Consider the following 72,089-nt stretch of genomic DNA (forward strand, 5'->3'; position numbering starts at 1 on the left):
ACAGAATTTAGACAGAGATAGTCATTGGCTTTTATAGAATACTTAAGCCAGTTATTTTCAAACTTTTCGGCAGCAATCCACTGTAAAACCCATTTGATTGGGTTTGAGATTGTATGGTCATTATCTATTTAATTAATAGATACCCGCTAGTGAAGTCATGCCCTGCAATCTGTAAAGCACTGCTTTAAAGCCTCGTCCCGGTATCGTACTGGTCAGCTCTATCTTCAGATTGGCCAAGGAACCATATCTGCAGATCATGTTATTTATGGAAAGCAAAATGTTGTCCAAGTTCTAAACAATATATTTGCAAACAACTTTCGCAACTTAGTTTATGCATAAATTGTAGTCTGGCTATATTTTCTTCAAAATGCCCACTGTTTGACTGATGCATAACTATAGTTCTCTACCTTTTCCACATCACTCACAGCTGGAGAGCAGCTCAAAACAGATGCTTTAACTTCTCTATTCAGTGTCACACTAAGGTTAAACAATAGTGTATATCTCTTGTTCACAACGGTTTTTGTTGTTGTTGTGAGGCATAAAAACCAAAGAGAAAGTTAAATCTAACATCTGTGTATACAAGGCAGGAAATTTAAAAAACACTGCAGGAGACATTTTTAGAAAGTCACTTACTTCTAAAGGGTGATCATTTATTTTTAAATAATTTGAATCACACTTAATGACATTTTCACACTATTTTACACCTACTCTTAGCAACCAAAGAGTTAACAAAACATTTATTCTTATCTATACAATATTCTTTCAATAAACTTTGTGAAATGCTCATTAAAAGTCTCACATGTTTAGAAACAACAGTACATTAATAGAAATGCAATTAAGTACTTATTGCTTTTGTCATTTAAAGTAAGCTAACCAGATGGCATGAAATCCTCCAAAAGAGATTTTAAACAAACAATCGAGATTTAATTAATATGCACCAGTTAACTCATTAAATATATAGCAACTAGCTCATTAAACTTAAGGTAAATACTTATTTGAGATGAATTGCATATTCCTTCTTACATTTATTTTCATTTTGCTTGACTGGCCATGTGATAAATGGTGATTTTTGAATGCCAAAACATTTTAAAGCATAACTGTTTTGTACTTCTCATATTTTTCTCCTCCAATACCAAAATGGGACTTAACATTATTTTCACAGAAAATGCAGAATTCGGTGACTACATAATAGCAACAACTAAAATAATTTTGACTTTCTATTTAAACTTAAATATTAGATTAAATGCATTTATTAACATAAGAATTGAACAGCAATCGTTTCTCCATTTGCTATTAGTACCATAACATGAATCACACAATCATACTCCTCTAATTCTAAATAATTATCATACTTCCTTACTTTATGCCTCCGTGCTACTTATAGCAAAATCAAGTTATATATTTTTGACGAAAGAATGATTATCCCTTATCTGATGAGGTCATCATCCTTGTCCTTTGATTAAAATGAACATGGAGTGGAGACAAAGTAGGCAAATACAGACCTAATCGACACATCACTCAGGGTAAGCAGAAGAATTAATATGAAGCAGTGCTATACCCAGAGCACCTGACGTCCATGAAGCTAGCCTGCCTGTTTCCATAAGTCTTAAGTTTTCAGTGCTTTTTTTTTTTCATTTTAATGAACTCAAGCTGTAATGTTTATGTATGCTATTGAAGTTATCATCTTAAAATAGGCTGTTATCAATGTAAGATATTTTATACAAGCTTCATGATAACCACAAAGGAAAAACTTGTAGTAATTACACAGAAGATTAGGATAAAGGAGTCAAAGCATGCCTCTATAAAAAGTCATCAAGTCACAAAAGAAGACAGCAAGATAAGAAGGAACAAATTATTGACTAAATGGTCAGAAAATTAACAAAATGACAATAGTAAGTCCTTACCTATCAACAACTACTTTAAATGCAAATGAATTACATTTACCAATCAAAAGACACAGAATGGATGAAAGGATAAAAAAACAAGATCCAATGATGTGCTGCCTACAAGAGGCTCACTTTAATTTTAAAGATAATACTTAGTCTGAGAGTAAAGCAATGAAAAAAGATATTGGAAGCAAATGATAACCAAGAGAAAGCTGGGGTAATTATATTTGTATCTGACAAAATAAACTTTAAGCTAAAAATGGTCAATAGAGACAAATAAGGTCATATAACATAAAGGGTAATACATCAAGAAGATATAAAAATTGTAAATAATTATGCACTCAACATCAGAGTACCTAAATACCTAAAGCAAATACTAACAGAATTAAAAGAAGAAATAAACAGCAATACAATAACAGTCGGGAACCTTAAAACCTCACTCTCAACATGGATAGATCATCCAGACAGAAAGTCAATAAGGAAACAGTGGATTTGAACAACACTAAAGACCAAGTGGACCTAACATACATATACATACAATGGAACATTGTTCATCCATAAAAAGAAGGAAATCCTGCCATTCTAGACAATATGAAACTTGAGATCATTATGCTAATAGAAATAAGTCAGACAGAGAAAGACAAATAGGGTGTGATCTCACTTATATGTGGAATCTAAAATATCTGAACTCATAGAAACAGACAACTGATTGGCCGTTTCCAGCTTCCCTAAAATACAGACATTACAAGAGATGTGTATTAACAAGTGCTCTAGATAACAAGAATGGTTTTGAAAATATTGTCATTGATACAGCCAGAGTAGTCCCTGCTCTCCAGCTTATTATCCCATGGCATGGACTTAATTTTGCTACCATTAGCGTCTTAGTTAATCTTTATTTTATTAAGCATATTAATGTCCAAGAGCTAAAGTGTAATGCTCCTTATCCTTTTTCTATTTAGAAGCATTTCCATAAAATTTAAGTTTCTCATAGTCCTAAAAATATTTTACTAGTATAATTGGGGTCACTCTCTATAGCATGCAAACATTCTTAGGGATTAAGTCAAATCAGCAAGAATTCTCTAAGCACTATATCTAGTGTTCTGAGGGGTTCAAATAAGCAGAAACCATAAATGCCTCTCTTTATTTCACACTGTAACTAGGAAAAGAAGTTAAATTGGCTTGATACAGTGGGAGATTGCTATAAGGCAGTAACTAATCAAGAATTAGATAGCATTCTAGTGGCATATAAAGGTACTATCTGGAATCCAGGGATACTGAACACATTAAAACACCTAACTCCCGCGCTCAGTTTACAGGAGCCACATTAACTGCAGAAAAACATCCTTTTAAGGTTTAGATAAAATCTCCACTGGTGGCCTATCTACCTAGAAGACAAGGTGACTGGATCCTGGAATTACCATGGTCCCCATAATGCTTCCTTGTGTCATTCTTCAGGTTATAGACTTAACCAAAATTATACTTAGCATGGCTCTATTATAATTTATTACTGAATTCTAGACACAGGGACAACCAGAAAATAAGTAAGACATTAGAAAAATCTGTTGCAATGAATATATACAAATATATATTGTATATATTTGCATGCAATGAATATATACAACAAAATCTGCATTGACAAGCAAATAATCAAAACACTGTTTCTCTCAATTTTGGCACTTAAGTCATATTAAATTGTCTATAAAATCTCATTCTTCTCAAAAGGAATAATGTTTTACAATATTTCTTAAATATTCTACACTAAACTTTGAAACTCTAAAAAAAAATAAAAAGAGGGTAATCATTTACTTTCTAAAGAGTCATCAAAGTTAATTTTAAGCAACCAGTTCTGCAGACATTTAAATATTTTTGATTAAAAAAAATAAACTCCATTGCATATGCATTCCAAAAGGGGAGATGTTACCAAACTGATTTAAGCGATTATCCTATTTTTAAAAGTTTCATCTCAAGAAAAATACCATTTCTGACAAATTCAAATTACAGTATCAACTCTGATCGATATTTTTTAATACATACTTTGCAACAGGATACTCTCAGTTCTATGAATTTAGGGGAAAAACAAAGAGTTAAAAGAATTGAGAAATTATTTTAATACTTCTTAGACATTTGAGGGACATAAGCAAATTTATTGAAATAGATTTTAAAATTTGACATATTCAAAGACAATTTAATATACCTTTCATATTCTAGATCCTATGATGTGATTTTGAGGCAATTAAAAGATAAGAGAATGATAATTTTTCCAAGGTTATTTTCTCTCATTCTGAAAATGTAAAATATCAAACAAAAATAATCAGTGTGCTACATTATAAATTGAACTAGAATCCTTTGAATTAAATCTATTTTGGGGATTTTTAAATTACAAGATTCAATCATATTCTCATTTTTTTAATAGTCTTTTCTTCATAAAGCTCAAAGTTTGGGATCGAAGTACAAACATCTTAATTAATAGATAGTAGTAGCCATAGAAATAATATTTTATAATACTTAAATGAAATAATGTATTAAAAAGCAATTTGTAAACTGTAGAGCACTACATAAACATTTGCTGTCATCATTATTGCTGCTAAGTATTATAAAATGCATGTGAGGATAACTCCTTGTGTTCTTCCTGTATTTCTAATAGTATGAGGGCCTTAGGGCAGCATCCTTTGAGCAAGAAAACCAGCAAGATCTGGTCTTCCAGCCCACAAGGTAAGCTGTAGGACTTCGTTATGAATTGGAACACATCCTCACAAAGAAGTATGGCTGAATGACCATTAGCAGATATGGGTCCGTGGTATATATTTCACAAACAGACAACATGTGTGATACAATAAAATTGTTATGCTACACCTGACTTGAGTAGGAATTTTTCAAGTGTAAAGCTGCTGTTCAGTTCCCAAGTTTTTAAGTTGTCCCAATCAAAAAACATTGTGACGGGTAGTATCCTATTCACGTCCTCAGGGAAGGGAAATAGCTCTATCTGTCTGGCTATCTATCTATCTATCTATCTGTCTATTATCTCTCTCTCAGAGGAAATTCTGAAAAGTCCAATATAGTATATACTTCCCCAAAGAGGATAAATTTAGCCTGATCATGAAGTTTTTTGGTTTTTTTTTTTTTTTTTAGGAAAATTAGCCCTGAGCTAACTACTGCCAATCCTCCTCTTTTTGCTGAGGAAGACTGGCCCTGAGCTAACATCCATGCCCATCTTCCTCTACTTTATACGTGGGACGCCTACCACCAGGCTGGCCCTGATCATGAAGTTCATTACAACTTTCAACTATGTCTTTGTATTATCAAACTTCTTAATGAGTCAAACAGTGCTCTTCTCTATGGGAACATCTTGTTCCATCATATTCAGGAAAAAATTGGTTTTGAGGACTTGCTGATGAGCTAAGTTCATCCAGGTTTACTAAGAAACCTAAGCAAAATCGAATACGGAGAGTTTCCTTTTGTAAAGCTTTGAGTAATTTGACTGCCTACGGTCTTAATTCAGGCCTGATTTATGTTACCACGTCAACTATATGAAAGAATTGCATCAATTGAATAATATTATATTTAAAAAAACAAGAACTAAGTAGTATCTTTAAAAAATGGAAAAGGAAAAGCAATTTAATTTTTAATTGACATTCTCAGCCACTTATTTTAAATATCCCATAGTGAGAGAGGGGAGTTAGTTCATGGGATAACATATTAAAAATAATTTCATTAAGCAGAAACTACCTATATTTTCTTAGCTGACTGAACTTTATTTTTTCTAGCTGTTTAATTGTTTATATAATTTGATTTATTGAATGTCTTGGATAATTATTTAGTTTAATTTGTTTATTTATCAATTCGAGAAATAGAAGCAAAAATAGAATTTAATGATCATGGTTTCCTGCTCGAGGGATAGCTAATCAATCTTGTCTATGCAAGAAAACCACCCTTCAAAAGGCCCTCTTTACTCAAAAGCTATTTCAGTCACTTGGGAACATGAGCAGCCTATTAGGTTAAACCAGTTCCGGTAAGCAGGAAGGATGTAAGAGAAAATATCAACAATGTTCTCAGAGCTATTTACAAACAGGGCAACCAAACATCCAAGATAATTGATTATCTTGTTGAATATTATGTTCTAAAACAGGTCAGATGCCAATGGCCTGGGTGGCAAAGGAGCAGGAAATACGGTTTCACAGAGTGCACATCCTGCCAGTCAAAGGCTTAGAAGCAAATACTAAGGCCAGCTGAGAACATTAAGCCCCCACACACTGTGGAAACTCCCAGCGCCACATAGAGGAAGGAAAGGGTAGCAGTCTTAGGTGAGTGTTATGGAATGGAGGGAAGAGGAGTAAGGAGTAGAGGAGGAAAACATTCCTTCCCTTTAGGCCTGGGACCATCTTTATGTCAAACACACTAAACTGTTCCTGCTTTTAAGATGTTCCTATTCCTTGGTTTAATGGCCCATGTTACAATATTTGACAGAGTGTTCCCCAATCTGACTCATTTTACCAGTACATGGCATGTAGTAGGGGCTCAATAAGGCATTGTTCAGTCAATTCAAAAATATCAGCCTCTGTGAAAGGAAAGAAAGGTGCTGTATGTTGCTATTTCCTTCTCTCCACTTGGAGAAAGAAAGAGGAGGGTGAACAAGAGGGAACTTTTTCGAGAGCATTCTGAGGATCCCGGGTTCAAAATCTTGAAGGTCCAGGAGGTCTCCAGTTAAAAAATATCTCCTCTACACCAACAGAAAGCCTCCTAACTACAGAAATTTATGGAGGTTTAAATGGATTGAGGGTGTGAGTGAATTCTATAAATCCTCTGATTTTGCATATATACTTACATACACATCTACACACACACACACATATGCATAAACACACGCATCCGCTAACGCACACCTTAGATGAATTATGGCTGTGATTTATTTTTTAAATAGCTTTATTTTGGGATAATTGACATAAACTGTAAATATTTAAAGCATAAAATTTGATGAGAAACAATTTCCACGATTAAGAGAATTGACTTATCTATCACAGCCTAGTTTCCTTGTGCCCTTTTCTAATCCCTGCCTCTTGCTCCTTCCTTTCCTCTATACTCAGACAAAAAGTGATTTATTTTCCATGATGTAGATTAATTTGTATTTTCTAGATATTACGTGAATTGAGTCATATAGTATGTAATCTATCTTCCTTATATCAGCATAATTAGTTTGAGATTCATTCATGCTGGTGTGAGCATCAATGTAGTCCATTTCTTTATATTCCTAAGTAATACACCTCTGTATGTATACACCACAATGTGTTTCTTCACTTACCTGTTGATGGACTTTTTTGGGTTATTTCCGGTTTTGAGCTATTAGTCACAAAGCTACTATAAATATCTGTGTACAACTCTTTGTACAGTCCTTTGCTCTCATTTCTCTTGGGCAAATACGTGGGAATGGAATGGTTGTGTCACACGGTAGTTTTACAATGAACTTTATGAGAAACTGTCAAACTGTTTTTCCATTTTATGTTTCAATGAGCAGTGTATTAAGGTTCCAGCGGATCCTTATCAACACTGAGAATGGTTAGTATTTTTAATTCTAAAGATTCTAGTGATGTGTAGTGGTATTTTGTTCATGGCTTTAATTTGCATTTCCCTAATGATGAATTATGCCAGACATTTTCCATTTACTTATACAAAACAGAAATGAAAAACATGATGTTTACCTTTGACACTTCTTCAAGTGTTTTGTTGGTCCTAGGTAAGATTTTAGGCTGATTTGTTAACTTCATATTTCCTACCCTTGAGGATAGTTTAAATTCTGATCTTACACTTACGCATGGTGTGAGATTTCTATTATGTATGTGTCATTCAGCCTTTGCTTAAGCAATTTTGAAACCAGGAGATTTAAATTTTAAAAAGCAGACCATTTTAGAGAACTAACTGTACGTTTTTATGTCTTCTCTGAAACTCAGATTTTCACTTTAATTTCACACTCCGATTCCACTTCTGTCTTCTACAGCAGCATAATATAAACATTCATCGCAACACTTTAAAACCTTTGAAGACACTATTAATTCTTCCACTCATTGTTTTCCTTTTCAAGTTTAAAAGTCCAAATTTACCTCAAATTATTTCTCTAGCCATCTGCTCTTGAATGATTGACAGTGTATAACCCCTCTCATACTATGAGATCCAGAACTGGAATCAGGAGTCTAGAATTAATATGAATTCTATGAAATGCAATAGGACTAACGTATTTCAAGATCTTGGCCTTCCATTCGCAGTAACTTAGTCTAAGATATAGTTATGTGAAAGTAAAAATAAATGTCTTTAAGATTTTATTAGTTTTTAAAGTAGCTGCATCCAACTATGGTTTGAAATATCTTTGATCAACTCAAATATGTTAGTTTTTCTTTAATATAATCTGTGCATCCATTACATTTGAAACTATACTTCTACAGTTAATTATTTTTAACTAAAATGCATCGTTTTATATTAACCTCTCTAAAATTTATCTTATACTTGGGTGTTATACCCCTACATTAGACCATCAAAGTGCAAGATACTTGGAATTATCTTTTCCCCGTCCAACATTTGAGCAAACCCCTACCCTTAGTTCTGAACCATCTTCTATATTTTCCACATCTTTGTTCACAATATGGACACAACAGTTGTAAAGCATACTTTTCTTTTTTTTTTTTTTTTTGAGGAAGATTAGCCCTGAGCTAACTACTGCCAGTCCTCCTCTTTTTGCTGAGGAAGCCTGGCCCTGAGCTAACATCCATGCCCATCTTCCTCTACTTTCTATGTGGGACGCCTACCACAGCATGGTGTGCCAAGCGGTGCCATGTCCGCACCCAGGATCCAAACCAGCAAACCCCAGGCCGCCGACAAGCTGAGAAGCGGAACGTGCATTTAACCGCTGTGCCACCAGGCCGGCCCCTAAAGCATACATTTTGAAGTTGGTCCTGTACTTTTTCAGTATTATAGGTTTGACAAGGGATCTATAAATTAATATTTTAGGTATAGCTGAAAAACCAATTACAAAATCTACATAGAATATTTTTCAGGCCAAATTTTTACATTTAGGCCATAAGTAAATCAAGAAATATTTCTCTGAATGTATTTATAAAATGTGGATGAGATGTACAATTTTCCCAGATTACCTTTAAGAAAAGAAGCACACTTGACTTTAAAACCTGCTTTGTTTTTCATATTTACTTCTTATATATTTTTAAAATGCTCACATGAACAATCAATATAAGATTTATGCCAACTGATTTCAAGGCAAAAATTAAACACTTTTGTTGTCATTATTGACTCCTACAAACAAGCTTGCTAATTCAACCATTCAATTATTTTTAATATTCCCTACAGGTTTTCATTGAGCACATTTAATGAAGCATGCTTGATAATTTGTGCTTCGTCTCCTCTTATCTGATTGTGCTATCCCCAAATCAAAGGATGTTTTTCTTGGTTCATCATTTTGTTCATGCTCTTAGCATGGTAACTGATAGATAGTAAATACTCAATAAATGTTTAAATATTTGTTTTTTGCTAGATGAATGTCCTAGGACTTTTTTGTGATCACAAAGCCTGGCTTGTGGTTTTGGAACTCACATTTTGTCATTGCTAGAAAATTAAGAAATTGTTATCCAGTCTATAGTTTTCGGACATTTTCTTTTTTCTGCAATTTTTAATATTTACCAGCTGGTTTTCAAAATCATTCTTGCTAATTGTTCAAAAGCAAGGCATAGAATACAAGTAGAATCAATGAGCATAAAATATTTCATTGTACACTTTGTAGCAAAGGGGCCATTAAAGATTCAGTATAAATCTTCAACATTTTTCAGGTAAAAAAAACTTGTATTGATCATAATCCTTAGTTGATGACTTGCTGTCTCTATCAATCCAGTAAGACCTTGCATAATTTTATTTTATTTTAGTCATTTTATTTTACTTTGTGCGTTATCCTCTTTATATCCAATAGACAATTCAATTTCTTCATCATTTCTTGTTTTGGACATTAGATGATAATCTACTTTTTTTTTTTCTGAACACCTACCTTCGACACTGATTATCTTTTATAATATTTATTCTATCTTTTTCCAGTCAGCAAGTCATTCTTTTTGTCACAGAAAAAAACCTCCCTGAATGTACAGGAGGTCTCTCTCTGTATGATCTCTTTGTATTTATTTCAACTATCCCAAATAGGGCATTATCATTTCCTTGTTCTTCTTGCCTTTAACAAAGTGGAGAAAATTACTGACATTAATAGAATTTGAGCCTTATGCCTTCAGGGTTTTATTATTTCTTATACTACTTTTAAATCTTTATTTCAAGATATTAAAACAGTAGATAGACCCCAGGCATGTAGGAAGTACAATTGACCACTGTCACCTTGTGGGTGGGCTGGTGTTCCTTTCTATCCTGTCACCTGAAGCCTACAAAAATATGTCAACGTGCTTTTTTCTCACCCAAATGAATTCCTTGTGAATAAAAAATCTTTGTTTTTGTTCTTCTCTCTGTTCGTAATGATTATTCAAGCAGTTATCTGTGAATATATTTCATAAGCAATCTGTTCTGCATATTTTTTGTATAAGGGCATTTTGAAAAATATCATTATCTCTCCAATCCCTTTAATAAATTTTTCCTCTGGTAATAGAAGTGTTCAGTGCTAACGGAGTAACATAATTGCATAATTAGTTGAAAATAATATTTGTTTGTAGTTATAATATGCTTTAGACTCAAGCACTTTTTTCAAAAAAGCATTTTTATCAAATTAGAAAATAGCAGCTATTATTTTCATAACAGTTTCAAATTAACGAATTGTGGATAAATAATAATTACTCTTTTCTTAACGAAAGATAGAAAATCCTAAAAGATAAATGTTTGGTATTACTTTGCATAAAATATGTCCCAGGCTGTTTGAAAGGGTTCATCTTAATTGCAGTGCTTTATCCCCACAGTGTAGGTAAATGTTTGTTTTGTGTTAATTAAGAAGTCGTTTAAACATCTGCCTTTATTTTATGGACCGCCTTTAAAGTGTGAAACGTGTTTTTCTCATGAGAGCACTTTATGTTCCCAAGTGGCAATTTTAAAATAAAGTGTCTCTTTTTCAGATATAAAGTCTAATGTGCAGAGGTTTTGCCATCTGTTCCATGCAGTTGTACTTGTGAGCTAGTTGCTTGATTAGACGCAACAAATGCGTAGGAAATGTGTCTTCACTCTAAAGAAAACTACAAATAGTGTACTGTTGGCTTGTATGATTTCTTTTATAAAATGTCATTTTAAATTTCATTCAGGATTAGTTGGATCTCTTAAAACAGAAAGATCATCATTAAGTTTAATTTTGTATCATTTAGAAAACAAGAGAAAACTCAACTCAGTATTTTAAAGCACAGAGTCCCTCATTTCAATACAGGGTAAAGAAATAAATCAATGCTGCTGACCATGTCTATCCAATAAAGAATTGTGAATTCAAAAATAGTTTTCTAACAGTTTATAATGTCCCCAAAGTAAGTCATATCTGTTGAGATATAAGCCAAACTCTTTTGTTAGAACTAGTCTCTAAGAACATAGGGAAATACTATGTAATCCAAAATTTGATAGAGGGGCTACCAATGATTTTAAAACTCATCAATGATTCACCAGTTTAGATATTTGGACAGAAGTCAACTAAAAAAAAAGGGAAAATGCGTAATGCAGACACTGTTTTTGTATGTTGCATTCTCGCTAACTACGAGGGCAAACGCTTAATTCAAATGCTCCTGTCAAGACCAGAATATTTACTCCTAAGAATATGCTAGAATGTGTAGTAATTGTAGAATCTTTTGAAATGTTGTGATTATTCTGAACATATAGGTTTTCCCAAAATTCTCTGTATCTTTACTGAGAATTCATTCATGTTTCAGACTTGACTACTAGAAACGTAGAATGACATAAGTGATTTCTAGACAAAAAAGCATTCAAAAAAAGCAAATGTCCTTACATTCATGAGAGTTTAGTTTCTAGGGCAAGATCAAGCAGAATGACCTGCCTAAAAATCTCAGCAAACCAGAGATTATCTTCAAAGCAGTAGTGACATTGAGGAATCTTTGCACCTGAGGTGATTTGTGTATTAATCCTGATGCTGTTATCTATTTGCTCCTAGGATTCGAGATTAGTTAAAATCTTGATCTACTTTAACCATTCCACTCGGGCTATTGTAAATCCTGAGAGGACCGAGAAGCCCTTACACTCACTTAGGTATTTCTTGTGCTTATTATGTACACAGACCTAAAGCAGGAATTTTAAGCAACTGTAAGAAAATATGAGATAATTTTTGCTAACCTGTACTTAACAACACTGATTGAAACAATGGCAATATTAAGTCATACGTATATGGCATATTTGTGAAATACTCCAGGAAGTCAATTCCAGGACATATTCTGGGTATGATAATCAAGAATATCTTTATGGAAATATTGGATAGTTTTTGAACTGGGCTTTCAAGTTTGGGTAATACTCAATTAACATTGGAAGAGGGATGGAGATCAGTTAAGAAGAATGATAGTGATGCCCAAAAAGAGGGAAAACAGGATCAAAACAGGAAATATATTTAAGATATTGAGGAAAACAGATTAGCTAAAATAAAGGTTTCATCCAGTGAAATCATAGGAGATGAGTCTGAATGTAGGTTGGAAGAACATCATAAATGATTGTCTAAGAATCAGGATTTTTATTTTTTCAAATTAAATTCCATGTCGAAGCTTTGAACAGCTGAAGGACAGGATTAAAGCAGTAGTTTTATGAAGATTAATCAAAGTGTGTCTTTTTTTTTTTTTTTTGTGGAAGATTAGCCCTGAGCTAACTACCACCAATCCTCCTCTTTTTGCTAAGGAAGGCTGGCCCTGAGCTAACATCGTGCCCATCTTCCTCTACTTTATATGTGGGACGCCTATCACAGCATGATTTGCCAAGCAGTGCCATGTCTGCACCCGGATCCGAACTGGTGAACCCTGGGCCACCAAGAAGTGGAACGTGCACACTTAACTGCTGCACCACTGGACTGGCCCCCAGAAGTGTGTCTTTTATTTTACCAAGCATATTGTAGATTTTCAATAAATATTTTAAAAATTTAATTGCCATATGTTAATTATTTGAAAGAGAGAAATACTCAATCAAACCTATTAGAACCTTATTTCAATACGCTTCTTGTTCATGAAGATAGAAATGGAAATATCAGATCAAATGTGAAAGAAAGTGCAAAGCTTTAGGGACTGAATAACTATATGAAAGAAAGAGCAAAGCTTCAGGACACAATAAGTGTGTGAGAGGGAGATTTGAGGACACACAGCGTGCACTGAACACAGTATGAAGGGTCAGCTCATCTGAGACTAATCGCAGTTCCCCCACTTCTACACACAGTCACCATGGACAAACATTGTCTCTTATTTTTTTCTAACATAAGATTGGTTACCACCTGGTTTTCCCATTTCACACAGTTTTCATGCAAGAAACATTACATATCTATATCTAGGCATACATTTGTGTGTATGTTCTTTGTAAACAGCTAAATTTCCATACAAATATGCCTTAACTAATTAATATGATAATAATAATCAAGCCAAAATTTACTAAGCACTTAAAATGAACTAATTAATCATACACATCATTCAAAGTATTTATTTGTCCACTGACAAATTTGTCAAAAAGAATCCTATGTAAAAACCTCCATCAATATTTATATTATGTGATTCTAAGATGTATGCTTGAGGGTTCAATTACAGCCAAGTATCAGTAAGTTTAGTCCCTGGCAGAACATATTAAAATAACAAACCTATGTTCAAATGTGTTCACTAAGTTCCCATGCAGTTAAGTTTCAGCAAGAAATATACACCTACTCCTGTGGACCGCATTAGCATAGTAAAAGTCACTTAAACAGAGCCCTAGGATAAACTATTAGGAATTCTGTTACTAGGAAGACCATGACGAAATGAGCATTTTCTTTTATCCCTCCAACTTTGCCTTCGAAGTTTTGAAGGCCCCTCCTGACCGCTGGGACAGTCTTCATACAGTTTGATGACTTCAGGCACAGCTTGTCAAGGGACCTCAGGATGAAACACACACTCTATTCTTCCTAAATTATTGATCTTTTTTCCTGGGTACTTCTATCTTATCCTACTTCCCTGAAGTTAAAATAAGTGTCGTCTTTCTAGTTCACTCCATTCTTCTTTCTGTGATATCAGACTTTTTTTCCGAAGTCAAGATTTTTAACTCTTTCCTTTTCTTATCATTAGGACTTCATAAACTAATCATGAAAAAAAATACATCTGGTGCAAATGGTTGTTCTCATGAGAACAACCATCACTGCTTTGAAGTGTTTGAAAACAACTGCATGAAAAGCTTTTCCAAATGAATGGAAAACAAAACAATAAATGAGTAAGGTAGACAGAAACTCAATTCTTGTGAACCATAAGAAAAGTTATCTAAACATAATTTTGCCAAGTTTTCATTCTGCTCTTTCAAAAATTAAGACAGAAAACTCATGTACTTTTTAACATCAGATAGTGAAAATGTACTAAGGAATTTTAGTGTACTCAACGTAATCTAATATGCTAATTTAATTAAAGAGCATTGAAATATACTGAATGTTACATAGCAGGGGTCAGCTATATAGTCTTTATCACAACTATTTAACTCTTCTCTTGTAACCTGAGAAAATCTTTAGGCGGTATATAAACAAATGAATGTGCCTGATTTCCAATAAAACTTTATTTTTAGCAAATGGACAGTGGGCTAGATTTGGCCAATAAGCCACAGTTTGCTAACTCTTGGTATATACTATGGGTATGTTCAACTTATACACATATCGAATTAAGTATTTTGTCTTTAAGTATATAGGTTTTTCATAGATGTCATTTGTCAAGTTGTGAAAGCTTCCTTTTATTCCTGTTTTATTAATAGTTTTTATGGGTGTTGGATTTTGTCAAATACTTTCTTTGTGTCTACTGTGTTGATCCCCTGACTTTTTTACTTTATCCTATTAACATGGGATATTACCTTAACTAAATTTCAGACATTAAACCAACCTTGAATGCCCAGCATAAATCCCTCTTGATAACGCTGTACAATCTTTTTTCAATACTTCGTTAGTGACCAAGGTAGACTTAACATTTCCCTCAAGTTGACCAAATTTAGACTGACCCCTTCCTACCTCTAAACCCCTGACCTCCTTTTCCTGAGAGCATTTTCTTTAGAAAACCTATAAGTGTAAATTCTTTCTCTGTTCCTATGAGATGTAAATCTGTTTGGAAAATCTCTTACCAGTTTTACAACCCAGGACACTCTTTCTCAAGGACCTGAGAACTATCCCTTTGAAATGTAATCATCAAGGAAGATGGTGCCCCTCTCTCTCAGTCTCTCTGAGAGGGTAGGAGCCTAACTTAGGTAGGCGTATTGCTCCAAGTTGTAAAACTAACTCCTGTCATAAATCTGTACCCAAAGGAAAAGTAAAGTGTCTCATTTCTTTTTTTCTATATGTCTCATCTTGGTCCTGTTGCTCTGCTTCTCCTATTCTGTCTACTTTTCTGCTAAATAAATACTTTTAGTGAACCATTTTAATTCCTGTGTTGATTTGCCAATTATATTTTTTGTATTTATTCTCTTAGTGATTGCTCTGCAGATGAAATGCCACTAATTTATCACAATCTACTTCAAACTCATACTAATGATTTTAGTACAGTATACAAAATTTTCCATAGTTCTTTTCTCCTCCCTCTTTTTGCTATTATTTTCATATATATCTATTGTATAAACCTAAGAATACAATGTTATTATTTCCTTGTATTTCCATGGATTTAACTTGTACCTTGTGTCATTTCATTTAAAGCTGAAGAGCTGCTTTTAGTTTTTTCAGTAAAGTCAGCTAACAGTGCATTCTCTCAGGCTTTGTTCATCTGAAACTGTGTTTTGTTTTCAGCTTTATTTTGAAATACAGTTTTTTTAGATATAGAATATTTGTTAACAGTGTTTCCTCCCCTCTCCCCCCCTCCCCCCACACACTTTGAGTATGTCATTCTTTTGCCTTCTGGTCTCCATCATCGCTGTGAGCAGTCAGGTTTTACTTGTCTTATTGTTCTCCACTAAGTGATGTGTTGTTTTTCTCTTTGATCTTTCAAATTTTTTCCTTTACTTTGGTGTTCAACAGTTTGACTACGATGTGTCTAGGTATAGATTACTTTGTGTTTTTCCTACTCGGATCCATGAATTAATGAGTTTTTATTTTATATATATATATATATATATTTACGTATATATATTTTGTATATATATGTATATGTATGCATTGCAATGTTCATGTTGTCTCAGGGATCTCCACGTATTTTCTTGTCTTTAAGTTCTTTTCTATCTTCAGAATCTATACTTTCTATTAATCTATGTTCAAATGCACTGAATTTTTTCTCCTATCTCAAATCTGTTGTTGAGATCCTCTAATGAATTTTTCATATCATTTATTGTACTTTTTGTCTGCAGAATTTCCTGTTTTAGTTATCTATTTGCAGTTTCTATCTCTTTGCTGGCAAAATACCACTGATACATTTACATGTCTTTCAAGATCTGTCCTTCAAGACACAGCTAAGTCCCACCACTTTAGTGAAGCAGTTCCTACGCTAAATTAGATATGGTATAAAAAAATGACATCACTTTTCTGAGTCTCTTACCAAGCACTTGGCTATTTTTGTTGTGGCCAAGTGCACCAAAATTTGGCCAAATATTTTACATATGTTTTTCTAAACTATGTAAAATCCCTAGGCAGGAATTGTGTTTCCTGAGTTTTGTATCCTTTGTGTCACCTAGTATATGGTTTTGCACATAAATATAGCTGCTCAGAAGAAATGTTAATTGAATCAAGATGAATATAGTTGTATTATGGTTATTACTTAAAATTTTGATAATATCACTATTACCTATGTAGTCCTAACTCTTTTAGCGATATTAAACATGCAGCAGTGTGAAACATTGCAAAGAACCTTATTTACAAGTTGATCACTAATCATTGCATACTTTGATGCTTTTCCTTGAGGTAACATGGCCTCAGGGTCATCATGGTAAATGACCCAAGAGAAAATTGAGGTCTATGTGAATAGTACCCATTGATGTTCTGTAGAATACAACCTGTGCAATATGTATGTAGAATATCTTGATCTTAAACAACAAGTATTGTACTTACTCATTTAACTGGAAGTCCAGAGGTAGAACAAATTCAAGGTTGGCTTAATTCTCATGGTTGTGCCTCCAACTCTTGGCCCTGCTTGTACTGCATCTTCCTTTCGATACATTGTTTTCAGCTTCTGACTATCATCTCTCATCATGGCAAATGCCTGTAACTGTATCAAGATTCGCAACCAAACACTATGATATCCTGAGACAGCTTAAAATAAAGAGAACTTTCTATTTCTTGTGATGGCTCATTCTTGAACTATTTTTGAGGGAAATTTATTACAGAGAAATCCTAGCAAATCTACTCTCGTATTAATTGGTATCAGGTATATTGCATACCCATTTCTGTGGCCAGGGAAATGCCTTTAGCTCATTGATTTAATTAGAGTTCCTGAACTTGACTTTCCCAGTGTTTACATTTACTCTTAGATCAGTTAGAATTTAGCTTGGAGCTGGGGGTTGGAAACAGGGAATATCTATTGAATGAAGAAGAGATTCAATAGGAACTAAAATCAAATCACTTTAGAGAAAGTGTGGATAGGGTAAGCAATCAACTATATGAATTACACCCAGGTATTTAGAGGATGTCAAAAACTCATGCTTCATGTGCTCATAATTATTGTCATTAGCCTAATGAATCATGTCTTATATCTTGGGCTTGTTCTTCCAAGTTTCTCCATCAACTATCCTCCTTCCTTTTTGACTTCTTGCTAAAGTTAAGAATAACCTCATTTACATCCTGAATCAAAATTTTATCCATATTATTTGCCTTGCATAATCAAATTGCAAATATTTTTGGGTAAAAAGTAAAATGAACATGGTAACTAATTATATTTGATAGCCATGTAGTGCAAACATTAAGGTTTAACTGTTCAACTTACCATTTATTTCATACTTGTTAGCGTTAAAAGGCCTTTCATACTTTTAATTAGCTCTTTCTTCCTCCATTCTTGACAAGTAGACTATCAACTTAATAGAGGAAGATACTCATCCGCCTGAAAATGTAATGAACTGACCAAGGACACAGAGCGAGACTGACAAAAATTTAGTGTCCATACCAGCAGTGTTGAAATTGCCTTACCAAATCAAGCATACCATGCTTGATTTGGAATTTTGGGTCATATTAAAGACCAATTTCTCAGCAATAAATCTAGTCAATGAGGAAGTAATATTAAGAAGTCATTAAGATGGCTAAACTTCTAAAACTGACCATGCAACGGTCTAAGATTTTTTTTTAATGTAAAGGGAAAGCCATTATGAAGATGTGGCATAATAAAAAATAGAATAAATAGATATTTCCCCAGTTGATGGTCAAATGAAGAAAGGTTACATATAATTACGCCAATTTTTCATTTATATCTCGTGAGTATAATCTTAGTGGTCAAATACGCTAATAAGATCATTCATTTGAAGCGCTTTTCTGAATTTGAAGTATAGGATTGCTTCCAATACAAAAGATATTTCATTATACTGTAGACTAATTTTAAGTTAACCCCTGAAGAATCGAACACATCCGCTGAAAAAGTAGCTTAACACCTGGAAAAGACTTAAGAAACTCGGAGGTTCTGGTTGTCTGACCTGAGACATTAAAATTAATTTATCTGGTGACTTTTATAATTAATTTCTAAAGAAATACCTTATAAGAACAAGAAATATTCTTTTTCTTCATAACTGCATAAACTTTATGGAACTTTATTTTAAAACTACTGCCTTGGAGTCTGAATGAGATAGGTTGAAATTGCATTTCATTTCTTAGAGATTAACTCAGATCTCTTGGGAAGTTAACAAGGACTTCCAACAGATGATCAAACCCAGCTACATATAGATAGTTCTGTAACTTATGCCATGTCTGGAATTAGCCTTTCTATTCTAAGTAAGGCTGGAGCTATCTTTCCCATTCCTTATTTATACTGCTCTCTAACTTCAAATGAAATGCCTGAAAGATCGTGGGACCAGGTAAGAAGGAACTTTTCCTGTCCACTAAAATAATGTATATACATATCTGAAAAGAGGATAAAATTATAATTAGATAGGAGGTGAATATAGGCCATACTTGAGAACTGAACAATCGTTTATTGAAAACACTAAAAAGAACTAGAGAGAAATTCCGTTTATCAAAGCAATATTTATTTTATTTGACTTAAGTACTTTTATGGTCTTAATATCCAGCAACTTCGTATAAGGTAATATTTTTGTTTCAATTATGAAAATCAACTCGGAATGTTGAAGAACACGTGTCAGTTAGTGGATAAAATAAATGTGCAATTCATAAAATAGGAAATGTATGATGCTAACAAGCATGACAAGATGTACTAAAACTTCTTATTAATCACAGAAATACAAATTAAAACCATAGTGAACTATCGCTTTATCTATTTGGCTAGAAAAATTAGAAATCTAGATATTGCCTTGTGCTGGCAATGATATTGGTATATAGAAAATCTAACACAATGCTGAAGAGAGTGTAGACTGATCCAGCTATTCTGAAGAGTATTCTGGAAATAGTTAGTCATTTAAATATACACATAACCTATGGTTAGAGTGAACACATAATTTTTTTTTCTGCTTTATCTCCCCAAACCCCTCCTGTACACAGTTGCATTTCTTAGTTGCAGGTCCTTCTAGTTGTGGGATGTGGGATGCCGCCTCAATGTGGCCTGATGAGCAGTGCCATGTCCGCGCCCAGGATCCAAACCCTGGGCCACCACAGCAGAGTGCGCGAACTTAACCACTCAGCCACGGAGCCGGCCCCTGAAGATATAATTTTGAGAGTGAAAGGAGATGCTATTTAGGTTTATTCTGAGACAGTAAACTTAAACCCACTCTGCCCCAAGCAAACAGAAATTATGAGTCACCTTATTTATGACACACTGAATTTGTTCTTAGGTACATATTCCAAATAATTTCACTAAAAAACCCATAGACACATAAGAATCATCATGGAGAAGTGGAGAGTAAATAATTTACATTAATACTCAAATCCTAACCAATATGATAAGTTGATAATCTAACTTTTCTTTAGTACTTATTTGATTTTTATTGGGTTTAGATTTTAATATATTAATTAGCTATTACTTTCTCTTTTATAATTTTTAAAATTTGTCCTTTAATATCTTAGTGCTTTATTTTTCATTTGTATGAGCTTTTCATGTTTTCTGATTACCTAATGTTCCCCTTTGTTAGTTTTGTTAAAATATTGGACACCAGCTATTAATTCTTCTAAACAAGATTTTAAATCTTTTGATCAAATTATTTTAAAATTCCACTGGTAGTTTTATGAGATAGCATAAATTTAAAAGAAATTGGTGGAGATTTATCATACATAGTCAGTTTCCCATAAGAAATACCATTCTTTTACTGAAGTCTTCTCTTATCATGTCTCTTTGAAGTGACTTGTTATTCATTTTGTATGATTGAGATTTATACTGTACTACCAATATTACATCCTCAGAACTTTATTTTTGTGTTTGTTTTTTTTGAGGAAGATTAGCCCTGAGCTAACTGCTGCCAATCCTCCTCTTTTTGCCGAGCAAGACTGGCCCTGAGCTAACATCCTGCCCATCTTCCTCTACTTTATATGTGGCATGCCTACCACAGCATGGCTTGCTAAACAGTGCCATGTGAGCACCCAGGATCCGAACCGGTGAAGCTTGGGCCACCAAAACGGAACGTGTGCACTTAACCACTGCGCCACCCGGCTGGCCCCACAGCCTCAGAACTTTAAGGTTTTGTTCTATTACAATTTTTTTCCTACAATATAACTTCGTCTATTCTGTGGATGCCCCCTCAGCATGGCACAGATTTTAGCTCATCAACAATCTTCCTCGAGCAAAAGGAGGAAGACTGGTAACAGATGTTAGCTCAGGGGCAATGTTCCTCACAAAAACAAAAAACAAAAAAACTGAAAACCAATTCCTTCACCTCACCTCTGTCAAGACTTCACACCCATGTTCTCAGTGCAAATGGGCTGGAGAAGTGGTTGAGGGTTCTGTAAAGATATACCTTCAATTTTTATTTTTTATTTTTTTGAGATGACCAAGAAAGCCTTCAATTGAAGTTATATTATAGGAGAAAGAGATTTTTGTTGCCGCAGTTTATAAAAATAATAGAGTAGAAACACGGAGATCAGTGAGGAGGCCACTGAAGTAGCTCATCAGAGACGAAGGTAGCAGAGACTAGATGATGACAATAAAGATGAGAAAAAGTCGTCAGTTTGGGGATATATTTTAGATATAGAATCGTCAGGACTGGTTAATTGATTAGCTGTAGGAATTGAAGCAGTGAGAGAAACCAGTGGTGAATCAAAGGTTTTAAATTAAACAAGTGGGAATTTGGTAGTGTCATTTGACGAAATGAGAATAAAAGGGAAGGACAAGATTGGAGAAGAAAAGTCTCATTAATTTTACCAGGCATCAAGAGTAAATGACAACTTGAAACTGACTATATTTGGTTCCGGAACTCAGGACAGACCAACAATCACACTCTGATGGATAATCAAATTGCTCCTTCATTGGAGATGCTATTTCTCAAGCACTTAATTATATGGGGATTTTTATCATACAACTACAGAGAAATTCTGTTTATTTAGTCAGATATAAGATGGTTTCCAGTCTCAAGAATCATTCATGACTTAGCTATAATTTGAGGATAACCGAAGTTTCTGATCTGTGTTACAGCACAGTAACATATCCAGGGACACCATCTATAGTAACAAAGGAATTCACATATTTTTGCATGAAAGCCAAGAAGGGATAATTTTTAATAAAGATTACAACTTCATCAAAACCAACAATACTAGACACTTATCTAACAAGTAGGTCTTGCCTCTAGAAAGAGGCCAAAACATCTACATCAATTTGCACTGGAGAACACTTGTGTAGCACCTTGATGGGTAGGTTAAACATCAACATAGTGGAATCTCAATAAGAATGTTTAAGCAAAAACAGCCATTTATAAGCAGCATAGTGGTTAAAGTCCTACGAGCTCCTCTACCCAGGTTCGCAGGTTCAGATCCTGGGTGTAGACCTACACCACTCATCAACTTGTTCTGTGCTGGCAACCCACATACACAAAAAATACCAGGAAGATTAGCACAGATGTTAGCTTGGGGCCAATCTTCCTCAAGCAAAAAGAGTAAGATTGGCAACACATGTTAGCTCAGGGCTAATCTTCCTCACCAAAAAAAAAGAAGTATAAATGAACACAGAATGGTAAATACTAATGGTATGGAATGGTAAATACCAATCAAGATACTTTCTGTTTATCTTCTTATCATGCTAAAAGAAAATGCAACCAGGAAGTGGCATAATAGAGTAAATGGACTGTATTTGTAATATTTTATTTTCTAAGACGAATGGTTGGCATATCTTTGTGTGGTGAGCAGATCAATTGTGGGTGTTTATTATATTACTCTTATTGAATATTTTGTATGAAATATTTCTTAATAATTTAAAAAAACAAAATTTTTTAGTAGAGATCTAGTATAGACATCGGTCAAAAATAATTTTGAGGACAAGAGATTTGTCTCTAAAATGTATACTGTGAACCTATAAATGATAAAAATGGCAACCAATCCAGTAAAAAATAGGCAGAAGAAATGAACACACGCTTAAAAGATACACGAATGGCTACTAAACACATGAAAAAGATATTCAACGTATTAGTCAATAAGGAAATGTAAATCAAAGCCACAACTAGATACCGTTTTACATCTATCAAAATGGGTAAAGATTGACAATATCAAAAGTTAGTGATGATGTGGAGGAGCGGAAATTCTCATATATTGCTGGTTGGAATGTGAAATGGTACAACCATTTGGGGAAACTCTTTGACAGTTTCTTATCGTCTTAAACATACACCCATTCCATGACCCAGCAATTCTGCTCCTAGATATATTTCAAAGAGAAATGAAGGCATATGTGTATATATATATACACAAAGACTTAAACGAATGTCCATAGCAGTTTTGTTCAATGGGGATAAAAGGAAACAATCCAAACTTCCATCAGTAACATACTAGTTAAACTAAGTGTGGTACATCAATACAATGGAATTTGATTTAGCAATAATAAGGAAAGAACTACGGTTATATACAAAAAATTAATTAATGTCAAAGACATGTTGAATGAAAGAAGTTAGACACAAAAGAGTATACACCATATGATCTAATTTCTGTGAAGTTTAAGAACAGGCAAAACTAATATATGGTGATTGAAATCGAAACAGTAATAGACTTCTGACAAGGAGTTGAGGGTAAGATAGATTGACTGGTGAGTTGCATGAAGGAATTTTCCATGTGATAGAAATGTTCTATATCTTAATTTTCGTGATAATATTATGAGCCCAAACTCAGTGAACTCCATACTTCATATCTGAGCATTTTACTGCATGTGAATTATACCTTAATAAATAAAAATAATAGTTATAATAATTTTGTGGTACTGGATCAATATAGGGTTGGTAGCAAACCTATTTAGAAATAAAATTTTATGGCTTGCTCTATCCTCAGTTTGGAGGATGATCCAGTTCTTTAGAGCTCTGGTATGTGGCTTGTTGAGACATTATTGCCCTCTCCTTGGATGCATGTAAGAGCAGGACTCGTTTTGCTCACAGAAGCACAGCAGAAGCTAGCCTAATGAATCTTGAAACGTGTCTGTCAAATGACAAAAAGGAATGTGTGCGCATGATCTGTGAAATACAGAAATGTTTTGTGTCATGATTTATGGCAGTATTGCATAAAATGCTAAAATCTTAGGGCTTTATATTTATACGACATTAAGCCCCACAATACCTGCCTTGTAGCTCGACAGGGCCAATTATTCTTTATCGTAATTCATTTTCCATTGCCAATGTATAACTCCGTTATCAATCGCACATGATTTATCTGCCTGTTGATTTGAATCCCTGTGGTACACCTGGTCCAGGTGACACAATATAGATTTCAGAATGGAAACGTATCACTCTCTGTAAAGCAGATATTAAAGGATAGGAGAAAAATGCAACTATTCTCGAGAAAAAGAGGAGGAAATGGAGAAGGAAAGTAGTATATATAATTTTTCTAAGGAATCTTCCGATTTGTATAAATCAGGAGGAAAATTAAATATTTTGAAAATTGTTAGTTTAAATTGTGCATCTATCTTCAAAATCACTGTGGAAACAAAATGACCTTGCCATACATTTGAGACGCTCTGTTGTCATGTGACCACCCAGGCACTGAATGGACTATGATAAACACGTTGTTCTGTTAACGTGTCTCCATCTGAAGGAGTTTCAGAAGGGAGAATATCTATCCAGCCCAGGCTCTTTGGTAGACACATGTTCTGTGGTGGAAAAATGGGGTCAGAAAAGCTGGAGATAGTTTCTAGGAGAAACAATTGAGCAATGGGCAGAGCATGTATAAAAATCGAACTCTGACCACAATTCTGTAGCTACCATTCTGGGAAGCCAAATCACAACCGCTGCAGCAATTGGCCCCAAATAGGTAAGACATGGTCAATGACTGCCAGCCTCCCAAAGTTTTATCCCCTCATCCTTGCTTCCAACTCAAGATCAACCAAAGAAAGCCAAATAAACTCCCTAGACTAATCATATAGCATGCCGAATTTCTAGTTAGCCCACCTCTAGCTTACCCATGCCGACATCCTTCACAGGGCATACCTGAAGGGTTGTTTGTTATTGCATTACAGCTTTCCCATTTCCCTGACTGTCTTTGAGTCTCTGCCAAACTAAAATGATGGTGGCTGATTTCCTGGCTATAGCCAGCTTTGAATAAATAGCTCATGCACATTCTCGTTTAGGTGGTCTTCCCTTATTTCCACAAGGGACAATACAGAGCCGTAGGTGTCTCCCTGCCTTCCTTTTTGTATTTGAAGGAGCAAGTATGAACTGATAACTCAGTGAAGATTATGAGAACAGATAGTAAAAGTTTAGGAGGGGATTTAGGGAATTGCATGGGTCAAATGAGTAGACATTTCTAAAAAGGAAAGGGAGACTGACAGTGCTAATTCCCACAGAAAGTTTCAGTAAACTGAAAGAGGAGAAAGCTGATTAGACTAGCCTTTCACAGGCCATTGTTGATGTGAAAGAGCAATTTCAAGTGCAGTGGAAGGGAGAGACAGCAGAAGGCAAACTCAGTGTAATATAATGGAGGCAAACTCAGTGTAATGTAATGGAGGTGTGGAGGCATTAACTGAAGAAACGTTTAGAGGTCAGCCATCAGAGATTTTAAAAGACAGAGGACTTAGCCAAGGTGGGGAAGCAACGCAAGTGCCCATGAACTGAGGAATGGATAAAGAATATATACATATATGCAATGTAATACTACTCAGCCATAAGAAAGACAAAATCATCCCATTTGCAGCAAAATGGATGGACTTTGAGGGTATGATGTTAAGCAAAATAAGCCAGGGAAAGAAAGACAAACACCACATGATTTCACTCATATGTGTAAGATAAACAAACTCGTGGATAAAGAGAACAGATTAGTGGTTACCGGGGTTGGGGTGGGGCAAAAGAGTTTGTAAAGGGGCACAGTTGTATGGTGACAGATAAAAATTAGGCTATTGATGGTGAGCACAATGCAGTCTATACAGAAACTGATATATAATAATGCACACCTGAAGTTACACAATGTTACAAATCAATATGACCCCAATAAAATAATTGGGGGAAAAAAACAACAACAGAGGCCTTAGAATGTTGGATTAGGAAGGTGGAGCCCAAAGACATAGGTACTGCTACCTTAGATGAAAGATGAAGTAGGGAATTTGAATGGAGTTGGAGGGAGGAAGAATAGACAGAAGGATAGAGAAAGGAGAAACACGAGAATAATGCCAGAGCACAAACTCCGAGTACTTACTGCTAAAGGGAGTAGTATAGGGACCTAAACAACCTAGGGAAAAGAAAAATAGGCATTCACATCACTAAAGGACCTTGGCGGGATTCTAATCCCATTATGTAATTTAACAGACGAGATAATAGAAGCTCAGAGATTCATACAGGAAAAGGCAGTCAAAGATATTGGAGGACATCCAGGATAAACAGGGTCACAGAATCCTAAGTAATACATAGTACATATATTTTTTGCATTACCTATTACCAGCCCAAATCCTAAATTGCTGTGACAGTTTCACAATTATTTTAGACAAAACTACCTCATTGCTGAGCTGAGTAACTGCTTTTTGAAACGAGTGCAAGTGTATTTGAAGAAGTAAGAAACTGTCTTTAAAAAATTAGGCTTTGAAGTTAGACTAGACTCCCATTTCTAAATCCCTTCTCTGCCATTTACGGTCGGTGTAATTTTAGGCAATTATTTAACAAGTCTAAATCTCAATTTCCTCATCTAGAAAATGAGACTAGAAATGCTGCCTCATAGGGATAAAAAGAGGAAATGTAAGTAAAGTTCTTATCATCACATCTGGCTCTGAGCTGATAGTAAAAATGAAGCACTGCTTTTATACTTGGATAAAATGTACTAAGACTGTTCATTTGATTATTGCTTAGTGACTTTGATATATACATACATACCTACATACACACAGACATACAAACATACACACATCTCAACAAGCATGTGAGAAAGGCAAGGTAGAAGCTGTTATCCCCACTTTGTATAAGAGGACATTGAAGCTACAGGATATTAAACAGTTAGTCCAGGGTCTAATACTTAATAATTCAAGCAGAGCTCAAACCCAGGACTTCTGATTTCCTAGGGACTTGGAAGGCTTACATTCATGGAGATCTTTAGGAGGTTGCATTCTTCTAAGAAACTGGGGAATTCTCTCAGTGGCTCTGCAAAGTCTTCATTAAGTTTCAAAGAAATAGCCAGAGTGAGTGCCAAGAACCTCTGCTTGCGAGCAGTCACACCTGAGCTCAGTCATTTATATCTCCCTGTGTGTTAGAGCTCAGGAAGATCCTTAAGGATCATTTTGTCTGACCTCTCATTTTGCATATGATGAAAAATGTCTCCCCCAATTTGCAATAGGAGAGCTCTTGAAGCCAGGTCCCCTAACTGGTAATCACATCACTACAAATTCTCTGCATTATTTGTCAAATATAATGGAGAAAATAGGTCCTGCTGAAATAACTTGCCATGAAAATAACTGACTCCATTTCCTAATGGAAATGGAGTCTAATGGAAAAATGTTATTTGTGTTTACAATTTTACATATTTATTATCCCTATAAATGTTTGTCATCTTTTAAAGGAGTTTCTTGTTCATTTACAACTGTCATTTATGATATATTTATTCCTGACCTATAAACAGTCTGCTGATACTTGCTAATCATACTGTCCTCTGTGATATAATTTCATTTATTTTTTATAAAAATAAGACAAATATATAGTGATACTAAATAAATCCTTTTATAAAATATTTTTCTATCATATCATATATCTTACCTATTGACTCACTAAATTCCTAGAATATTTGTACAGAGTAATTGTTATTATTTTCTATAGTTTCTAAATAAAATGCATTTGAAATATCTAAAGAATATATAATATCTTAAAATAAGTATAGAAAGTAACTGCTATGGCAGGATTTTTCTACATTGAGTATTATTGCACATTTAAATATAATTTTTGTTTCCAAATATAAGAATTTGGGAATATACATTCTTCAGCTTGCTAACCTACTAAATTAGAAATTTATATCTACAGAAGGATGCACCAATCATGTGCATACAATAAAGACTGTATTTACCTGTATTTGAGGTCTGTAATAAAATATTTTCCAAAAATATGAAAATAAGGGGAAGGGAAAATTCTTCTCTAAGGCAGTGGAATATAGTGGATAAAACAGCGAAATATAGGAAGGATATGTAATGTCAGTAAAAATATAGAATTTAGGTGAGTAGAAATTGGCTGTAATTTGACTGATGGTATTAACATATTTAAGGAAAGAATGTGTCATCCATCAGGCTAGTTGGCTTACTTAGAAAATTCATGGAGGTAAACATAGGCTGCATTCAACCAGGCACTACTTGGAAGATAGGGAGAGCCCTGGTCCAGGCACTCAACCTGTGCTCTCCCCAGCAAAGATTTGTACTTACCGTAGACATAAAATATACTTTGTTATCTTAGTAACTTTGTTGTTGATTGTGTGTTGAAATTATAATATTTTTCACATATTGGGTTAAATAAAATGCAGTATTAAAATTAATTTTATTTGCTTCTTATTTTTTTAGTGTGGCCTCTAGAAAATTTAAAATTACATATGGGGCTCCCATTTGTGGATGTTGTTATATAGTCATGCATCCCTTAATGACAGGGATATATTCTGAGAAATGCATTGTTAGGTGATTGTGTCATTGTTGAACACCAGAGAGTTTACATATAGAAACCTAGATGGTGTAACACTCTACACACGTAGGCTACATGGTACTTATGGGACCACCATTGTATATACCTGTCTTTTGTTGACTGAAATGTCATTATGCGCACATGACTGTATTTGCTTTGGACAGCACCGGCCCATATGAACATAAACCACTAATTTCCATTCCCTACTCTATCTATATTTTATCGTATGTTTGTTAAGCGACATTCTTATTGTAGATGATTTTGCAGATAGATCTGGCTATAAAAAGAGAACAGCTAGTCATGTGGATTCAAATGTTTGGTTCCTTCACACACTACGTCTCTTATTGAATATTTAAAAAGCAACATTTTGATGTTACACATCTGTTTCATAAACCTGTTTCATTTGAATCTGCCATTGAGAATGGCATCTATTCTTGGCATGCTAATGAATCAGATCTGAGTTTACACTCCCGAACGCCAGAAGTTGAATCAAGATAAACTGACTACAATTATGCCATACTCTTAGCCTTTTGGAAGACAGTCAGCTGGCAAGTGTTTCCCAATCAGAAACCACATCTTCTGGTTTTTGACCAAGAGGTCAGCAGCCCTTTTAAATTTTTTGACCTGTTACATTGGCATTTGCCTTTGTTTCTTTAAATAACGTGCCTGTGTCTATTTCTTTACTTTTCAGTTTTAGTCAATATCTATTGAACTTGAGATTTTTGTTTTCTTTCATAGATTTTACCCCTCCACACACACACACAGAGATATGCATCCTCATACAAACCTAAGTTTCCCATTCTGCCATCCTCCAATGGCAGTTAAATTGCATGTTTGGTTAGATTATAATTCACAAAGAGGTGGAAGCTAATTCATATGTTCAACATATCATCTTCAAGGGGAATCTGAATGAAATCTTCAAATTTAAGGGAAAAAAGTAGAACCAGAAGGTGAAGTTAGAGCCACTATTGCTGAGGAATAACCAGGGTCAATAGCCCATTGAGTGAGAAGCAGCAATGAAGAAGAATCACGAGTCCCATCTCACCCCACATACTTCTCTTTCTCACCTATCCCTTGTTCACGCCTTGACCTTGCTAATAAAGACTAAAGGTTGGAATCTTCTGCCAAAATCTTAGAAGGAAGCTAGGTCAATGAAGGATTCATAGGGGAAGCAGAGCTTGAAGGCAGCCGTGCACTTCATTGAATATAAGCTGTCTGTCTCTTCCACAGCAGAATGAGATGAGACATACAGGGAGGACAGCTCTCTAGGCAGCAGCATAAACATACCAACTTTGATGATAAACTGATTGAGATGAAACAATCAGCTGGTCCTTTCTCATATCCCTTCAAAGATAGCAAGGGCTTAGACAAGTGAAGAGTAAAGACAAATGGGTTTTCTAGTAGGGCTACCAAGTATGAGCCAATGCATGGGAGCAGCAAGGCACAGGAAATATTCAGGGAATGATGAGCTTCTGAGTCTAAGATAGCAAAGAAAACTTACATAGGGGAGTCAAAGGAGACGAAAATGTAGAAATGAATCAAACAATCTAAGGTGAGAAAAAGGTCTGAGAGAGTAACAAATTCAAAATCCTGTTGCATGTAGATATCCCTTCTAACTCTTCTATAGGTTTAATATTCTGAACTAGGGGTCATTTTGATTGGCTTGAAGACTATCAGGGAAAAAAATAACTTCTCTAACAGGAGCCATGTTCTGTTTTTGCTTTTGATTTTTGTTTTTGGTGAGGGAGATTGGCCCTGAGCTAACATCTGTGCCAATTGTCCCCTATTTTCTATGTGGTCACCAGTATAGCATGGCTTGATGAGTGGTATATAGGTCTATGCCCAGGATCTAATCCCACAAACCCCAGGACACTGAAGCAGAGTGCAAGGACTTAACTACTATGCCACTGGGCTGGCCTCTGTTTTTCTTTTTAAAGTAGACTTTTTCTTCCTTATATTAAATCATTGAGGGCCAGATAGAGTATTAAACACAAAATCAGGATGTTTCTATTGTTTTCTTTAAGAAATAGGGAGTCATTAAAAACATATGAAACAATGGAATGACTTTTTTTCCTAGAATATAGGCAGAGATGATATATAAACTAATTTGGAGGTAAACATAGAGGAGATTCTGGAAAGAATAGTTTAAAAGATATTGTGGTTGCCTTGGCATGAAATGATGGTCATCCCCTAAGAAGGAGGCAGAAAAATGGAGGAAATAAGAAGTAACTAGAAACATATACAGTACTTGAATAATAGAGAATGGTGAAATATAGACATTAAATATTGTTCTAAAGTAACAAGTTTGGTTTAATAAAAATATTTTGGCTTGTATAAAAAAGGTAATGAATTTTAAAAGTGTTGAATTTGAATTTAAAGTGGAATATACAAGGAGATATACAAAAACCTGAATATTGCCCACTCTTGGTCTATTGCAGCCAAACACACATGAAGCCCAACAAAATCTGTCTATAGGTTGAGAAAATTAGGGAAATTTTGTTACTGAACTTTTAAATTCTGCATAATTGTTCAGCATTTAATTCTGATCAAATTTTGTTAATTTTGTCTTTATTATTATTATTCTTAGTTTTCCTATGGGACCATGACAATGGAGATGGTACTCCATAAGCATTTATTAAATGCTTGGTAACTTTATTGAAGGAAGAGAGGAGAAGAGAAGGAAGGGAAGGAAGGAAGGAAAGGAGAAAGAAAAGAAGAGAGAAAGAGAAAGAAAGAAGGAAAAGGAAAGAAAAATTGAAGAGAAAGAGATAACTGGACTATGAAACAATAGAGTCTATGATTAAAACAATGAATGATTGTATAGAGTAAGAAAGCAGGCTGGCCTCAGCTTTCAATACATCCAATAATGTCCTTGTCAAGGCCTACTTTGATCACAAGGCCTTGAGAAAACGAAAAGCTGTGTTTCTTTAACAGAGAAGTTGAGAAAAATTTTAATAGACAATCTTCAAGTCCTCAAAATATTCTGTTCATTATTACAACTGAACACAAGCACACATGGTTTGCATTGTATGAAAGGCTTGTAGGGAAATTTATCCTCTGCAGGTCTATCTTATTTTAGAATGGTTACGGTATTTTGATACAGTCATTAGTTTTATGGTTGTTAGTGCAGATAGAGTTTGCTGTGAACGGGAATACTTATCAAACCCAGTCTGTGCTATTTGAGAGTGTACTGAGTGGAGACTTGGGAATCCTTGACATGGGCAGTCATCTGGAACACTCTGGAGGAAGTCCACTTTGACAACTAAAATGAATGATATTGTTTTGATAGGCAGTTGTTGAATTCCTCAGGCAAGTGGCCTTCCATTTTGTTATAATAGAGAAAGGATATGTGTTAGAGCAGCCATCTTTAAGTGTTTTCTTTTTTTGTTGGCTATGTGGGGTTGTTTCAGATAAAGTACTAATGAATGGATATTTGTCATCTTTTTTTGTTTTGTTTTTGTTTTTATTTTCCTCCTGCTTTGGGGTCAAATTCATTAAATTAATGGAATGGATGTCTAGGATGGGATAGCTGGTTGGTAAAAATCTAAGGTACGTCAGTGCCCAAATTAACTTTTCTTGAGAGATACATGCTTGACTTCAGCTATGGGGAGATGACATACTACACAAAGAAGAATGTATAGCTCTTCTCTTTCCTTCTTTCTAATGAAAATACTCAGAGTGAGTTCTTGGACACAAATAGCATTCTCATAATTTAATGCTTTAGGAATGATAGCTTTATCCAAAGCCAGCAGAGCAAAGTTCTGAGGTAAGACAAATGGATAGCTGAGGATTTAGAATTGTTTACACAAACCTCCTCTTGTCCAAGTTAATAGGTAAATAGTTTGCCAAATATAATGGTCCTTTCTCAGTCCTCTTTCTTTGGATGTTTGATCTGCTCTTGTTTCTCTCCCTAATGTCCTGGAACATCTATGTGTTTGCCATGAAACTTCATTACACTTGTTCTCCTCTATGAGTATGGATGGCTCATTCTTTGATTCTTTTTCAGTTCCGCTTATATTACCTAGTCCTTAAACTTAGAAAACCATAAGGATTTCTTTATATTATCAGTAATTCTTTGGGCCAGCCTGGTGGTGCAGCAGTTAAGTGCACACGTTACGCTTCAGCGGCCCAGGGTTCACCGGTTTGGATCCTGGGTGTGGACATGGCACCGCTTGGCACGCCATGCTGTGGTAGGCGTCCCACATATAAAGTAGAGGAAGATAAGCATGGATGTTAGCTCAGGGTCAGTTCTCCTCAGCAAAAAGAGGAGGATTGGCAGCAGATGTTAGCTCAGGGCTAATCTTCCTCAAAAAAACAAAACAAAACAAAAAACAAAAAAAAAACAAAAAAAAATAAAACAGAAAAAAAGTAATTTTTCTTGTGAAAGGTAATGCACTGATGTATACTTAACTACTGTAAATATATGTGTATACTTTACTGTAAATATAAATATACATGAGTATACCTATATAGTGCATATACATACATTACAGCCTAAAAATTAAACTATCTTTTTGACTGACTTAGATTTCTCTTTCTGGATATAAATTCAAATTCAGTGTGGCCAAAAATGCATTTAATCATCCTTTCCTTATTTTGCTATTCCACCCATGGTCTTAACTGGGCACACTTCAAAGAAAGGCGGAACAGGTGAACCAGGTTGCTTCTTGAGAACCTCCATCAAGTTTAGTTTTCTACTACATTTACCAAGCTCAGGAAGTATACTTTCTGAGCTCAGAGAGTAAAACCTATCCAACCTATTTAAATATTCTTGCTGCAGCTCTTCTCTTCAAAAGCAATCATTGTAACTGTATATGCTGAAATTAATTCAGATTCTCTTGCTGAGTTATATGTATTCCTTGACAGAGCAACAATGACACGTTACAATCTATAATAACAGAACTTTGTGCCTGTTATTCGGAACCAGACGTTAAAGACCCCTCTGGACGTTTGAACTACAATGATTAAGTCAAAAATCAAAGCACCCCCTGCAGAAACATTGTCTGTGATTGAGGAGAAGCACCTTTCCTACCAAGCTGTACCTGTTAAGATGAAATCTGTACTAGAAGATTTCCACATAATTCTCTCATAATTCGACTCTTGATCTTTTGTTTCAGTTGCAGGTTTTCTCTAACTTTTCCATCAAAATGCCCCCAAAACATAGGCTATTGAATGTTTGCCTTTAGGGAGTGCCAAGTCAGAGCCTGAAGCAAACAAATGCCTTTGAAGTCATATATTTTATCTTAAACCTTCTAGGGAAATTTGTATTCTATTCCATAGTACATCTTTGTGTTCTGAATGTGAATAGAATGTTTTAAATTATTCAATATTGAGTGAAATTGATGACAAAGACAGATTTGTTGTGTTTATGCTAGTACAGTGTTATATGCTCTTAGCGGTATGAACACACAACTGGGAAGCCCAGGTTGAGAGCACTCCTTTGAGAAAGATGATCTCAATAAAATCATTGCAAATAGTGCTCAGAAAAAAATGGTTCTTCTAAATACTTCAGCATGAATTTTAACAACCAGAATTCAAAGTTTGCATGAAGTTTTGTTGCTTGTCACGTAAAATTTATATACAATGAAATACACAGATCTCAAGCATACATCTGCTGAATTTTAACAAATACATGCCAACCAAAAGCCCTATCAACTCATAGAACATTAACTTCACCCCAGAGTTTCATCATGCTCCTTTCCAGTCAATCCCAATTCCAATACTTCTCCCTCGAAACAACTGCTGTTTTTTATTTTGTAAGGCATAGATTATTTTGCCTATTGCAGACTTTCTCATACATAAAATCATATTCTTTGGGGTAAAGCTTCTTACATTCAGTTTAATGTGTTTGAGATGCATCCGTGACGCTATGTGTATCAGTGATTTGTTCCATTTTGCTGCTGAATAATATTCCATTGTATTAATATGTCAAGTATATTTACGAAATCCTCCTATGGATGGACATCTAGACTGTTTTCTATTTTGAATATTAAAATAAAGCTGCTATGAATATTCGTGTGCAGTATCTTTGAGACCACCTATTGTAATTTTCTTAGGCAAACATCTGGGTGTGGAATTTCTGGGTGAGAGGGTTGTATGTTTGTTTTGTACGTGTGTATGTTTTCAGACGAATTCCACAATGTTTTGCAAAATATTGTATCATTTTGTGTTCCCATACAAAGCACAAGAGTGAGAGATCCACTTTCCACGTGTTCACCAACATTTGCTCAGCACAATTTTTTTTATTTTAACCGTTCTGATGAGTATGTATGTCATTATGGTTTTAATTTGCATTTGCCTGATGAGTAATGAAGTTGAACACATTTTCATTTGTTTGTTTATCATTTATACATCTTCTTAAGTAAAGTGTCTGTTCAAATCTCTTGTTTTTTATTGAACTATTTTTGTTTTTATTACTGAGTCGGAATTCTTTATATATCCTGTACAGTAGTATTTTGTTAGAGAGGTTTTGCAAATATTGTTTCCTGTCATGGCTTATCTATTCTTTTGTTTATGCCATACTTTGGTGAGCAAAAGTTTTTAATTTTAATCAAGCCTAGTTATCTGTTTTTCTTTTGCTTAACTTAGACCTTTCCCTCATATCATTAATAAAAATGAACTCAGAATAGACCAAAGATCTTAATATATAAACTAAAACTCTAAAACCTCTTGGAGAGAACATAGGAGGAAATTTTCATGGCCTTGGGTTAAGCTAAAAGTTCTTAGATATGCTACCTTAAGCATAATCCCTTTTTTAACAGTGTGATAAATTAGACTTCATCAAAATTAAGAGCTACTACTATTTTAAAAACTCCATTAGGTAAATGAAAAGATAAACCACTTGGGAGAAATTTGTAAATCGCATATCTGATGAAGAACTTGTTATCTGCATATGAAACAACCTCACAAAACTAAGTACTAAGGGGAAAAAATAACCCAATTTAAAAAATGGACAAATATTTTGAATAGACATTCATCAAAGAATATATATGTATTGTTAATACACACATGAAAAATGACCAATTAATTTGCTAACTAAAACCAAAATTTATGACTACCTCACACCCACTAGAATGGTTACAACCAAAAATCTGACAGGACCAAGTTTTGTAAGGATGTGGAGAGCTAGAACCCTCATACCTTGCCAGTTAGACTGTAAAATGTCACAATCACTTTGGAAAACAAATTTGGCAGTTCGTTAAAAATTAAACATTCACCTACCACATAAAACAGGTATTCTACACTTTTATCTTTACTCGAATAAATGAAAGGTGTTCATACAGGGACTTTTACACAAACATTTATAACAGTTTTATTTGTATTAGCCAAAATCCAGAAACAACTCAAATGCCCTTTAACAAGTGAGTGGATAAACAAAATATGGGATATTCATACAATGTAATGCAATTTAATAAAAATGAGCAAACTGTTGACATGGATTGATCTCGGACTTATTGTACTCAGTGAAAGACGCCAGAAATAAAATTCTACATATTGTGTGATTCCATTTATGTGATATTACTAGCAAGGGTAAAACTATAAAGACACAAAGCAGGTTAGAGGTCACTTCAGTACAGTGATGGGTGTGGGGCCTCGTTGTAAAGAGGCATGTGGGAACTTTTTGGGGTGATGGTAATTTAACTCTTTGCAGTAAAAATGATTGAGCTATATACTTGTGGTATACACACAATACTTCAAAGAGTGGTTTAAAAAGTTAGAAGAAGAAAACAGTTAAGAGGATAGACGAGAAATTTGCCACAGAAATTCAAATACTATTTAACATTTGCTTTCTCGGGCTGCACAACTCATACTGATCAATACTTCTAATTGTAAGCCCCTCAGGTAGATAAAAATAGTTGAAGGATACGGGGTAGGAAACTGAAAAGATATTAAGAATTACAACCATATAATTCTCAGCAGAGATTAGAACAAAACCATATGCTTCATGTTAAATATTTCTCGTGTTTTTCTCTTAAAAGTTTATTTGACAAAATTCAAGCCTCTAGAAGGTATGAAAGAATTCACAGGAGACTTTAGAAATTGACTTCAAAATATTTTCAGATATTGTAACTGATTTAGACACAACAGCTCATAGGAAATCATCCCTATTATCTATTTTTGTAAATGATCTAAGACCTAAAATGAGAATATGGTCAAACAGACTAAGTTGAGATGGGAAATTATAGATCTGGTGTCTCTCTGTCATGTAGTGGAACATTTTCAGAGGGATCTAGAAAAACTGAAAAGCTGGCATCTAAGGTGAACATATGGCCTTTTAGATAAACACTTGATCCTTGATAGAAATAGAATCTAAAGGTCCTCCATGCACTAAGACCTGAGGGCCTATGGATAAATTTACTTTCAGATTCTGTAATCAAACAGGTTATTGGGCGAGCCAATATCAATATTAGCACACACACACAAAAAGATGTGTTAATTTCCCAAACCTCCTCAGTGATGCTTCTCCGAAGAAAACTTTAGCTCACAATAACTTTTTAACTTGAATTTCTAAGACATAACTCAACATAAACGTGATTTTTTTGTAGATTTGAGTGCCGCTATTTCTACTATCAATTCCACTCTTATAGAAGAGCAGATCCCTTCGAGTACTTCTACGTGGGCAGTATGAAATTTCAATAATTCAAAATTCTTCCCCATCTCTCAACCTCTAACTGTTCCCCTGTGGCCACTGTCACCAAAGCACTTCTCTCTCTTCTGTGAAACTAGCCTATCAAATTTATTATCAAATTTTGTAGATTTACTCTGTAACTACAGAGATTTACTCTGTAACTAAAACGGTCAAATAGAATATTTAGCTGAAAGATTGTGTACAGAGTTCCAAGAAAATTTCCTCCTTTGATCATTTTATAGCTGATATTTTGATATTTGTTTTCCTATAGTAAATATTATTCAAGAAATAATTGGTAAGTAATTGATAATTAGGTAAAGTTCCAAAATATCTATGAGCAAAAGAATCTACTAACATTGGTAGAATAATAGAAACTGAGCCAGTTAAAATTCAGATTGACATTTCTAAACCATTACCTAATCTTTCCCAGTAACAAATTAAAGCAAAAAATTGAGGAGTACACAGACCTATCATGATTATCTTTAAGAAAAAAGGAACTAATCATCTCTTGTACTATTCTTTGTAATATTTGTTTTATATCAAATGATCAAGGTTATAGGTTCATTCGAGATTTGCAAGCAATTAATAAAATATTTATCCTTCACTTTTCTGAAGTGCCTAATGCAAACACAATACTTGCCTTAGTTCCTTCATTTAAATGCTCCACTGTGTTAGATGTATTTGACATTCTTTGGTGTCCTACTATATAAAGATGCTCAAAACTTATTTGACTTCACCAGGAAAACATTACATAGTGGAACAGTAGTGGCTTAAAGCTTCACTACGGGACCGTCTTATTTCTTTTAGGTTTTGAGGATATAAAGTTTTTTTCTAGTTCTACTTCAAGCTGATACTTTAATCCTTCCATTTACGTTTATTTGTGTAGTTCTAAAATGATTCCATGTATCTGCTGACTGAATTGGTTGAGTTTCTAAGGGAAAGCTTCAATATTTTAAAGCTACAGTTCATAATTTGACAGATTTGGGCAATGTTATTATTTTTGGATTGAGATATAATATTGTGTAAGTTTGAGGTGTACAATGTTGTTTTGATACATTTATATATTGCAATATGACTACCACCATAGTATTAGCTAATACCTCTATCATTTCATATAATTATGATTTCTTTTTTGTGGTGAGAACAATTAAGATCTAGTCTCTTAGCAACTTTGAAGTTTATAATATTGTATTGTTGACTATAATCACAATGCTGTGTATTAGATCTCCGGGACTTACTTATCTGCTAGTTGCAAGTTTGTACCCTTAAACAACGTTTCTCCAAACTACCCTCCACCCTAGCCCCTGGTAACCACCATTCCACTCTCTGTTTCCCTGGGTTTGGCTTTTTTAGATTCCACATATAAGTGATATCATACAGTATCTGTCTCTCTCTGTCTGACATCTCAATTAACATAATGCCCTCAAAATTCATTCATGTTGACACAAATAGCAGTCTATCATTTCTCATGGCTGAATAACATTCCATTGTATATTTACCACATCTTTATTCATTTATCCGTTGACAGGCACTTAGGTTGTTTCATTTCTTGGCTGCTGTGAATAATGTTACAATAAACATGAGAGTACAGATATATTTTCAATATCCTGTTTTCATTTCCTTTGGATATATACTCAGAAGTGGGAGTGCTAAATTATATGGTAGTTCTATTTTTAATTTTTTGAGGAACCTCTGTACTGTTTTCCATAGCTGAGGAACCAATTTACATTTCCGCCAATAGTGCAAGGGTTCCCTTTTCTCCATATCTTCACTAATACTTGTTATCACTTGTCCTCTTGATGATAGCCATTCTAACATATGGGAGGTGATATCTCATCTTGTAGTTTTCATTGTACAGATCTTTCACTTCCTTCTTTAAATTTAGGGCTGTTTTACTGTTTTTAATGCTGTTGTGAATGGGATAGTTTTCTTTATTTTTTTTCAGATATTTTGTTATTAGTGTTTATAGAAATGTAACTACTTTCTATATGTTAATTTTGAATCCTGGACCTTTACTGAATTCACTGATTAGTTCCAACAGTTTTTTGGCTGGTTCTATAGGATTTTCATAGATAAGATCATATCATCTGTAAACAATGATAATTTTACTTCTTCCTCTCTGATTTGGATGCCTTTTATTTTGTCTTGCCTGATTGCTATGGCTAAGATTTCCAGTAGTGTGTTGAATAAGAGTGGTGAGAATGGGCACCTTTGCCTTATTCCTGATCTTAGAGGTAAAGCTTTCAGTCTTTCAGCGTTGAGTATGACACTAGCCATTATTATCTAAGGACAAAGTCTTGACTATTGAAATTATCCAAAACATTTTTTTAAAAAGAGAACAGAGAGAACTCTAAGATTGATTATTATAGATGACTTTAAAACTTTTCTGAACTTGTGAGTATCTTATGAGTTTTGCTGCAAGGAATTCAGAGGTCAAAATACCTTCAATTAGCTCAAAATGCCTCCTTAAAATTGTTTGTACTATGCTTTCCAGGTTATCAAAAATATTTCTTTTTAATGGTGAGAAACTCTAAGCTCTTCCACTAAAATCAGGAACAACTCAAGAATGTCCCCTCTCATTACTGCCTTTCAATATCATACCAGAATCCTAGTTAATGCAACAAGAAAATAAAAAGAAATTAACGGGATACAGATTGAGAAGGCAGGAATAAAACTGTCTTTGTGTGCAGCTGGCATGATCATCTTTGTGGAAATTCTGAAGGAATTGGCAAAAACATCTCCTGGAACTAATAAGTGATTATAGAAAGGTTGCAGGATACAAGATTAATATACAAAAGTCAATCACTCTCCTCTGTATTAGCAATGAACAAGTGGAATTTAAAATTAAAAACACAATACCGTTACATTAGCACCCTAAAAATGAAATATTTGGTATAAATCTAACAAAATATGTACAATAGCTATAGAATAAAAACTACAAAACTCTGATGAAAGATTTCAAAAAACTAAGTGAATGGAGAAATATTCCATGCTCGTGTATATTGAGGAAGACCCAAGATTGTTAAGATTTTAGTTCTTCCCAACTTCATATGGCCTTTTGATGGCAGTGACAGTAAACTCGGGGAAGGCCTGGTGACTATGTATAAATATATTTAAATATTTATTAAAATTGAATTATAGCAGCCTGTATTAATAGGCAATTTTTATATTCTTTTATAAAAAAGTAATATTATCTATTTCGTACTTATGGGAAAATATATATTGATCACCCCATTAAGAAACAAGTTTACATCAGGAAAATCACAGATCTTAATGTTCTAAATCAACCCAAATGTTCCACCTCACATACAGACAAATGAGCTGTAATACATGCCACACTTAGATCAGAATAAGATTAAGGAAACAATCTGTTAATGTTATTCTCTCTCTGATTTGGCTCAAACTGGATACCAGTAATTTAAATCATTCCTCCATTCAGTCAGTATTTTCTGAGTATTGATTATGTGCTGGGAAAAATACTAAGCCCTGAGCATAGAATAATGATTATACAGACATGATCCATAACTCCATAGAGAAAACTAAAAAGAAGCAGATAAATCAAATAAGCGAAAGAATTTTAAAATGTAATACATTATGGCAAGCAACATACCAGGAGTGAGATAAAAATAGAAGTTGGGCGGGGGGGGGGGGCGGGGGATGGATCTACTTTATAAAGTGTGGTCAGGCAAGGCATGTGAGAAAAATAAAACTCCTGGTGGATATGGGACAAAACTGGTGAATGACTCTAGACTTTTTGGAAAATACCACAGTTTGGGAGTACTGAGACTCAGTGAAATCTAGAAATTTTTCCAAGGTCATCAATATAATAAGTGATAGACGCAGAATTTAACTTAAATGGGTTTTGTCTCCAATTGCCATGAGAGATTGTAATATTGAGGAACACTCACTCAGAAATTCTTCAAGTGCTAAGAACGCACAGAGAGTGGGAAACCCAGAAAGGACAGAGATGTGGCCACATGAGAATATTAATCCGTCATCTGTTTGGTTTATTAAAATAGTTATAGGCTGACAACTTCAACTAAAAAGGAGGTTAATAATCTTGTGTAACAGAATAACATGGTCTTTGGAGTCAGACAAATATGGAATTGAATGGGAAATTGCCATTTTGTGGTTGTGAGATCTTATGCTCAGTGAATAACTTATCTGTGACTTGATTTCCTCATTTTCAAATGAGGATAACAGTTATCATATTATTACATTGTTAGGATTAAATTAGGCAATATAAGTGAAAGCATATCACATATTAGTGATCAGTAGTAGTAATTTCATCTCATACTATAGCACAAAATTTCACTTTTTTTACTTAAAATGTCTAAAACTTAATTTTCTTTTGAGATGCTTTCTGAATTTTGTTCAAAGCCTTTCTTTACACATAATCAGTCTAAGAAAGAAAATGTATTCATAACTTGTGTTTGAGAGGAAAGAAAACCCCAATGACCTCTTCCACGTAAGAAAGGCAAGAAATCATTTTAACTCTATTTAGAGTAAGTAATGAAGTCAGTTTGTTAAAATTGCTTATATTCTGAGAAAGTTAGATACAAATGAAATGAATCTAATACGTCATTTCTTCTATATGAGCAGTATATTTGTTTACTCACCCGAATCACATATCAGAAGTTTTATAAATCATTTAAACAAAGGGAGGTAGAACAATTATTTTAAATTTTTCTTCAAGTACAATTTGTATATGCGAATTCTTATTTATACAACTAACATCTTCATTTTAATCTCAAATTCTATGTTCATATTTGCCAAGATATATTGAGTGTATATATACAATACATTTGTATACATAGTATATACTCTCTCTCTTTCTATATATATGTATGTGTATGTATAGTTAACGTGTATATATCCAAGAATGTATGTGTGTGTATATACATATATATGAAAGATATATATGAAATATGTGTATATATATATGATGTATATATAACTGGAGGATTATAGAATTTCACATTAGAAGCCCTAGCTATGGGATAATGAGCCAGTGATTTAATCTTTTGAATCATACTTTTTCTTATCTGGTAAAGAAGGAAAATAATAATATCTAAATTGGAGCGTATCTATGGGAATGAAAAGAGAAAATACATAAGAAAATAAATTTATATATTGAAACGATAGTTATGTTTGTAGATGCTCGTTGTTATTATTCATTTTTAATATATTGCTGCCATGGAAAATTCTTTTCAAGTCATCGAACTCATTTACAATATTCAGTTTGGGAATCCACGTATCCCTCTCTTCCTTCTCATGTGCAAGAGCTGCCAACAGAATACAGCCAAAGCCTACATTTTTCATTCAGTTCATTCCCCTTCACCCTAAAAATGAAAGCAATAAAACCTGAATTTCTTCCTTCTGTATTTCTCTTCTTAGTTAATGAGATTACTGGCCATCTCAGAGAGGGATAAGCTGCCTATCCTCTGGTAGTAGAAGGAAACTCCTCCCATAAGGATGAGGGGATGGGTGTTGGGATGTGCCCACAATGGGCAGAGTACCTCTGTGTTACTACTCCTATACCTGCTTATCACATTTGCTAACACTTGCTGAGAGTTGAATGTACCAGCAACTGTGCTAAGCATTTTTCACTAACTCATTTAGAGCTTGTAACAATCTTGTGAGATATTTATTATTTTCTTATTGTCATTGTAAAGATAAGGAAACTGATGCTTTACAAATTTGAGGACTCACAATTCATAAAGGTCAGCCTAGGATTTAATTACAGTTCTTACACTCTTAACCACAATGCCAGTTAACAGGAAAACAAAGTTCAAATGATGAAGTTGAAAAACCAGTCACAAGTTCAAACTGATCCAGAGCTACATGATCTCACAGGGATCCTGTTTTTTGAGTTATTCTAGGGATGAGATTTAGATGGTGGGCTTCAGGGAATGTTGGCCCAAAATACGGCACCTTGATTATTTTAACCTGAAGGAATTTGAGAAAACAGTAGAAGCAGGAACGTCACTCTGACTTTCTTCCCACCCTTCTTCCCTGAAATATGTCATAAAACCCTCCTGTGAAAGATGCCATCACTATTCCTGGAGGAGCCACACTATTTTGGAGACAAAGCCACGCAGAGGAGAATCCTAACAGGCCTTTGCTAAGTTTCCCCCCGTTTACCATGGTTACCTCATACTCCTTAAACTCTCATATTCCTCTATACTGTTCACTCTTCATCAAACCTAACATGAAAATACTCAGGTCTACCCATTTCTTCAATTCTTCACTTCCTTATGAAGGCTCTTGCGTCATGTAAAACTTATATTAAATAAATTTGTGTGCTTTCTTCCTATCTTTCTTTGTCAAGTTTAATTTTTCAGCCCCAAGTAGGGACACTAAGAGAGTCTTGGAAAACTTTCCCCTCCCCTGCATAGGTCTGAGAAGCAAGAATGACAATAAGAAGTATCAAATGGCAAGTACATAGGCCTATCCCTTCACGCTCCCTGAGTTCACCTGCAATCAAATCCCTCTTTCTAAAATGTTCTAAAAGTCTTCATAAATTTTCTCACAATGCTTTATGATATCCTCTTCTTTACTATATGAATCCACTTTTTCACTTTCCTTCATTCAAACTTGTATAATGCTTCTTCCCCTGCCCACACCTAAAGCAATGATGGGCTACTGATTCTCACTTAGAATGTCACCATTCCTGCTGATGGCTTGCCTTTTGTGAGGTTGCTGATGCTCAGTATTGAGAGGAACCAACATTAGTTACTGTCCTGAAGACACTGATTTCCTTTCCAGTCACTTACTGCCATCAGAGTTTCCAGAACCTACTGAAGTTGTTATACGATGACAGGATTGGTCCTGCAAGGTGCACTAGAGATTCAGAGACTGCATTTCTGATGACAGAAGTAGGAAACTGAGATTTGGAAAGACAAAGATCTGCTTGCAGTTAGAGCTCTAGCTCTTGGTAAGTTGAGACTCTTTTTCTCAAATAATGTTGGAGATGGAAACATACTCTCCAGCTTTCTTGGGGAAAAGGGCCTGGAAAATTGCAGAAAAAGCTTCAAGGGGATCAGTTCAAGGTCTAAGAGAAGGAAGGAGGACCTCATGCATTGCCTATCATAACCGAGATAATGAGAATATTTGATTTTGAAATCAAGGCTTAGGAAAAGTGGCGGGAATGTGGTATTTGTTTGTCTAACCTATTTTTATTCCCCTCTCTCACTCATTAGTAAATATCTACTCAATATCTTTGTTATCGCAAGAATACACTTTAATTTGCCTTACAGATGTGGTATGAGAAGGGGTAATGAACTAATTTTCCTGCTGAAATAGTTAGGTCATCCTATCAGGATGGCATTGTGTATGACTTAGGTACAGAAATAGATTTCAGAGCGGCCCAATGAAAAGTACTTTTAGCCCAATAAAAGTAAGAGGGCGTTAGAAATTCAGGGACTCTGTTCTCAGCTTGAACTGTGCAGACTTTAGAACATGAAGTTCTTTGAGATAGTATTCCTCTCTCTTATTCCTTCAGTAAATGTAAGACATCAGGCAAAAGTGTTTTAATTCATTCTTTCTCAGATTATCCTCATAAAATTCTTGGAAATACATATTATTAAGCTCACTTTAGATATGAAGAAAATAAGACTTTAAGAATTTAAGTAACATATCTAAATTCTCACAATAAGGAGTAGCAGATCTGAAATTCAAACTCAGATCAACTTGATTCTAAAGCCTGTGATCTTAACCATTGCTATACGCTGTACAGCAAAAAGTCTAAGGAGCTGTTTACGGGTCTCTTCTCAATAGATTTTCTTTTCTCTACTTATATAATGGTGGTAAGTCTTATGCTTACCCTCCTCAAGAATTCTGATCAGGCAGAATACCACAAAGAGAATTTAAAATAACCCTTACTAGAATTTACATTCAATCAAAAAACATTTATTGACTTTCTACTGTGTAAGAGTTATTGTGCTAAGCACCACATGAATCAGCATGAACTTGGTATTAAAAATAATGCAGAAAAGAAATATTGCAAAATGGCTTGTGGAGAGATTCATGTACAGAGAGCCAATTTTAGTTTTTCCTGGACCAAATGAAAGTTTCAACTAAATTAATCATCAGATATCTAATTAGAAAGAACAAGGTGGCCTCTATATCAGGTGCAGTGAATAAATGAAAATATTTAAGAAGAATTCATGATAATGGACACAACATCTTCTCGTTGCTCATTCTTCATCCCAAAGTGGAAGATTATCATACTGAGAACATTGGGATATAGCTGGTAAGAATCAGATGTTACTCATTTATATTAGATCAGAAATTTGCTAATCTAGATATCTGTTTCAATTGTTTGGCTTTTTCCCATCAAGAAGATCATGAGTAACTGAGTTGGGCATCAAAGCTTTTTCTGATAAAGCAAAGAACACTTGCTTTAGCCGTACGACTTCACCCCAGTCAATAGCAAAAGGACTAGCTCTTCCCTGGTCCCTCCACTCTCAAGTCTGGTCTGGTCATTATTGGCATATTTCTTTTTAAAAAAACAACTTCTAAGGAAAAGTATATCTGTTATTGATCCCACCACTTTATCTGATTCAGAGAAACATACTTAGCAGTAGTAAAAATTAAACCATAAATCTGGCTGGATTATGTTGCTGAATACAAATAATCTCTGTTAGTTCTCACATTGCAAGCCCCAGTCTATCTATTTTCTTAATGCTGAATGACTGGTCAGACTAAAATAGCACTTACTTCATAGGATTATTGTGAAGATTAAATGAGTTAATATATGTAAAAGCTTAGGACAGTAATCCACGTATTGTAAGCACACTCAAACCTTAACTACTATTAGTTTTATTGCATTATGTTTATGCTGTCAAGAGTATGCAAGACAAATGAATAGTCCTCAAAAAATATTCCTGAGTAAAGTAACTGACAACTCTTTTTACCATTTTATCCCAATAAATATTATAAATTTATAGGTAGAACTTTAAGGAAAGACTCTTGGGACTTTACGTTTTAAGATGACAGAATAAAGATGTGTATCCCCTTTTCCTCTCTGAACTTTGAAGAAGGATGAGAAATAGACAGACAAATTCTTCAGTCAAACTAGGACACACTACAACCACAGGCTCAATATATGAGGAGAGCTGTCAGATCAAGTAAAGGTTTAAACCCGACAAGCCTGCTGTTGCAGTTGCAGACAAGACTAGAAGAACCCAGAGAGCTCCAGGCCAGCTGTGTCACCCTGAGGGAAAGAACTAACATCCATTATTAGGCGCACTGACATCAAGGGACATGGGTCGCTGAGCGAAGTTCCCTAGACCCTGTTAGATACTACAGATTAGAGATGCTGGATAAATAAAAGAATTTACAGACATCCCGTCATTGAAGGGCTTATCTGAAGGTAAACACACATACACATGCACAGGCATACAAAGAAGATAAAAGAAAAATGACATGGCAGGGAGGAGAAGGGCATGAAAAATAAGTTCAGGAAAACAATTGAAGAGAAGAATAAAATGGCACAGAAATGAAGGTCACTTTGAGATATTAAAAGAGGAGACTACATAATTGAAGAAACACAAAAGTGCCAGAGAGGGCAAGACTAAGGAAAAATTAACAAAATGAATAATAAGTTAAAAATACATAAAACGAGAGATGTGGTCCCATAATGATGAGAGTTGAAATAAAATAAAACAACCAATATTTAATATGTAATTGAGAAAACTGCTCAGAAATAAAAAGAAAACTTGAATCTAAGTTTGAAGGAAGGAGTACATCATGTCTTCAGAATAACTGATAAATTCAAAGACATTTCCAGGTAAATTGTTATGATTTTAAAGATGAGTCTGTGTGTGTGTGTGAGAGAGAGAGAGAGAAAGAGAGAGAGAGAAAGAGAGAGAGAGATGGAGAGGCACAGAGAGAGAGACAACAAGAGACAGAGAGATTCTTGCATTTCCAGGAAGGGATAATAGAAATGGCTGCTTTCAATATCTACACAAAAAAAACCCTCCATGCTAGAAGATGCGGAGCTAGAAAATCTGACATACTACCGTAGAGGGAATAAAGAAAATTGTCAAGTAGATACTCCACTAAAAGCACTAGTCTTACCAAGCCAAAAACAACATTGCCTTCTTCAAGTCTTCTGGAAAACTTGGATTGTTCCTGTCTAAGGCATTTTCTTGGGTATCATAGTTATTTGTGAGCTTGCCTTTCTCCTCCACACCTGAGCTCCTCATGGGCTGCCTTGCTCAGGCCCGCCTCTCTTCCTTGCACACCGATTGGGCTCAAAGTCTGTCTACTGAATTGATTTATTTTTTGATTGTAGGAATCTGGAGCTCCAAATAAAATGCTGATAATTCAAGAAACCTGCCAAAACTTAGGCTTTTAGGGAAAACAAAACAGGAAAAAAAAATCAATATTAAATTATATTATAAAAGAAATATAATGTTACTAGCCAGGTTTTTTTCCTACTACCCAAGGCTGCAACCCCATCATAAACATTTTGACATCATAATATGGAATTCCATGACTTGCCTCTTTAATTACTTGCATTTCATGAAAAATAAAACCTTTGTGATAAACAAAAAGTTTATAAAGAAGTGATCTAGTTCACGGTTTTATGTGATAAAAAGTATTCCTTTGTGTGTGAGCCCAAAGCATATGGACTAATGAGGCAACCAGGCAAGGCAGGAATGTATTCCGGATACTGGTTCAGACACAGTTTGGCTTGAGATGAAGTTCCAAGGAGTTAGCCTGCTATTCTTTAAAATAAAGATTCAGACCAGCCTCTGAGCCAGGTTCTCTCCAAGCTGAGTGTGTCCAGTGCTTTTGCCTGCAAGTTCTAACATTCACGTAACTTTCCACAAAGTGGACCTTTCAGAAAGACCACCTGCACTTTGAGTTTCTGTGAAAGGCAAATAGCAATATGAAGAAAAAAGCATTAGCTTAGGTCTCTTCTTCTACCGTCTAGGTCTGTTAGGTAAGGATTTTCAAGGGCTAACTATAAAGACAGAACATGCTTCAAACCTGATCTAATTGCTATCTCCATCCAACAGGATCATGGTTTAATTGTACACTATATAAACAAGCCGTGCAAGGAGACAGAAAGAGAGATAAGAGGGTGAGAGAGAGAGAGAGACAGAGAAAAAGGGGGAGAGAAAGGAAGAGAGAAGGAAAGAAAGCAAGCAAGAAAGAAGAAAGATAGGTGCTCAGGATCCTAATCAAACACGTTTATTTTGACATGATCTTCCAAATGAAAAACTAAATAAAATATACTGGAAACATGTAATCACTTTGGTACAATTGCCTAGGGCTGACTTCTATGAATCAATTTCACAAAATGTAGTCCCTGAAGCATCATCTTCATCAATTAATATTTATTGAGCAGCTCCTAAAGTACATGATGCATGAACAGACATTATTACCTTCTGTTCTTTACCCTTCTCTCTAGAAAATGGAGCTAGTACAGTCTTCAAATATCTGCCTGAGGGGCGAAATGGACTTGCTTTAACAAACTGAACAAACATGATTTCAAGAACTAATTTTCTACTTATCTAGCCCTTGCTTTCTATATTTTCAATATACTGCGATGTCTCATAGTAGTTTAAAAATTACAAGTCACTAAGTACAAACTGGCACAGTCAAGAGTGTGTTTCTTGTTCATTTCATTTGTTTAACACTTTTCATTTTAAAATTTTCTTTAGTGGCAACTAAAATTAGGCAAAACAGCTACTGTTTTCCCCAATTAACAGATATAAGTCTACAAATTTTATGTGACTTAGTCTAGGTTTCCTAGCTTGTTTGGGCTTCAAACTTTCTCATATTGATGCCTATGTTAACAAGCTCATCTGCTCACTCAAAATTATGTTGTATGCTCCAAGTAACTTGGTTATTTTTCCTACTTATTGACAGCTTCCCTTCTACAAGGTGAGAAAGAAAGAGGTAAAGGAAGTGTATCTGACATCTTACTGAGTGACAAGTCCTGTGCTAAACATTTTTCATTCATCATTGTCTTTATACTCAGACCAAACCTATGGAGTGTGTGTGTAGACTCTTATTTTAGATGAAGCAGCTGATGCTTACAAAAACAAAGTTGCCTATTAAGTGGCAGAGCTGGAATTAGAACCCAAGATGTTAGACACCAGCGCCCATCTTCCGAACTACTTCAATATACTTGTCCTTTTTGGTTTGTGGAAGTTGCTAAATTAGGTTTATACATCCTCTATATTTGTACATTGTTTCAGATGACACTTTCCTATATTTCGATTGCTGGGTCCTATAGATCATGTAGGTCATATTTTCTAAAAAATGTTGGCAAATATATATATATATACATATATATATATGACTGTAAATCACTGTAGAAGCACTTTTAATTAATATATATATATCTCATATGTCTTTTGCTTTCAACCTAATTCAACAGACATATTGTGATATGCACCATGTAGAAAGAAATATACTTGCAATTATGAGATCTAAGGGGTAAACATGACAGACTCCAAGCCTGAAGGATAGATGACATACCACTACAAAGTCGAGGAAGCAAATCTAACTGGAAACCAAATGTGGTTCTTCTCTTAATTCATTTGTTATATTCATAAATCTGGATTATATACATAGATATCTATGCCACATAAAATCATACAAACATATTACACAAAATGAAACTATCTTTTTAACCAATAATACTTTACCAAGTTCACACAGAACTCTCAGTACATAGCAGTAAAAAGTTTTGAGAATTCCTTGTACCTTTTTACAACCCAGGATGCTCTAAAATATAGGGCTATAACATTTTATAACCTTTCTTATTGTAACACCATGTTATTTCTACCATAATATTGTTGGTAGCAAAATTTGAAGGAGAATTTTACAGGCACTTTATAAGGCAATTGTAGATTAATACTTTCATTATTAAGTTCTTCAGGATTTGCTTATTTGTAGGTTTCATTAATTAATAATAGTACTAGTGGCTTACCATCTAGTTTTGCCATTTTAAAAATTAATGCTTCAATTTTTCACAAAATATCTAAAACAGAAAACCAAAATAAATGTGTGTTGTGATGTAAGGAAGTGGAGGGTTGGTTGGGTTTGGGGTTACTGGCCAACAGTTGCCATACAAGTTTCATGAAGAGGCTGGCATATATTTGAACTTTGCCCTGAGAATCATAAATTAATTATGTGGTCTCATTCTCTGAAACTTGCAATTTTCTCTGTCTTCAAAACTCTTCTTAAGAAAATTGGACCATTTTGTTGTAGTTTCCCAAACTGTCTTCATAATTATGAATATTCCGTGACTGAGAAATAACACCTGCCTAGTTTATTTATTCATTCAACAAACATTTATTGTACTCTACTGTGTGCTCTGCACCGTGCTAGGTATCTTATGTATAAAGATGAACAGGGTAATAACTATGCCTACCTCATTCCACTGAGAGCCTATTGAGGGATTCAGATAAGTAAATAAGAAATAATAACATAAAGCAATGAGGGCTACTGGTGGGTAAGAGAGAATACTATAGGAGTACATTACGGGAGAAGTACTGCTCAATACTAGTTAAGTGCGCTTGAGTGTGTACAAGGGTGACGTTCAGGGAAGGCTGCTCGTATAAGCTGAGATGTCAAGAAAGCATCTCTTTAGCCAGACAAATATTGGAGGAGGAGAAGAAGGAGAAAAATTACTCATGCAAAGGCTGAGGGTTGAGGGAAGCTGAGGATATTCAGAACATTGGGAGTAATCACACTGAGTCGTTCAGAGAAAGGATGAGGAGTGGGCGGCAGTTTCTCAGAAGGGAGAAATGTAAGTGAGCCATGTGATGAAAGGTTCTGTAACCCTTGCTAAGGAGAGTGAACATTATCTTAAGGGAAATAGAGATCCATCAGTTTAAATATATGTGGGATATGATGATGTTTGTGTTTCAGAAAGATTATTTTGACAAAATGAGGAAAGTAGATAGAGGTTGAGGCAAGAGGGGAAGGCAAGAAAGTCAGTTAAGAACTTGTTACAGCAATCAAGTCAAGAGAGAAACTTGATTTGAATTAAAGTTGTGGCAGTAGGGTGGAAGTTTATTTCCCCAGACAGTATACATACTCACACACATACACACACACACACACATTTGTGTATTCCAAGTTTATCATTAACTAAATAGTTGTGTTGTTGTTTATCCTCCATTAAATTATGATATCCCAAGGGCCATGAGCTTTGCTTTCTACTCGCATTGTTAAGTCTATGACAGTTTGTCAAGACCTTGAAGACAGAGAACAAAAATTAAATTAAAATGATAAAGATAATGAAAATAAAGAGCGTCACTTTTTTTTCCTAAATATCTTGTTCTACTATGTTGTAGAATTTTCATGACGTGTCTATCAATAGCAAACTACTTAGATAAACTCTTTGGGATATTATATGATATAATGTATTTTTTAAAAATTACTCCAAATGTTTTCAGGAACGCAGCTACTGGTTTTAAAAAGAGAGACAGCTTTAGAGTATTTGGTGCAAATTTATGGTGAATAAAATGCTAATAAAGTTCACTGGGTTGAAACAGACTTGTTTTCCAAGAAAGAATTTAAGCATTATAAAGAAATAAATAAAAGAGGAAAATAATAAAACCCTTCCTTAGTCATACATTATATTCCTTATCAAAAAAAATTTCAAAGGCCAAGTATCTTCATCTTTTTCTTTTACTTTATGAAATATGTACTCTTTTTTTTACCATCGTTGATGGTAATGTGTCAGCTACAAATCCACAAACAAAAATAATGTAGAGATGCTTTGTAATATGAACTAATTTCCCTCCAGGAGCTCAGTCTAGAGTTTCAGATGTGTAATACTTTTCCAACTTTAGGAGGCAAGATCCTAACTAAACTTTCAAAAGCTTGAAAGCTGACAGAAATGGAGATCACCATGAATCAAGTGTATTTCCAACTCATCTCTGTGGGGAAGCTGATTCGTGGCCATAGTGTACTGGGCTGCACCTAGAAACGGTAAGAGTGGAATTAACCACAATAAATCAAAAGAATCCTAAATAACTAAAATGACAGTGAAGACTAATTTTAATAGTTGTCATCTTTTTTTTTTTTTTGCCTAATTGATTATCATAAGTTAAATAGTTACTAAAAGTCAAAACGGAGAAACAAGCAGCAACAATTCCTTGGGAATTTATTTTACTTCCCTTTGAGATGATGACATCAGGTTCACAGATAAACTTCCATTACATGTTGGAAGCTAAGTGGGCTCTTTTAATGATAAAATAGGGTCTCACAGCTAGAAAATTGGTTTCAAATCTTTTGACATGTACTTCAGTTCCTTTTATTTTACTCAAATATCTCTATGTGACTCAGCATAAGATTTGTCATTGAGCCATTTCGCTTTCCGGTATACTTCCATGTTATTTCTAGCCTCTGCAATTTGCTTCGGCATTGCTAACCTTCGAGATAGACTTCCAGACAACAGATTCTAAATTCATCCCAGTGCCACTTTGTCGCTGGGCCACTGCCCAGGATATGCCCTGCTGGATTCCACTGTTATGTTCTCTAGCGGTAGAAATACCAGACCACTTCACTGACTCCTGATAGTGTCCAGCATAGTGGTCTAAAGAGAATACTACATCAAAGTCATTGACGTGAAGTCAGAGGTACCCATGGCATAAGATTTAAAAAAGAAAAAGAAGAAAAGAAAGTCCTAGTGTCTACAGTTGAATCTACCTAGTACTTTCGTCTTTGAATTCTATGTGCATTTCTTTGTTCTTCATACCATATGTTTCAAAGATTAAATAAGCTATTTATGCCACCAGTTAGTATATCATCTGGCCACATTAGCACTACATGAACATTAATTGGTGATTCCATAACATAGTTCAAGGAGTGATTAGTTAGAAATAAGGAGAAAAATATCAGAAAATGCTAGGAATCAGCAAACTGCCATTGCTGAGCACATGTGCCCAAGTAGAGCAGCACACAGGTCCAGGCTTCCGTGTGGGGGCAGTCTGAGCCTGAAGAGAAGGTGCAGTGTACAGTGAAACAGCAGTGAAAATTTTAAGATATATAGCTGGGTCAAAACATATCCAATTCTCTAATTTTCCTCAAGGAATGCTGTGGCAGGGAAATTCTTCTTCCCTGCATGGAGAGAAGACATATTGCTAGATTACTGAGAACTAAGATGATGAGTTGGAGATTCTCCTCACATGTCAATGCATTACTGTATAGCTAAGACCCAGAAACTCAAAAAAAGTGGATAATTTAGCTCAATGAGACTCATGCTTCTAGCCTGTAAGCCTTTCAGAGAAATGATTAGAGAGTTGACAGCTTCCTGTTGTGTAAAACACAAAAATCTATAGTTGAGTGAAAAATTATGAAAAACATATGCCCCAAACCTTGAAATACTTAGTTTAATACCAAGTGTATATTACTTCACATTAGTCTCTTGAAAAGGAAATGAGATGCATCATCTCCTATACACAAATTGTACCAAGTACTTTGAACAGAATTACAGATTCAAAACTTGAGCTATTCATACCGAATCACATCAACAATCACAACCTCATCAAGTCTGGTAGACTAGAACTCTCTAGAAAACAGCCAATATAAGTGATTTCAAATATCCAATAGTCAATTAGACAAGACACTAAATAGAATATTTAATCAAAAATTCAATATACAACTGTGAAAAACTTTCAAACGGCAACCTTATGCAGAAGTTATAGTTGTTTTTCTTGCTTAATATCTCTATCATATTTTATTTTATTTTCCTGTGAATAAGAAGATATAGCTGAAAAAAGGAAAAGCTAACAAAAGGATTTTTTTCAAATATATTAGTTGATGATATATTTCAGTAGTTGACTATACAAAAATAGAGTTTTAACTCAGCAAGATTATAGGGTCCTTGCCTGTTTCATAGAAGGAATTTTGTTTTGATTTAGTTTTTTGTTGTAGTTTTGTCACTACTTATGACCACATAAATTACTATAAGGTATTTGTCATGATATGCCACCATAGTTGTTTCAGTGAGGTAGAGAATGCAAGGATGTCAGACCTTAGCTGATAACACAGGACAAGAGAACAAAGGCTGGAAGGACAGGAGAAGAATTAAAAGGGGAAGCAAGATAAAGTAAGCAAAGGGAAGGAAGAAGGGAAGAGTATCTCGTGTAATAACTAAGCACAGTAGTCACTCAGTGGATGAAATAGAGTGAGAAAGGAAAAATGAAGCACTAATAGAAGGGAACGAAATATGTGATACTTCATTTAAATCTTGATATGGAAAGAATGTGCTCTTCTGGCCATTTCTACTCAGTCTGGTAACTCTTCTAAGGGAAGCACTTTCTTCCAATCATCCCAAATATGCGATTTTTTCCCCTGTATTTCACTTGTATTGATGCCCTCTTTATATTTTTCTTTTTCAACAGTCTCTATGCTCCTCCATTATGGGTCCAAGTACCTTAGTGTTTTGGAATGAACCTACTTAATTTTCAAAGTCTGTGTTACACTTATTGTGGTGAAAAACATGCTTCAGCTTCTTTCTCCAGAAGTTTTAAGTTAGTTGTTGATGTTGGCCCCCTGAGGAGAATCCTCTTTGTCTTTAAAGGATAGCAAAGCTAGTATTCAATTGGTTGCACAGAGCAGAATTGCCTTGCAGAGGCAATAAGTGGTACAAAGCAGACACAGAATGCAAAACTCGGAGTCCACCAGAAGAGGAAAAAGTATCTTTCAGAAAGGAAGGGAAGACAATTTCATCCATCTAATAAATCAAGAAGGCATAAAATATCTGTTATTTATTTTCCAGGCAGAGGTCAAAAGCCTACTATTTTTCAAGGGAAAATATATCATCCTTTCATTTCAATTAACCTTATAAGGCAGTCAATAAATATTTTTGAAAAATATTTCTGGCACAGCTGTAAAGGCAGAAATTGTTTTAAAGGAAGTTTTTTATTAAGATAAACGAAAGCCTATGTTGAGTTTAGTGCTCAATCAAATTTCCAGGTCAAGAATCTGAAAGATGAGGTTCTTGAGAAAGTACCTCAAAGGGTGACTTGAAGAGTCAGCCTTGTTCACCTCCTGTAAGACACTGCACGGGTATCTATGAAAAACACATTCTCATGTTTTTTCTCCTTTACTGCTCATACAGAACACTTCACTTCTGGTACTTCTGGAAACCAAATGTGTAGGGGATTTTCCCCATGCCAAGCAATTCTCTGTGACACCAGTTATGTCCTATAATTCAATTCAATTCTATTCTGATGCCATCTGTCTGAAATTAGAGTCAGATCCCACAAGATAAGGGATCAGTTCTATAAAACTGCTCCCACTTTGATGTCAATCACAAGTCCCACATTGTCACCTGTGCTTCAGGCCAACTGTTTATAAGTTGTAGTTCCACGACCGCCTCCTTGGGTTCAGTAATCTTCTAGAATGGTTCACAGAACTCAGAAATACTTACTTACATTTACTGATTTATTGTAAAGGATACAAATGAACAGACAGAGAAAGAGATACACAGGGTAAGGTATATGAGAAGGAGCTTCCATGCCCTCTCTGGGAGCACTTTCATGTATTCACCAACCTGGAAGTTCTCCAGGTCTTGTACTTTTGGGATTTTTATGGAGGCTTCATCATGTAGGCATGGTGGTCATTAACTCAATTTCCAGTCTCTCGCCCCTTCCTAGAGGATGGGGTGGGGTGAAGTGGAAAGTTCCAAGTTTCTAACCATGACTTGGTCTTTCTGTAGGCCAGCCTCCATCCTGAAACCATCCAGGAGCGCACCAGGAGTTGGCCTATTAGAATAAATGATACTCCTGTCACCCAGGAAATTCCAAGGGATTTAGGAGTTTTCAGTCAGGAACCAGGGTCAAAGATCAAATATTAGAACAAAAGATGTTCCTAATGCCCTTATTATTTAGGAAAATACAAGGGTTTTAAGACAGTCTTGTCCTGTTCTGTGACAGGAACCGGGGACAGAGACCAACAGGTATTTTCTATTATTTCACAACAAGAAGTGTCCAGAAATGTTTCAATGAGGAAGGCTAGTCTCCTGAAGCAATGGCAAAGGTCATCTTTTTTCCTTTTGAGATATTAAAGACAAAATTATTATACATTACTTATAGCATTCCCTAAATAATGTACGTCTAGACTTTAACTTATCCCAAGGCAGAATTGTTGCAGAATACTGTGATTCTTTCTTTCCTTTCTCTTATTTTTTTTAAAATTTATCATCACGTGCATCTAAACTAATTTCACGTTTCTTCTTTGAGTGGCACCTGTTGTCAATCTTTATTTTTCTTCTTCTTCTTCTCCCCAAATCCCCATAGTTGTATATTCTAGTTGTAGGTCCTTCTAGTTGTGCTATGTGGGATGCCACCTCAGCATGGCCTGATGAGTGGTGCCCTGTCCATGCCCAGGATCCGAACTGGTAAAACCCTGGACCACTGAAGAGGAGTGCACGAACTTAACCACTTGGTCACAGGCTGGCCCCTCTTTCTTTATTTTTATTTTTTGGTGAGGAAGATTGCGCCCTGAGCTAACATCTGTTGCCAATCTTCCTCTTTTTGCTCTAGGAAGATTGCTGCTGAGCTAACATCTGTGTCAGTCTTCCTCTGCTTTGTATGTGGGATGCTGCCACAGCATGGCTAGATAAGTGGTGCGTAGGTCCTCGCCAGGGATCCAATCCAGTGGACCTCAGGCCACTGAAGCAGAATTCATGAACTTAACCACCATGTCACCAGGCCAGTCCTTACTGTGATTCTAAAACTAACAATTTAGAAAGCTAACACAATATTAATTTTGAACTAATCTAATAGAAGATTTAATTATCATAAAAGTCACACAGGGAAGGTTTTTTTAACAAGGTGTTATGATGCCAATGTTATTAAGTTAAGTTAAGAATGTTTCAAAATTTCCTTGGGAAATTAAAGCTAAATTAAAGAGTTTGATACATAAACAGGAAAAATAAGATTCTATAGAAATTTAAATGATATTTTTTATTTTTAAAAAATAGCACCATGAGAAACAGGAATAATGTCATTACTTTAGCTGTTGAATTAAATCTTACTCTTAATAAAAATTGTAAAACTCTTGAAGAAAACATATGGAGATGTTTTAAACAAGTGAATGTACTTATTCCAATCTTCAATGGATGTATGTTTCAGGACTATGTCTGTGACTATCCTCTATTGGTATAATATTTAAAACACAATTTTATAATTAAGATACTCACCATTATAGAAGAACCATTCAATTTGAGTAAGTTTTCATAATGGTAATAAAGTCATAAAAGAGAAGAGGACTTAGGATAACTAAATTAATCTGCATTAAGAAGTCACCATTATGTATTCATCTCCTAAACAAGGTTCAGTATTAAAGATTTAACATATAAAGCATACCATTGGGATTACATTGTAGAAAGTTCTTTAGGGATAAAAACTAGAATTAACACAGGTCCTTACACAAATATTGGCTGTTTCATAATAAAAAGAAAAGTTACTTTAACCACTAGAGATAAAAGAGACTAGAGAGAGGTATTTTGGAAATTCGTAAAAAAATAATCTTAGTTGGTAGAGACTGTAGATGGGAGATATTGAAAGCCAGACTGCCAATCTGCCTAAAACTAATTTGAGTCTTCTCTGGGTATTCAACATTTTCTTGATGTATTACATGAGATTTTGAATGCTAGAGCATTTTTTCCTTAAAAATCTTATAAGTTGCCCATAATACCTTATTTATAACATAAGTAGATTGAAATTTTCATGTTTTATATTTCATACTCACACCCATTTTGACTGACTCCAGTCCTGAGAGAGAGAGAGACAGAGGGAGAATTAAAGAAAGGAAGGAAGGAGGAAGGAAAGAAGGAATACAGGGAAGGAGGAAAGAAGAAAGGGCTTCCCCACATCTGCCAAGACATGCACCATGCTGATACCCAGAGGGTGAGTGGTTTTGGATGTCCCAGTTGCTGACTGGACTGCGGCAGGAGAGGGTAGTGGCGTGTTGTGATGACATATCAGCCATGTGAAATGCAAGTACATACTCAGAATACTTATAACAAATTATCTCTCATTTCAGCTGAGAAAAATGTTGGTGAAGGGGAACAGTTCAGAAAGGATTTATAAGGATTCTTCTCCAAGTATAACAAAGACTACCCTGAAAATATATAAAATCATTTCCACTATCGGTGATGGAAAACATGACGCATAAAAGAGGCAAGTATGTGATTAGACTAAAACATGACAATAAGAATTCAGTCCAAGCTTCCATGGAATTGACAACAAACAACACGACAGTCGTTTCCTGGTATTTCTTAGGCACTGCCATGAAGTGCTACAACATGTTCATTTATTCATCCTTTTATTTATTTAATGAAGACTTATAGAGGAATAACCTTTGCAAGGCACACAACTACAGGATGTAGGGAATCAAATGCAAAAATGATGATAAGAATCTTGCCCTTAGGGAGCTTACAGCCTAGTAAGGGACAAGGAGGAGATACACTTTGCATACAAATGGCTATAATACAATGAACCTCATAGTAAGCGACATGGCAGGATTACAGGTAAAGTGCTGTACAATTCCACTCGAGAGAAAGGTCGATTATTGTTGGGAGATATTGATGCCCTCAACAGAAGGTGGTTTTGAGCTGAGTTTTGAAAGGCTGATTTGTAGCATTTGCTGGGCAGGGTGCTCTACATCAAGAGCTACAAAGGTATAGTGGCAATTGACACAGGAATCTCTAAGAATCAGAATGGATATGCATGCAAAGACAATTTGGAAGATGTTTTAGGATTTCCTTGTACATGGCCCTTGACCCAGCAATTCTACGTTTCAGTAACTAGCCTGAAAACCACTAATCCACATGCACGAGGTAGCAGGTACAAGGATGTGACAGAGTTTTATGAAATGCTGTTAAGTGAGAAAAAACACACAGAGCCTGGAGAAAGGATGGTATCATTTGTGCAAAAAAAATTATGTGCACATAAACTATATTTTTATAGGTGCGTATATATGATTATGCACAAATCTATGTTTTCTGGAAAGAAACGAATCAAATTAATAGCATTGGTTTCCTCTGAGAATTGTAACGAAGGTGATAACGTGTTATTTTTTATGAGGAAAATCGAATTGGCATTTCTCGTGTAACCAAAAACTAATTAAAAGTACTCAATATTACAGAATGAGTTTAGATAAATAATCCACTTCCCCCAAATAACCAAAAGCAGAGGCACTCTCCCACTGTTTTCAGTCCTCTAGAATGACCTTGGTTATCTTGATTACCCATTTAACTTTGGAGAAATACCTTTACTTCCTATAGTTTAGTGTTTTTCTTAGTAAAGTAGGGTACCCTCTTTCTTAGTTACAAGAATGATTTCTTATAAGAATTTTACACAAAGTACATCACAAACATCAAAAGATGAGTGCATGGGGAATAAAATAATGTTTGATTATTATTAATTTTCCCCCTCCTCTCTTAGGTACATACTCTCTTGGAATACGGTGGCTAAATTTTTCTGTGTGTCACTTCACAATTTATTAGAAGAATTCCCGTTAATAGTAAAAACTGTTGGGAGAGGATAGGTGAACAGAAATGCAATTACCATACTGGATTCTGGCCAAGATACCAGGAACATTTCTCTGTCAAAAAGTGCTAAGAATCTGTTTCAGATGTGTGAGGTCAGAACCTCTGTTTTGCATCTCATTGGAAATCATGGCCTCTGTCAGCACAGCAGGTCTTAACAATGTGTTCAGAGGCTGACTGATGGGGTCTCAGCAGAAGGGAAGGTGCCACTTATTTCATTCCCTACCTCCTCCACTCTTTAAGCAATTCCCTTTGCTCCCTGAAAGATAATCTATGAAGCAGAGATTGTTAAAATTCTGTGTCCATGGGAAAGGCAGCCTGGCACTGCTGAGATTAGACAGGCAAGGTGCCAATCGTGACGGAAGCAGTGAATGCAGCAGGGGGACAGAGAACGGAGAGGGTCCCTCTGCAGAGGTGATGGGATTTGTTTCAAGTGGCATATCCTCTTGTTCCATTATTTTTTAGTAATATTTAGAGAAGTTCAACAATAATATCGGAGATGAGAAAAAATTAGCATAACCTTGAATTTTTATTTCAAGCTGTAAAATATTTAGGGCCTCCTCATATATCCTTCTAAATAATGTAACTTGCATTTATTAGCTATCTTTGATTCCTTTCAACCCTTGGTCCCTGAACTTCATTTTGTCTTTTGAATTATTAAATTTCATAGAGCAAAAAATCTGCTACCCTAGACACTGGTCTGGCTATAGCACCTTCCCATGCTTGAAATACTCCACTAACCAAAAAGAGTCCTGGAAAGTCACATTTATATAACCAGAAACCTCGGCTTTCTGATTTCTCCAGAGATGTACATCAAGATATCAGTACACAACTCCGTGTGTGGTGCCCAGTGGGCTGGTATCATCCAATTCCTACCAGACCCTAGGGGGTATACCTTATTTGGCAATTCAAGCTGGCAATGCTTCTCTGTGTGCTATTACAGGAAAAGCTAAATGCCAGAACAGGGAGGCTTTTTGTAGCAGAAATGCCAGAGGAATATTTAGACTAGAGCATTTGCTGATCCATATGTTTTTACTATGGTTATTATTTTCATTTTCACAAGGGTAGGGGATCTGCTCTATAAAGAATGATCTTGAAATTATTTCTGCCTCATTCACAAGTTTACTTGTGAACATAACACAAACATATAGAAAAAAGCCTCTTGAATTAAAAGAACATTTTATTTGATTTTATTGCATGTGAGCTTGCACTTATACTATCTGCTAGCTAGAGCTTATAAGGTGTCATATGCTTCCTACTTCTCTGCCTTCGAGTCTAACTGTGTGAGTGTGGAGGATGAAGGTGTGGTGGGGATAATATTTCCAGCTGGCTCTATGGGGAAAGGGGACTATGCTAGAGGAACAGAGGGCTGTAAGAATCCGGCTCTGATGACAAAAGAGAGGGCCAGAAAGAAGAGGAAAGAGAACCCAGTCCACCAATGAATGAGGAAGTAACGAGGCTGAAACTGCTCTGGGACACAGAAGGAAATGGTCTCTTCTCAGGCATTGCTTGTATGCTGGAATATATGCTTAAATAATTTTAAGTTCCAAATTTTACTTAAGTTAGAAGAGAGATAAAGGTTAACATCTCCCCCCACCTTTAAGGAGCGATCACAATTAAAGGAATGGCAAATATCTATGTTCCGTATACGTAAATACTCCAAACAAGACACAAGTTAAACTAAAGCTATAGCAGTTTATCAGGACTTTTGTTCCAAGTGCATGGGGGTGTGGAAACTCTGTCCTTTAAAACATTAAGAAAATACTCAATAACAATCTGTCTTGAACGCTTTGCTTCTCACTAGCCTAACAGTAAAGACCAGTCAAATAATTTCTTGAGGTTCCTTTAATGTCCAACTCTCTGTAATTTTCAAACTATTACTTATAACCAGTCGCTATTCCCCATAGGTTCCTCTAATAGGTTATCAAGAGTATGAGTATCACCTGCATTATTCTTGTCACCTTCTACCCACAAAGTGAAACCAGTCCATTTTCTAATTAAGTGGTATAGCTTATTAGGTAAAATAATAAGGCGATCATAGGTCATGGCTTTATGTAAACTGCAAAAAAATATGTTTTCTATTTTGTTTTCTAACAAGATGACACGTTCACCTCTTCACTTAAACATGTTTGGTTACAGAGCTATGAATGACACCATAAATCTCTGTCTACATTGGGAAATTAGTTAATTACTTCTTGATTAATATGTGTACTAAAATGTTAACTCAGCTATTCTGATTAGAATAAGAAGTCTTGACTTTTAGGAGTTGTGTATGGATACGCAAAAATATATTCACATTAAAGCTTAATTTGATGAAAGAATGCTGAAAGCATTGTTTATGTCTATTAACTTTTCTAGATAGTGAAAAAAACTGAGTTTGGCCTCAAGGATAGAAGCTGTTCATGAGAGGAGTGAGTTAGTTATATTTGATAGTGCAATCTTATAATTCCAACTAAATTAAAATTATATTTTTATGACTTATATACCTTTAAGATTTTTTTTGGTGAGGAAGGTTTGCCCTGAGCTAACATCCATTGCCAATCTTCCTCTTTCTTTGCTTGAGGAAGATTGCCCCTGAACTAACATCCATGCCAGTCTTCTTCTATTTTGTATGTGGGATGCCTCCACAGCATGGCTGATGAGTGGAGTAGGTCTGTTCCCAGGATCCGATCACATGAACCCAGGCCTTGAAAGTGGAGTGCGTGGAACTTTAACCACTCAGCCATGGGGCTGGCCTCAAGATTTTTAAGGATCTTAGTTGCTATTATCTCTGAATTTGAAAATAGATGGTGAAAATATTGGTATTCTTGTATAGGCTAGACATGATCATATTCTCATTTATTGTGAAAACCAATGGAAAAATCGTCATCATTTTTTCAATAAAAAAATAGTTTTGGATGGGCCAGCCCAGTGGTATAGTGGTTAAGTTCTTGCAACGCTGCTTTGACATCCCAGGGTTTTTAGGTTTGGATCCTGGGCACAAACCTACACACTGCTCATCAAGCCATGCTGTGGCACCATCCAACATACAAAAGAGAGGAAGACTGGCACAGATGTTAGCTCAGGGACAATGTTCCTCAAGCTAAAAGAAGAAGATTGGCAGCAGATGTCAGCTCAGGGACCATCTTCCTCACAAAACAAACAAAAAATCTACCCACGGTTTTATTGAAACTGTCTATTGGGACAGCTTATTGGTGGATATTCCAAGATCATTAAAGAACAATCAAATAGCTATGTAAAAGAGGAAAAGGTATTGTCTTCTTAGTTTATGTTCTTTAGTTTGACTTCTCATTGCCAAGCTCTTTCCATAGATTCATATATGCTTTGATATATTGACATGTTAGTCATTGCTAGTAAACATCAAAATAAATTATTCTTACTGGAGTGGATTTTTTGTACTCAACCTAACTATTGGGCTTCTTAGACACACTTAACAATTGAAGTCATATACGGAAAATATAACCAAATATTTTCTTTTTGTGGCCATGACAGAGTAACTTATGCCAGACTAGTCCTTCCACTTTAAACAAGTATAAAACAGGACAAAATATACTAAGCAACACCGTTCAGACATTGGAGAATGGACAGTGCAGGAATGTGATTCTTGACGGGAGAGAAATGCATGAGGTAATCTCTATGATTATTCCAGCTTTCTGCCTTAAGTTACTTTACAGATAAAAATATCAGGAAATGGAGTCTAAGCTAAGCAGGGCAATATTGCTTAGCTGGGAAAGCAGAATTCTAAGCTCAGCCTACTGAAGTGGCTGGAAATTGGAGATAAGGATATTAGAAAGGAGGTCACTGCACAGAGAAGGATGTAGTTAAATCTTTGGACAAACCCTAAGCTGCACATGTGTAAGATGAAATTACATGAGGTCTAGTTACTAGGAAGCTCAGCCCTGAACAGATTCCACAGGTCAAAAAACACAAGGAGACATAGAAATTCCAGCCTGACAGAGTAGAGACCATACTGAATATCTCAGGTTTTCAACTGAAATTCTGAAAGGTCATGCTTTAAAAGAGCTACTTGAGCAATTTAGTGAGGCCTAAACTAGACTTACTCTAACAAAGCTTAAAATCCAGCCTGATTAGTATCCACCAGAAAATTAATTGCCTCCCAGAATAAAACTCAAAAGTCTTTAAAGGAATATAACAAAATACAGACTTTCAATACTGTAACATTCAAAATATTTTTTGAAAAAAACTTAAAGAGTTTTAGACATATAAAGAAGCAGGAAATTATTGCCTATAATTAAGAAAAACAACAACAATATGGATAGAACCACAAATAAAATTTTTGAGATATGTTACAAGAGGTATAAAACTTCAATATTTAATATATTTTAGAAAAGATAAATATACTGGTTGCAAAAGAAAGGATACTCTCAATAGAGTAATTGAAATGATAAAACAAAATGAAATAGAAATCCTTTAACTAAAGCATAAAATACTTAAAATAAGAAATTTATTGGATGAAACAACAGCAGATTGAAAACTGCAGAGTAAAAAGTCAATGAAATTGAAGACAAGGCAAGAAAAATTATCCAAATGGAAATTTAGAGAGAGAAAAAAAGCTGGCAAAAATGAACAAGGAATCAGTCATCTATGGGAAAGTACCAAAAAGTCTAACATTTCGGTGATTTACATAACAGAAATAGAGGAGAGAGACATAAGAGTAGAAAAGAATTTGAAGAAATAGTACTGAAAAGTGTCCACTTGTGATGATGAATATCAACTCACAGATTCAAAAAGCTCAAGGAATCTCAAAAAGAGAGAACAATGAGAAAACCATACCTATCATGTCAGAGTCAAACTGCTGAAAGGCAAAGATAAAGAAGAAATCTTACAAGCAACTGGAGGCAGAAGAAATTACATGCCTTAGAGAAATGATAAGAAACATGAATAAGTTTTCTTTAGAAACAATGTAAGCACAGGCCCCAAAGGAATGATATCTTTAAGGTTCTGCAGAACAATATAGCAGCATTCTAGAATTCCATATCAAGCGAAAATGTTGTTACAAAAAGGAAGATAATGTAAAGATATTTTGAGATAAACCAAAGATAAATCAATTTGTGACAAGTTGATATAAAAGAAATGTTATAAATAGTTCTTAATGTACAAGGAACGTAATTCCAGACGGAATCTTGCATCTACATAAAGGAATTAAGAGCACAGACTAACACAGACTGAAGGTTTGTGTCCCTCAAAAATTCGTATGTTGAAACCTATTCCCTAATTTAACGGTATTTGGAAGCGAGGTCTTTGGGAAGTCGTCAGGTCATGAAGGTGGAACCCTCATGAATGGGATTAGTGTCCCTGTAAAAGAGATCCCAAAGAGCTCCCTCAACCCTTCCAACATGTGAGGACACAAACGGAAGATAGCCACCTATGAACCGGGAGACACGCCCTCACTAAACACCAAATGTGCCTGTGCCTTGATCTTGGACTTCCCAGTCTCCAGAACCATGAGAAATAAATTACTGTTGTTTCAAAGTAACCCAGTCTATAGTATTCTGTTATATCAGACCAAGACAAATTGGTTCCAGAAGTGGAATGCTACTGTAATAAACACCTAAAAATGTAGAAGAGACTTGGGACTGGGTAATGGGTAGATGCTGGAAGACTTTTGAGATGCCTGCTAGAAAAAAACCTACATTGCCATAAATAAACCTCTAAAAACAATTCTAGTGAAGGTTCAGAAAGAAAAGAGGAGCACTCTAGAGAAAGCCTTAATCTTCTTAGAAAGTGTCTAAGTAATCCTGAACACAATGTGGGCAGAAATACGAAAGATAAAGCCATTCTGATGGCATGGAATAGCAGGAGGGAAAATACGTAGAGAGAGTCCCCCATGTGGAGCAGACACGCAGGGCATTTTGAAAGCTGAGGGTGAATCCAGCAAAATGAAAAAACTCACCATGGATGCAAGATTCATGAGGGGACAGCAGCCCACTTCTGGGGGAATTAGAAGCCAGTGGTGCATTGGAGGTAACCATAGCAACAACGAATACCAAATCTCAAACTCAATTACTGAATATACTGACTCGGCATCCCAAAACAGACAGACAGAAGAAGAGATGTACATGTTTCTGGAAGTAATTAATATTTGCCACCATCTCTAATATACTTTAATATACATCTGGCATTGAATAAATCATGATAAGACACACTATAAAATCAAGAAAAAGTGACCCACTGAAAACATACAGAAGTCAACAAAACCAGACCCAGAGATGATACGTATGTTGAAACTTCCAGGCAGGGATTTAAAAATAGCCATTATTAATGTGTTAAAGGAATTAATAGAAAATATGGCTAACAGGAATATGGCATTTCAGCAGAGAAATGGAAAACATAAAAAATGTTTGAAGTGGAAATGCTAGAATTAAGAACAAAATATCAGAGATGAAAAATTGCTTCAAAAGGTTTATCAACATCCCAGCAGTGAAAAAAAATAAAATCAGTGAAATCTAGGTCAATAGACATTACCCAAACGGAAACAAAAATATAAAAAGAGAAAAAAAAAAAACAGATCAAAGCACATTCAAGACACGTGGGGCAATATCAAAGATTCTAACGTATGTAAATTAGAATTCCAGCTGTGAGATGTGGAGGAAGGGCAGGAAAAATATTTTTTTAAAGAATCGCCAAAATTTTTCTAAATGTGCTGAAAACTATAAAAGCAGAGATTCAAACATGAAATATGAAGAAAACTATATCAAGGCACATAACAATCAACTGCTTAAAATCTTAAAAGTCAGAAAAAAACAAATGTAATTTGTGAAGAGAGACAAAGATAAGAAAATCAGCAGACTTTTTTTTTTAAAATCAGAAACAGTACAATCCAGGAGGCAACGGAGCAACATTTTAAAGTATTGACCAAAATAATTATAATAAAAAATAAAATCTTTTAACTTAGAATTCTATGCCCAGAAAAAAATATATCTCATAAATAAAGGTCAAATAAAAGTTTTTCCAGGTATGTAGAAGCTTTAAGATTTTATCAGTAGGAGAAAGCACTACAGAATATGCTTAAAAATGTCCTTTAGGCAGAAGGAAAAATGCCAATGGAAACACAGAATTATACAAAACAAAACAAAACAAAATGAAAAGAAAAAGAAAATGTACTGAAAATGGTAATATGTGAGTAAATAATATTTTTTTCTAATTTTGACGATTTAATGCAAAAATAATACTAATGTACTGGGTAGTTTGTAGCATATGTAGAAGTAAAACGGATGACAACGATAGCAGAAAGTAATGAGAGGAATAAAATGGAAATAGAATGGTGCAGCATTCCTACCCCATACATGAAGATGTGCTATTGTATTGGAAGGTTGACTGTGATAAATTAAAGATAAAGATGTATAGTAAATCCTAAGACAGCCAACATAACTAAATAAAGTGAAAATCTAAAAATAATAAAGTGTAAAGATAAGATATAGTGATAAATAATACCTAATTAATCCAATTTAATTGAAATATTCTAACACTTTAATTATAAGGCAGAGATCATCAGTTTACAAATACAAGCAAGACCTGACTATATGATGTCTACAAGAAAACTACTGTAAACATAAAGATTGAGATAAATTAAAAGGGTGGTAATAGCTATGCCATGCAAGCACTGAAAGTTAGGGTGATAGTGTTAACACACACACAAATTCACTTCACAATAGGGAATATTACCAGGGAGAAAGAAGAGCATTACATAGTGATAAAGGGGTCAATTCATCAAAAAGACATAATAATCCGAAATGCGTATGCACCTAACATTAAAAGCAGAGATGAAGGAAGGAAATAATAAAGATATCAGCAGAAAACAGTAGAATACAAAACAGAAAAGGGAAAAATTGATGAACCCAAAAAGTTTTTTTTTGAAGAAATAAAATTGATAAAACTCTACTAACTGATCATGTAAACAAGAAGGAAAACACAAAGCATTAATTTCAGGAATAAAAGAGAGATCACCAACATCAAACAAACATAAAAAGGATAGTAAGGGATAATTGTGAATAATTTATTCCAATAAATATGTAAACTTAGACAAAACAGCTTCCCTGGAAGATTCAAATTAGCAAAGCTTATTCAAGAGGAAACAGAATAGCTCTGTATTTTTAACAGCCATTGAATTATTGGTAATAAATACCTTCCACATGGAGAACTTCAGGCCCAGATGACGTCACTGATGAACACTTGTAAACATTTAAGGAAGAAAAAAGAAAAATACTTCTACACAAACATTTTCAGAATATAGAATAGGAATGAACACTTCTCAGATCTCTTAATGGGACCAACATTATTGTTAACAAAATCTTTAAAATTACATTAACAAGTAAAGAAAAAGTTTTTTTAGACTAATGTCTCTTATGTGTGTTTTCAATTGTCAAAATTCTTTAATTGTAGTGTTTAAGATCTGTGAATATATCTGTAAGTAAATTTATGCCTCAGCATTTTTGAATGAACAACAGACAGGACATAACTTATTCATATTTTTCATTAGTATATTTACTTAGAGAGCATGAAACCCATTATATAAACCTATACAATTTTAGTTTAAAAGGACAAATAGCAACATGAGTACAATTTACAAAAGAATATGAGATGATGCATAATAAAGTATTTTCAATGAGTAAATGGAAATATTATGGACTTCTTTTCCCCATTATATGCCACCTCCTAAAGAAATTTCTTAATGTAAAGATTGGTGTAGGGTATATTTCAATATCTTTCACATTTAGCTTAATTAAAATGAAATTTACTGCAATAAAATGCAAAGATGCCCACTGCCCATAAGTAATTGAATAACCATCCCACACTCTCTGGAGATTTCCTGACAATACTGCACAATCTAAGATGTAGAAGTTATAATATAAATTCCATTAGATTATGGTCCTTTGGGCTTTCCACAAAATTTATTTATCTCCTTCGTATTTTCAAAGTAGTTTCATTAGACATTTCAATGTCTCAACTTCGAGTGCTTTATTATCATAACATTTTCTTCATGAAAAGGAAATCTAACTCACTCATTTCAAAAACAGTTTGTAATTTTAAATCATCTTTTTCCTCCAAATAGTCCAGGTACTATGCTATTTCATTAAGCATGATGGCTCTATTCTAGTCCTGGAAGATACAAAAGGCAATCTTCTATAATTACAGAAAGAGTTCATAGCTGACCATTCTTCTATTCTCCAAACAAACCATACATTTTCGCAATGCTGTTTTACTCAAAGTGCAAGATCCATACCTTATAACGTCGACCATAGAGTCCCTGAAAAAGTGTGGGTACAAAATCAATGATTATAAAATGAATGAGTGAATTTAAAACCAGAAAATAATGATCCATGTGGGTTTCATTTTCTAGCAACCTAGTTGCATGTTTAAAATTGTATACTAAAAAAAAAATAGAACAGCTTTATTTAAACATATTTACATACCATGAAATTCACACTTTTTAAGTGTACAAGTCAGCAGTTTTTAGTTTATTCAGAGAATTGTGTTACCATTACTACTACTTAATTTTAAAACAATTTTATCACCCCTAAAAGAAACACCATAACCATTAGCTCCCCATTCCTGTCCCTTCTCCCCACTCCATTGCCAACCACTATTATATGTTCTATTTCGATGGATTTGCCTATTCTGGAAAGTTGATATAAATAGAATATAAGTGGACTCATACAATATCTGGTCTATTGTGACACTTTTTTCATTTAGAGTGATATTTTCAAGGTTTATCCATGTAGTAGTGTGTGTCAGTACTTCATTTCTTTTTATTGCCAAATAGTATTCCAGGCATGGATATGCCACATTTTGTTTATCCATTCATCAGTTGATAGATGTTTAGATTGATTCCACTTTTTGGCTGCTATGAATAATACTGCTATAAACATCTCTGTACAAGTTTTTATGTGAACATGTATTTTCATTTCTCTTGGGTATATACCTAGGAATGTAAATGGTGAGTGATATGTTAACTCTACATTTAACTTTTTGAGGAAATGTCAAATTCTTTATTGTACCACTTTGCAATCCCACCAGTAACATATAAGCAAGCATTCCAATTGATTCACGTCTTCATCAGCACTTGTTATTGTCTTTCTTATTTTAGCCATCCTACTGGATGCACAATCATATTTCACTGTAAATTTCTAAATAAACAGAGATTTGTATTTCTCCAAAAAATAATAATGTTGAGCATCTTTTTATGTGCTTAATGGCAATTTGTATATCTCATTTAGAGAAATGTCTATTCAGTGTCTTGTGTGCCGACAAACATGACTTCATTATTAACTCTAATAGTTATTTTGTGGGTGTATATTCTTTAGGTTTGTCTTTATAAACGGTCATGTCATCTGCAAATAGAGATAATTTTTACCTATTCGCTTCTAATGTAGATGCCCTTTATTTCTTTTCCTTTCTTAATTTCCCTGGTTAGAGCCTCCAGTACAACGTGTAATAAAAATAGTGACAGCAGACATCCTTGTCTTGTCCCTGAAATTAGAGGCAAAGCGTTCAGTAGCTCGTCATTAAGTGTGGTGTTAGCTCTGGCCTTTTCATAGATGCCGTTCACCAAGTTGAAAAATTTCTCTTCTTTTCCTAGTTTGCTCTGTGTTTTTATCAACAAACGGTGTTGATTTAATGAAAAAAATTTTCTGTGTCAATTAAGATGATATTTTGTTTTTTTTCTTTAGTCTATGAATGTGGCATATTACATGGGTTGATTTTCTTATGTTAAGCCAACCTTGAATTCCTGGGATAAATTCCACGTGGTCACGGTGTATAATCCTTTTAACATGCTGCTGAATTTGGCTTGCTAATATATTGTTGAGGATTTTTGCATCTGTAATCAAAAGGGATATTTGTCTGTAGTTTTCTGTGATTTTCTTCATCCGATTTAGGTATCAAGGTAATAATATTGGCCCTACAGAATTAGTTAGAAAGTCTTAAAATGCCACAAAGTTAAAACACCACAAAGCTCACTGTTCTTCTTCCTTTAAGAAACTCTCCTGGAATTGTTGCAAATCTTTAGCTAATTCCCACAGTTCTGAAATGTTGATTTCGATCATTTTTGTCAGTGTTTTTATGGGGGAACAGATTTTCAGAAGTCTTTTCCCTACCACTACAGAATTGCTTGCCCGTGGTTGGTTTTTAAAGAACTGAAATGGATGATGCTTTTCCATATATTATGCTCGTCTCTATTTTTCAATTTTCTTCACCAAAAATGCATTTTCATAAATCGATTTGGAGATTGTGGAGGGCATCAGCTCCTCTGATACATTAGTTGTTATTCATTAAACACATATTTACTGAGAGTTAACTATTCACTAGGCACCATGCCAGAGCATAAAGATGATCAGAACCAGACGTAATACATGTAAAATCTGCCATCTACAAGGGCTATTTATGTATTTATTGCTATTATTTTCATGAGAATGCATATAGTTTTTTATTTTTATGCCTTATAGATATATATATCAGAGACAGCATGAACACAAACACACAAGGCAATTTTTTAAGATTCCAAACAGGTTATTACCATGTAGGAAGACAAGCAGACTTCTTTGCAGAATCTGACTGTGTTACTGCAAAGGAAATGCTCCCTGTAGGAAATGGCACTTCCACTAATTTCCTAATACATCCATTTTTCAGACACATTTCAATATGAATGACAATGAAAAATCCATACTCAAGAATGGAAACTAGATGAACTTTTGAAATCTGGATCATTTGAAATCTAATACAGCTCTAATTGAGTGGCCTCATTCATGGACAATTTGTCCATATTTTTAGATATGTCAGATTGATGGCAGAAAAAGCCAAAATTATCATGTGAAATGACAGAAGTATTTGGCAAAATGCAACATGTAATTTTATTTTCCTTTTATCCTCCAATATATTGAGGATGTTATGCAGAGGGAGTGGATAAATAAGTACTTATGAGAGCTTTTTTTCCCAGCTGGCTCAGCACTCAACAAGCCTTGGAGCTATGGCAAGGGATTTAAAACAAATAAAACCAACTATGACAAAAGTCACAACAATGCAGAAAAAGATAAACCTTCCTCTATTTCCATGTTGTCTTGGCTAAGATTGTCATTTGTGTCAAAAACAGCTGCGCCCATGCTGGGTTGTCAGCTAATCCAAAGTAAATCTGCTTATAAAAATCAGTTTACCAGAAATCTAGCCAAAGGCTTGCTATCGGTGAGTTTGGTAACTCATTTCCTGCATCTCCATCTCTTTATAACGCTATCTTGGTTATCTGTGAGGAATTAAATAATTTCGCACTATAATAGTAGTAGTGGTTATAGTAGTAACAATAATAGTAATAATGTGTTATAATTTATTAAAAACAGTGAAATAGGCACTGTTCTAAATGCTCTATAGACATTATCACATTCAATTCTCATTTCAATCCCTCAGTGCTCGTGATATTTATAATTCTATTTCAGAGGGAATTTATTAAATTAGCTAAAGTCACATAACTAACAGGAGCTGTAGCAAGAATTCAAGCCCAGCCAGTCTGATTGGAAACCACACTCTCACACTTCCTTTCCCACAGGCT

This window comes from Equus caballus, chromosome 15, assembly GCF_041296265.1.
Source record: "Equus caballus isolate H_3958 breed thoroughbred chromosome 15, TB-T2T, whole genome shotgun sequence".
Classification (NCBI taxonomy): Eukaryota; Metazoa; Chordata; class Mammalia; order Perissodactyla; family Equidae; genus Equus; species Equus caballus.